The sequence below is a fragment of the Bombina bombina genome, chromosome 1 (assembly GCF_027579735.1).
Source record: "Bombina bombina isolate aBomBom1 chromosome 1, aBomBom1.pri, whole genome shotgun sequence".
NCBI classification, from domain to species: Eukaryota; Metazoa; Chordata; class Amphibia; order Anura; family Bombinatoridae; genus Bombina; species Bombina bombina.
The window spans coordinates 1,117,240,442-1,117,312,530 of NC_069499.1; the positions used below are offsets into that span (position 1 = coordinate 1,117,240,442).

The following is a 72,089-nucleotide window of genomic DNA, read 5'->3' on the forward strand; positions in this document are numbered from 1 at the left end:
AAGCCAGTAGGGTCCCCTATGTCACATGTGGCTGCCTACAATGTTGGTCATCTGGCCATTTTCAATGTTATTTTGTGATTCACACAGAGCATATCATTTTAAAAAGTTTCCAATTTGCTTCATTACCATAATATTCTTTGTTGAATAAATACCTAGGTTGGTGTCTGGAGCATTACATGGCAGGAAATAGTGCTGCCATCTAGTGCTCTTGCAAATGGATAACATTCTTGTAAAACTGCTGCCATCTAGTGCTCTTGTAAATGGATAACATTCTTGTAAAACTGCTGCCATCTAGTGCTCTTGCAAATGGATAACATTCTTGTAAAACTGCTGCTATCTAGTGCTCTTGTAAATGGATAACATTCTTGTAAAACTGCTGCCATCTAGTGCTCTTGCAAATGGATAATATTCTTGTAAAACTGCTGCCATCTAGTGCTCTTGCAAATGGATAACATTCTTGTAAAACTGCTGCCATCTAGTGCTCTTGTAAATGGATAACATTCTTGTAAAACTGCTGCCATCTAGTGCTCTTGCAAATGGATAACATTCTTGTAAAACTGCTGCTATCTAGTGCTCTTGTAAATGGATAACATTCTTGTAAAACTGCTGCCATCTAGTGCTCTTGTAAATGGATAACATTCTTGTAAAACTGCTGCCATCTAGTGCTCTTGCAAATGGATAACATTCTTGTAAAACTGCTGCCATCTAGTGCTCTTGCAAATGGATAACATTCTTGTAAAACTGCTGCCATCTAGTGCTCTTGCAAATGGATAACATTCTTATAAAACTGCTGCCATCTAGTGCTCTTGCAAATGGATAACATTCTTATAAAACTGCTGCCATCTAGTGCTCTTGCAAATGGATAACATTCTTATAAAACTGCTGCCATCTAGTGCTCTTGCAAATGGATAACATTCTTATAAAACTGCTGCCATCTAGTGCTCTTGCAAATGGATAATATTCTTGTAAAACTGCTGCCATCTAGTGCTCTTGCAAATGGATAACATTCTTGTAAAACTGCTGCCATCTAGTGCTCTTGCAAATGGATAACATTCTTGTAAAACTGCTGCCATCTAGTGCTCTTGCAAATGGATAATATTCTTGTAAAACTGCTGCCATCTAGTGCTCTTGCAAATGGATAACATTCTTATAAAACTGCTGCCATCTAGTGCTCTTGCAAATGGATAACATTCTTGTAAAACTGCTGCCATCTAGTGCTCTAGCAAATGAATAACATTCTTGTAAAACTGCTGCCATCTAGTGCTCTTGCAAATGGATAACATTCTTGTAAAACTGCTGCCATCTAGTGCTCTTGCAAATGGATAACATTCTAGCAAAACTGCTGCCATCTAGTGCTCTTGCAAATGAATAACATTCTAGCAAAACTGCTGCCATCTAGTGCTCTTGCAAATGGATAACATTCTTGTAAAACTGCTGCCATCTAGTTCTCTTGTAAATGGATAACATTCTTGTAAAACTGCTGCCATCTAGTGCTCTTGCAAATGGATAACATTCTTGTAAAACTGCTGCCATCTAGTGCTCTTGCAAATGAATAACATTCTTGTAAAACTGCTGCCATCTAGTGCTCTTGCAAATGGATAACATTCTTGTAAAACTGCTGCCATCTAGTGCTCTTGCAAATGGATAACATTCTTGTGAAACTGCTGCCATCTAGTGCTCTTGCAAATGGATAACATTCTTGTAAAACTGCTGCCATCTAGTGCTCTTGCAAATGGATAACATTCTTGTAAAACTGCTGCCATCTAGTGCTCTTGCAAATGAATAACATTCTTGTAAAACTGCTGCCATCTAGTGCTCTTGCAAATGAATAACATTCTTGTAAAACTGCTGCCATCTAGTGCTCTTGCAAATGGATAACATTCTTGTAAAACTGCTGCCATCTAGTGCTCTTGCAAATGGATAACATTCTTGTAAAACTGCTGCCATCTAGTGCTCTTGCAAATGGATAACATTCTTGTAAAACTGCTGCCATCTAGTGCTCTTGCAAATGGATAACATTCTTGTAAAACTGCTGCCATCTAGTGCTCTTGCAAATGGATAACATTCTTGCAAAACTGCTGCCATATAGTGCTCCGTAAATGGGCCAGCACCTAAGCTTTACATCGCTGCTTTTCAGCAACAATAGATACCAAGAGAACAAAGAAAATGTGATAATAGAAGCAAATTAGAAGGGTGTTTAAAATTGCATGACCTATCTGAAAAAGTGAGGGGTTTGATGTCCCTTTAACAGAAAATGTTTTAGTAGTTTTATTATATTGCCATGTATATAATATAATAATGGCATAAATTTGCTGGGCCTGCTGAAAATAAAAACAATATATAATTGTGTGTAACTTAATAGTGTTTAAATTACATATAATTAAATACAATTACAAGCTCTGTCTCAACCAAGAAAGTGTAATTTTGACTTTCATGTCCTTTTAACCCCTGCAGAAGAGTTAAACACATAGGTAAATTCTGCTTGGGACACAAGCATTACAGCTGGGGCGCGATCCGATATAAATCGCAGTTTGCGGCGCAAGCGAGGGAACCCACGTCGCCCGCAGTTTCAGCTCGCAACTCGAGCCATCCAATATGCGGCGCCGTCACTTGCTAAAGTGGCGCAAGTCTCACAAACCAGCGATGTCCAGAAATCTGCGTAAGTACAGATTTTTGGAGTCGCCAGTGACTTGCGCCACGTTAGAAACTGCCGGCGCCTATAAAACCTGACTAAAGTCTAAATCACCCGCACTGTCTAACACGCCTCCTAAACATAGCCCGACACGTCTAACCCTCTATCCGCTATCCCCCCTCACTATCCTAACAATAAAAAAGCTATTAACCCCTAAACCGCCGCTCCCGTACCCCGCCGCAACCTAATAAAGTTATTAACCCCTAAACCGTCGCTCCCATACCCCGCCGCCAGCTATATTATATCTATAACCCCCTAAAGTGAGCCCCTAACACCGCCGCCATCTATATTAAAATGATTAACCCCTAATTTAATCTACCTACCCCTCCGCCAGCTATATTATCTATATTAACCCTAAGTATATTATAGTTAATATAGGTATTACATTATATATATTAACTATATTAACCCTAATTATATTAGGGTTAATATAGTTAATATAGTTACTATAGTATTTATATTAACTATATTAACTCTATCTAACCCTAACACCCCTAACTAAATTTATATTAAATTAATCTAATTCATTTATAAACTAAAATATTCCTATTTAAATCTAAATACTTACCTATAAAATAAACCCTAAGATAGCTACAATATAATTAATAATTACATTGTACCTATGTTAGGGTTAATATTTATTTTACAGGTAAATTGTTAATTATTTTAACTAGGTATAATAGCTATTAAATAGTTATTAACTATTTAATATCTACCTAGTTAAAATAATTACCCAATTACCTGTAAAATAAATCCTAACCTAAGTTACAAATACACTTACACTATCAATAAATTAAATAAACTACAAACATCTATCTAAAAATACAATTATATTAGGGTTAATATAGTTAATATAGTTACTATAGTATTTATATTAACTATATTAACTCTATCTAACCCTAACACCCCTAACTAAATTTATATTAAATTAATCTAATTCATTTATAAACTAAAATATTCCTATTTAAATCTAAATACTTACCTATAAAATAAACCCTAAGATAGCTACAATATAATTAATAATTACATTGTACCTATGTTAGGGTTAATATTTATTTTACAGGTAAATTGTTAATTATTTTAACTAGGTATAATAGCTATTAAATAGTTATTAACTATTTAATATCTACCTAGTTAAAATAATTACCCAATTACCTGTAAAATAAATCCTAACCTAAGTTACAAATACACCTACACTATCAATAAATTAAATAAACTACAAACATCTATCTAAAAATACAATTAAATTAACTAAACTAAATTACAAAAAAAAACAAACACTAAATTACAAAAAATAAAAAAAAGATTACAAGATTTTTAAGCTAATTACACCTATTCTAAGCCCCCTAATAAAATAATAAACCCCCAAAATAAAAAAAATTCCCTGCCCTATTCTAAATTAAAAAAAGTTCAAAGCTCTTTACCTTACCAGCCCTTAAAAGGGCCTTTTGTGGGGCATGCCCCAAAGAATTCAGCTCTTTTGCATACAAATACAATACCCCCCCCATTACAACCCACCACCCACATACCCCTATTCTAAAACCACCCAAACCCCCCTTAAAAAAGCCTAACACTACCCCCCTGAAGATCTCCCTACCTTGTCTTCACCACACCGGGCCGAACTCCTGATCCGATCCGGGCGATGTCTTCCTCCAAGCGGCAAAGAAGAATTCTTCCTCCGGCGATGTCTTCCTCCAAGCGGCAAAGAAGAATTCTTCCTCCGGCGACGTCTTCCTCCAAGCGGCAGCAAAGTCTTCATTCTTCCGGCGACATCTTCAAACTTCTTTCTTCGCTCCGCCGCCGCGGAGCATCCATCCCGGCCGACGACTGAACGACGAATGAGGTACCTTTAAATGACGTCATCCAAGATGGCGTCCGCCGAATTCCGATTGGCTGATAGGATTCTATCAGCCAATCGGAATTAAGTTAGAAAAATCTGATTGGCTGATTGAATCAGCCAATCAGATTCAAGTTCAATCCGATTGGCTGATCCAATCAGACAATCAGATTGAGCTCGCATTCTATTGGCTGTCCCGATCAGCCAATAGAATGCGAGCTCAATCAGCCAATCAGATTTTTCTAACTTAATTCCGATTGGCTGATAGAATCCTATCAGCCAATCGGAATTCGGCGGACGCCATCTTGGATGACGTCATTTAAAGGTACCTCATTCGTCGTTCAGTCGTCGGCCGGGATGGATGCTCCGCGGCGGCGGAGCGAAGAAAGAAGATTGAAGATGCCGCCGGAAGAATGAAGACTTTGCTGCCGCTTGGAGGAAGACGTCGCCGGAGGAAGAATTCTTCTTTGCCGCTTGGAGGAAGACATCGCCGGAGGAAGAATTCTTCTTTGCCGCTTGGAGGAAGACATCGCCGGAGGAAGAATTCTTCTTTGCCGCTTGGAGGAAGACATCGCCCGGATCGGATCAGGAGTTCGGCCCGGTGTGGTGAAGACAAGGTAGGGAGATCTTCAGGGGGGTAGTGTTAGGCTTTTTTAAGGGGGGTTTGGGTGGTTTTAGAATAGGGGTATGTGGGTGGTGGGTTGTAATGGGGGGGGGGGGTATTGTATTTGTATGCAAAAGAGCTGAATTCTTTGGGGCATGCCCCACAAAAGGCCCTTTTAAGGGCTGGTAAGGTAAAGAGCTTTGAACTTTTTTTAATTTAGAATAGGGCAGGGAATTTTTTTTATTTTGGGGGTTTATTATTTTATTAGGGGGCTTAGAATAGGTGTAATTAGCTTAAAAATCTTGTAATCTTTTTTTTATTTTTTGTAATTTAGTGTTTTTTTTTTTTTGTAATTTAGTTTAGTTCATTTAATTGTATTTTTAGATAGATGTTTGTAGTTTATTTAATTTATTGATAGTGTAGGTGTATTTGTAACTTAGGTTAGGATTTATTTTACAGGTAATTGGGTAATTATTTTAACTAGGTAGATATTAAATAGTTAATAACTATTTAATAGCTATTATACCTAGTTAAAATAATTAACAATTTACCTGTAAAATAAATATTAACCCTAACATAGGTACAATGTAATTATTAATTATATTGTAGCTATCTTAGGGTTTATTTTATAGGTAAGTATTTAGATTTAAATAGGAATATTTTAGTTTATAAATGAATTAGATTAATTTAATATAAATTTAGTTAGGGGTGTTAGGATTAGATAGAGTTAATATAGTTAATATAAATACTATAGTAACTATATTAACTATATTAACCCTAATATAATTAGGGTTAATATAGTTAATATATATAATGTAATACCTATATTAACTATAATATACTTAGGGTTAATATAGATAATATAGCTGGCTGCGGGGTAGGTAGATTAAATTAGGGGTTAATCATTTTAATAGAGATGGCGGCGGTGTAAGGGGCTTACATTAGGGGTTAATAATATTAATTTAGCTGGCGGCGGTATAGGGGGATTAGATTAGGGGTTAATAATTTTTATATAGGTGGCGGCGGTGTAAGGGGTCAGATTAGGGGATAGATAAGGTAGATGACAGCGGTGTAAGGGGTTCTAATTAGGGGATAGATAAGGTAGATGGCGGCGGTTTTAGGGGCTCACAGTAGGGGGTTAGTTTATGTAGATGGCGGCGGGGTCCGGGAGCGGCGGTTTAGGGGTTAATAACTTTATTAGGGATTTCGGGGGGGGGGGGGGTCGCGGTTGACAGGTAGATAGACATTGCGCATGCGTTAGGTGTTAGGTTTATTTTAGAAGATCACGGTTGACAGGGAGATAGACTGCGCATTCGTTAGGTGTTAGGTTTATTTTAGAAGATCGCGGTTGACAGGGAGATAGACATTGCGCATGCGTTAGGTGTTAGGTTTATTTTAGCAGCCAGTTTAGGGAGTTACGGGGCTCCAATAGTCAGCGTAAGGCTTCTTACGGCTGCTTTTTGTGGCGAGGTGAAAATGGAGTAAGTTTTCTCCATTTTCGCCACGTAAATCCTTACGCTGCATATTGGATACCAAACTGCGCTGGTTTGGTATACCTGCCTATAGCCCAAAAAACTACAGGCAACGGCAGAAATATACGAGCGTAACTTCTAGGTTACGCCGTATATGTGATACCAAACCAGCGTAAATATTGGCGTCGCCGGCTTTTGTGGGCGACGATTTTTATCGGATCGACCCCCTGGTGAGCAAGAAACCAATAGTGAGCCAATCAAAGAGTGGTAGCTAGGATCAATATTGCAAAAAGACATACAAAATCCATAAGAATGTCTCATTAAAACTAATATAGGAAACAAGGGTAGCAGAATTTTCAGGTTTGGTCCTTGCAAGGATTTTTAAGGAAACAAAAATATGGATCCAAAGCAAATTTAAAACGTTGAATCAGATAGATTATGACCCTCTAATGTGTTTGAATACATGATGTACTACATACATACATTGTCTCAAACCTTTTTTTACAGATCATAAACTGACTAAGTTGCAGTGAAGGATGCTGGGTAATTCAAAGAGAATTAGGTCACTGGGAATGTCACTTTTGCCATTTTAATTTTTTAAACGGATTCCCTGGAGCTTTCTGCTTTCATTTACTAATCGGAAACTGCAGAAATTATTAGACATAAATTGTACATTTAATTGCTTCAAAGGACACATCCCAAATACAAATTTAGAGAAGAAATTAGATGCTAGAACACAGGACAAATTATTACCAGATTAGTAGAAGGTAAACACAGAAACCTAACATTTTCAGCAAGCAGTCAATCGTATTTATATATTCTAAACTGGAGAAAATCTGTAGTTGCTACGGGTTTACAGGGTTGAAAACATTTGGCCACTCTCAAATATTGTATGGCAGCTTGCTTACAGTTTTTTAACCTAGTTTTCTAAACCATGCCAATCAGCATGAAAACAATATAATAACAAAATCTAGATACACATATGAAAATCAAATCTTAAAAAAAGTTGTGATTTTTGCAGCCAATGTGAAAATGAAGCATGTGGGCTAACTAATTTTAAAATTAACATGTTTACATTTCAAAACAGCTATAGGAACCTAATAGTTAAAACTGAAATATGCAAGTGCATTCATGTTTTGAATAGAAGCATAACTGCAATATACTTCTGCTTGCAAAGATGCTTTAGTAAAAGCTAGAGCTGCACACATATATACTGTGCATGTCCAGTGCACCCTCAGTCAAACACTGCTCTTCAGACTTCATCAGAGATCCAGCAGTGGTGTGTATTGTGACAGTAATCACTCCTTGTCATACAAGCCACCCTGAATCTCTTAGTAGATCTGATGTTGCGCATGCTTATTTCAAATTTGACTTTATGTCCCTTTTGCTGCAATTATAAATCAGTATGATCAATTTTGTACAAGTGGCATAGATAAAAATGTGTGATTTGAACTACATGTTTAACTTTTGAAATTAAGAAAAAAAGGTTGTGTTTGTGAACATGTGAACTGAGTATGTGCACTGACATTTGAACACAAAATACCTCTCGATAAAAGCAAGACCGGGGGTGAGATAACATATACGGCATAGGTTTCAGCGCAACTGCTGAAACCCATGCGGCTCGTAAGTTCACCTCAGTGGCGGCAGATCATATACTGCCGTAAGTCGGATAACCTGGCAAGGTACAGAAATGTGTGGAAATACACATTTCTGGAGTCGCCAGTGAGTTACGGCAGCATATGAATTGCCGGCGCCTAAGAAAAAAAACAACAGTGTAATTGCTCGTAAGAGTCTAACCCACCTCCACACAATGAACTCGACACGTCAAAACCCCTATTTCTTTCAAATGACATGGTGAGTCCACGGATCATCATCAATTACTGTTGGGAATATCACTCCTGGCCAGCAGGAGGAGGCAAAGAGCACCACAGCAAAGCTGTTTATTACTTCCCTTCCCACAAACCCCAGTCATTCTCTTTGCCTGCAGTGCAAGGAGGAGATGAAGTTTTAGGTGTCTGATAAGAAGTTTTCTTCAATCAAGATTTTATTATTTTAAAGCAGAGTAGGTTTGCTCTGATCTTTTCTGGGGTCTAGCCTTAGTTCACGTCAATCTCTTCAGTAGGGTAGTGGTGGCTTTTGAGCAATTGGGAACTTTTGAGGTGCAATCTTCACTGCGCTTTCTCTAAGTTTTTGCTGCCCTAGTAAGAAAGGCTGAGTAAGCTTACTCAGTTCTTCCTTTTTCCACAGGTCCATATGAGTTACGGCATCCTCTCAAACCAGGTGAACTGTCCTGCTGCCGGACAGACTGTCTTTCAGGTAAGTGCCATATATATTTTTTTCTTTGGGAAAGGAGAATTTGGCACTTCAGCAGCTGGATGCTGTTAAAATAACAAGGGGACTTTTATCATTGACCCTATTGAGGGTTAATCATTTAGGCAGTTTGCAGGCACTGTAGACTGAGATAGGGAGATATTTTATTAATTATTGGTGGCTCAGTTGTGTTTTTCGCTCTGGTTGAGATCAAGACAGGACTTTTATGTTATACTTTTAATGCAGCCATGTACTTCTTCCTATACTGTGTTTATGACCGCCTGGACCACTCCAGTCAAAAAGGGGAGGGTCCTTGTAAGCGGGCGGTTAGTTCTGTTGGCGCACTTTCAGTTTGCTCTGTTGAAGTTGAGGGGTAGTGACGCAGTTGTTGGCTGCTCTGTTATAGAAGTATATTGCTCAGCCGTCACAGATCCGGAGAGCCGGATCGTTTGTGAGAGAGAATCGATCTTAGGCTGCAGGACAGGTAGGCACCTCTGTAAAGCTGCTGAGGTGTTGAGGGTTGCCTTTATTGCACTAACTTGTTTCTTTTTGGTACAAGAGGCTTTACAATCTGAATTTAAACTTAATTTAAAGGTGCAGTATCTTTATTAAAGTGACATAAAAAACGGTTTATTTTTTACTTTTTTGGCATTATTATTGCAAAGTTGGATTAAGAGGCTTTACAAATTGTTGCATGCAAACTGTGTTTTGATTCCCAGGTGGAACCTCCAGTACCTTTTTGTTCCTCATGCATTGAGAGAACTCTGCGTTAAAGGGATATAACTTTTGGTCATGAGCCACCATTAGCTAAGGCGGATGCTGTTCAGGTGTCTCCTGTATCAGATATGCCGCAGCTTTCTCCTCAAGCGTCCCAATCTTTTCAGTCTCCACATGCAGTGCCCTGCGTTTCCTCTCACAATCCGGTAGGATTTTCTTTGCAGGACATCACTACCCAGGTATGCTCTGCGGTATCTGAGGCATTGTCCGCTTTTCTAATAGTGCAGGGAAAGCGTAAAAGGAGACTTAAAGAATCAGTGAGTAAGGTTTCTGATCAAGTTGTGGCTAGCCAAAGTGCTCCTTCTCAAAAGTCGGAGAAAGAAGACACTTCGGTAGCGTTTGAGGGTGAAATCTCAGACTCACAATATAATTCCTTCTTCTGATGCTGAAGTTGTATCCTTCAGATTTAAGCTAAAACACCTTCGTCTGTTACTTAAGGAGGTTTTGGCTACCTTGGATGACTCTGATACGACTGTCGTAGTCAACCCTAAGAAGTCTAGTAAGCTGAACAAGTACTTTGATGTTCCCTCTGAAGTGGAGGTATTCCCTGTACCAGACCGTGCTACAGAGATTATTGCACAGGAGTGGGAGAGACCTGGTATTCCCTTTTCTCCATCTCCAATTTTCAAGAAAATGTTTCCAATAGCAGACTCCATTAAGGAGCCGTGGCAGAGGGTTCCTAAGGTGGAAGGGGCGGTCTCCACTTTGGCTAAAAATGTCTACTATTCCCATAGAGGATAGTTGTTCTTTTAAGGATCCAATGGATAAGAAGTTGGAGGCATTGCTAAAGAAAATGTATGTTCACCAGGGTCTCCAATGGCAGCCTGCAGTGTGTTTTGCCACCATCACCAGCCCTGCAGCTTACTGGTTTGATGCATTGTCTGATTCTATTCAGACAAATACTCCTCTTGAGGAGATCCAGGACAGGATTAAGGCCGTTAAGTTAGCCAATTCCTTTATTACGGATGCTTCTTTACAAGTCATTAAGCTGGGAGCAAAAATATCTGGTTTTGTGGTTCTAGAGTACCGTCAGAGTACCGTCCTTCAAGATGGAGACTATACATTCCTTTCTTCCCTTGGTCCAAGAGGGTCAGTTCATGACAACCATAGACCTAAAGGATGTGTACCTTCATGTTCCCATTCACAAGGATCATCACAAGTTTCTGAGATTTGCATTCTTGGACAATCACTTTCAGTTTGTGGCTCTTCCATTTGGCCTTGCCAGAGCTCCCAGAATTTTCTCAAAGGTTCTGGGGGCTCTATTGGCAGTGATCCCATCTCGGGGCATTGCAGTGGCACCATATCTGGATGACATTCTGGTTCAGGCGCTGTCTTTTCAACAAGTAAACTCTCATACGGAGATCTTGAGGCCGAATTATCAAAGGTCTTGCAGACCTGATCCGACAGTGTGGATCAGGTCTGCAAGACCTCTCTGAATACGGAGAGCAATACACGGGCTCACAAGCTCCGTTCGGAGCTTGGTAAATGGGCCTCCTTGTCTTTTCTTCGCTCCCACGGATGGAAAGTGAATCTGGGAAAAAATTCTCTGGTTCGAGCTACAAGAGTAGTGTTCTTGGGGACCATAAAAGATTCCCTATCGATAAAGATATTTCTGACAGAGGTCAGAAAATCCAAGATTTTCGACTCTTGCCTTGCCCTTCAGTCCTCTCCTCGGCCGTCAGTGGCTCAATGTATGGAGGCAATTGGTCTGATGGTAGCTTCCATTGACATCATCCCGTTCACTCGGTTCCATCTCTGCAGTTATGCATGCTAAGACAATGGAACGGGGACTATGCAGATCTGTCTCCTTGAATAGATCTGAATCAGGCGACAAGAGACTCTCTTCTGTGGTGGTTGTCTCAGGAACACCTCTGCCAGGGAACTTGCTTCCGCAGACCTTCCTGGGAGCAGTATGAGGCTCATTGAAGGCTTAGGATTTATGGACACGGGAGGAGTCAGATCTCCCCATAAACATCCTAGAGCTTAGAGCGATCTTCAATGCTCTACTGGCCTGGCCTCAGTTAGCTTCAGCCTGGTTTATCAGGTTCCAGTCGAACAACATAACGTTGGTGACGTACATCAACCACCAGGGAGGAACTCAAAGTTTCTTGGCCACGACAGAGGTGGCCCGAATTATTCAGTGGGCAGAGACCCACAACTGCTGTCTATCTGCGATCCACATTCCAGGAGTTGACAATTGGGAAGCGTATTTTCTGAGCCAACAAACCTTTCATCCCGGGGAGAGGGAACTTCATCCGGAGGTGTTTTGCAGCTTGACCCTCAAATGGCGGCGGCCGGATATCATGGCATCTCGGCAGAATGCCAAGCTTCCCGAGGTACGGTTCGAGGTCAAGGGATCCACAGGCCGTCCTGATAGATGCTCTGGTGGTCCCTTGGAATTTTAGTCTAGCATACCTGTTTCCCCCGTTCGCTCTCCTTCCACGAGTCATTGCCCGGATCAAGCAGGAGAGGGCGTCGGTGATTCTCATAGCACTGGCGTTGCCTCGCAGGATCTGGTATGCAGATCTAGTGGAATGTCATCTCTTCCACCTTGGAGACTACTTCTGAGGAAGAACCTTCTACTTTAGGGTCCCTTCCTTCATCCAAATCTCGTTTCTCTGAAGCTGACTGCTTGGAGTTTAAACGCCTAATTTTAGAAGGATTTACCATAAGATATGGCGTAAATATCTGTATTAGTGTGAATTCAGAGGCTACTCTTGGAGTAGACTCAGGATTCCTAGGATTTTGTCTTTTCTCCAGGAGGGTCTGGAGAAGGGTTTGTCAGCAAGTACTCTGAAGGGTCAGATTTCTGCCTTGTCTATTTTGTTGCATAAGCATCTGGCAGATGTCCCAGATGTGCAATCTTTTTGTCAGGCCTTGGTCAGAATCAGGCCTGTGTTTAAACCTGTTACTCCTCCCTGGAGTCTTAACCTTGTTCTTAAAGTTTTACAACTGGCTCAGTTTGAGCCTATGCATTCCTTAGAAATTAAAATGTTATCTTGGAAGGTTTTGTTTCTTGTTGCCATTTCTTCTGCTCGCAGAGTCTCTGAACTCTCAGCATTGCAGTGTGATTCCCCTTATCTTATCTTTCATTCTGATAAGGTGGTTCAGCGTACTAAGTTAGGTTTTCCTCCTAAAGTTGTTTCGGATGGGAATATTAATCAGCAAATCATTGTTCCTTCTTTTTGTCCTAATCTTTCTTCTCATAAGGAGCGTTTGCTACACAACCTAGATGTGGTGCGTGCGCTGAAATTCTACTTGCAGGCGACTAAGGACTTTTGCCAGTCTTCTGCTTTGTTTGTCTGTTTCTCTGGGAAACGCAAGGGTCAGAAAGCTACGGCTACTTCTTTTTCTCGCTGGCTGAAGAGTATAATTTGTTTGGCCTATGAAACTGCTGGACAGCAGCCTCCTGAGAGAATCATGGCTCATTCCACGAGGGCTGTTTCTTCTTCCTGGGCTTTCAAAAATGAAGCTTCTGTGGAACAAATTTGCAAGGCTGGAACTTGGTCCTCTTTGCATACTTTTTCTAATTTTTTTAAATTTGATACTTTTCCTTCGGCTGAGGATACTTTTGGGAGAAAGTTTCTTCAAGCAGTGGTGCCTTCTGTTTAGGTTGCCTGTCTTGTCCCTCCCTTATCATCTGTGTCCTCTAGCTTGGGTATTGATTCCCAACAGTAACTGATGATTATCCATGGACTCACCGTATCATTAGAAAGAAAATTAAATTTATGCTTACCTGATAAATGTATTTCTTTCTTGACACGGTGAGTCCACGGCGCGCCCTGTTTTGCAGTTTTTTGGTATATAAACCTCAGGCACCTCTGTACTTTGTGTTATTTCCTTTCTCTCCTTTCCCTTGGTCGAATGACTGAGGTTTGTGGGAAGGGAAGTGATACTTAACAGCTTTGCTGTGGTGCTCTTTGCCTCCTCCTGCTGGCCAGGAGTGATATTCCCAACAGTAATTGATGATGATCCGTGGACTCACCGTGTCAAGAAAGAAATACATTTATCAGGTAAGCATAAATTTTGTTATCCGCCATCCCTCCACAGCACAACTACTAATAAAATGTATTAACCTCTAAACCGCCATCCCCCCACAGCACAATCTACCTATTTCAACTATTAACCCCTTATCCGCCATCCCCCATATTGCAAAATAGCTAATAAATGTATTAACCTCTAATCCGCCATTCCCCCACAATGCAAAGTACCTAATAGACATATTAAACCCCTAAACTCCCATCCACCACAACGCAATCTAACTAATTACACTATTAACCCCTAATCCACCATCCCCCACAATGCAAAGTACCTAATTAACCCCTAATCCGCAAGCCCCCAACATCGCAAACTACCTATTAAAACCATTAACCCCTAATCCACCAACCCCCCACAAGCCAATCTACCTAATTAACCTATTAACCCCTAAACCGCAATCCCCCCCACAAAGCAAAGTATTAATCTAATCACTAAGCCCCCTAACCTATTACCCCCTAAATTAACCCCAGTTACATCAAATAAAAAAGACTATCTCCCCAAAAAAATTAATTAAAAATTACCAATTACTTTTTTGTTTTTATAGTGGTATTAGATTAGGTTTATATTTTTTTATTTTGGATAATTTCGTTTATGTGTGGCGAGGTGACAATGGAGTAAAATGTCTCCATTTTTGCTGCGTAAGTACTTACACTGAATATGTGATACCGATTTGCAAAGCTGGCTCTATGTTAGTTTATGGGAGTAAAAACAGCGGACGATGGGTGAAATATATGCGCTGCATTTGTATACGGATCTATATGTTTTGCAAAATAGTTTACGATACTGGCTTTTGCAGGCGACGCCTCATATCTCGCCCTTGGTTTTAAACAATTTGAAAATTCAAGAAATCCTGTTAAAAAAGTCACTGGGAAAGTGTATTTTTATTGATTGTTATATTGATATTGTATCAAATTGTCTCAATACAAGGTACAGGAGGTGCTATTTTGCCACAAATCCATCTGAAACACAAAAAGGAAGATATCTTACATAAAAATGTCCTCAGTAGCCACATCCCGTTGAAAAGGGACTTTAAGCATCCAATGAGGAACTTGCAAGGGAGCATGCATTTGGCATGTAGCTATGGATCACAGAGCATTTACTCTGGTGAGCTGAAGAAATTTTGAGGGCAAATCTATTCCTTTTTTACATAGATGATCAGGGGATATTTTCTCCACAGCTTTTAACAGTTATGCTGTATCCCTTTCAAGTGTTTTAGCGTATGAGTATCCCTTAAAATGGACTTTGTGTGGGCATTGTGATTGATAATAATGGGGAATCTTATCAGAAAAACCTATTATTCTTCAGAAAAAAATAAGGTTGGGTTCATGATTATAAGGTGGATAATTACAGAACGTTCAGAAGGAATTTGCACTTCTGTACAAAGAGAGTGGTGGAATCATGGAATAGATTTACCGTAGAGGTGGTACAGACAAATAATAAGGGAATTCAATAATGCCTGGGACATGCATAAAACTGTCCTGTGAATTAATTAATTTTTCACTTCAGAAGGAAATAATAAGGGAAGACACAAATAACTTTTTGCCCCTTATCTGCCATCAAAATCTAAGTTTCAGTACATTCATATTTCTCTCTAAACCATCTAAAATGTCAAGGGAAGCATTACAATCTAACCTAGTAGTGCCTCCCATAGATACCCTGCCATCATATTATATAACCTATACCAAGGGTTTTCAAACCTGTCCTCGGGACTCCCCAACAGGCCAGGTTTTCAGGATTACCATGGGTGAGAGCAGGTAAAATAACCATGGTTACTAATTATTTCACCTGTGCTCCAGTTCAGATATCCTCAAAATGTGGCCTGTTAGGGAGGCCTAAGGACAGGTTTGAAAACCAGTGATGTATACTGATCAGTATTCTTCACAGAAAATGTATTCAGCTGGGTGAGGGCAGTGTAATATTTTATCATTTTCTGCTATCCAAAGCACAAATGAATTGCATAATTTAACATAAATGTATTTAATGATATTTTTTTTTATATTATCTAATTTTAGCATAATATTGGCTAAACTTTTAGCCGGTTGGTCAGTAAAATCAGCCGGGTGGTGCACCCGCTAAAAAGTTCCTGGGGAAAACACTGCTGATCATCTCCCAGTAAAATGAACCTTGTGGTCTATTCATTAAGAGGTGAATGACAGACAGGTGAATTGAAGTATTTGAATTCCCTCCATTAACTATGCATTAAGGGTCAAACCCTTTGAGTATCTTCTGCAAGAATTGCAGGTGAATTGTATCCAGTATTAACTGCATCGTGCAGGGCTAACTCAGCTCTTCTTGCAGGGGATACTCACTGGGTTGACCCTTAATAATGCATAGCTAATGAAAGATTTTAAATCAACTGCAATTCATAAATTTGTGAATAGAGCCCTGTTAGGATACTGAAAGGTTTACCCAAGTATACATAAATGAATAACCTTCTCCACTCAGTCTCACACCAAACCTTGGATACATTCAGATTTATATCCTATTTGTGATCATAGAACTGAGAGTGACCCAGAAATGGTCAAGGAAGGAAATTCAAGAAAAGGAGTAAATGTGACAGAGATATAAGGTAGTAACAGAAATACTATATAATGTGTCTATGTATTCAATAAATCAGTATTCATATACATATATGTATGCAGTTCTGTCCACTTAGTTTGCCTTAATGCGTTCCCCAAGAACCTTCAAAAGAGTTCATATATATATATATATATATCATCAAATGGTATAGACAGAGCTGAGAATTGCAGCAGAAGCGTGTACAAGAATCAAGACATTTATTAGCGTTATATCCAACTGAGGAATTGTTAGCATACCGTTGTAAGCAAAACTAGCACACAGAGCCCTTGGTTCGTGCAAGTTGTAATGACATTTAACACAGTAAAGTTCAGGTAAGTATATACTCTACAACCTTATGCCAGTATTGAATATAGAAGAAACTTAGCGATACCAGTTCATGCAGAGTTAGTGCGGTTTCCGAGATGCGTAGCTTGTTAGTGTACTACTGATGATGTCACACACTCCGGTGTGTCTGTGAGAGGATTCCGATTCAGTTTCCACAGCTGCTTGTAGCAAAGGAGACAATACGTTAAAGGCAGGTAAAGGTAAACGTTATATAACAAAGAGACAATAAGAACTTATCAGGAACTTGTAGGAAGCCGCTGTAAAGGATAAATACAAAGTTATAACAGGGCTTAATAGTTGCACAACATGTATCCATGAATCCAAATTACCAAGGAATGATTGAGAAGGGAAATGACGATAGTGTCTGATTGTCATGTGATCAGGGGTTTAATCAGGAGTTTTAAAGGGGAAGCAGATATAATTAGAGTACAGATAAGTAAATATACCTAGAATCCTGACAGTACACCCCCTTCAAGAGACGGCACCAAATGAAGGCTTAGGCCGATCAGGGTGGCGGCGATGGAAAAGAGATACCAGCCTAGGTGCGGATAAGTTAGAGGAGGGTTCCCGGGAATCTTCTTCTGGACCATATCCTTTCCACCGGACCAAATACTGTAGGCAACGATGATGAAATCTGGAGTCAATAATGGAATCAATTTCATAAACTGGATCATCCTGAAGTGGTGTTGGAATAGTCTCTGGTTGGTGTGTGGATCTGACTGGTACATAGGGTTTAAGGAGGGAAACATGGAAGGTTGGGTGTATTTTGAAGGTGGAAGGCAGGAGTAAGGTGACAGCATTGGAATTAACCACACAGATTATTTTGTGAGGTCCAATGAATAGAGATCCCAACTTTTTACTGGGTATCTGCAATCTGAGATGTTTGGAAGATAGCCAAACCATATCACTAGGTTTATACTCCAGTGGTTTGGATCTTCGTAAGTCATAATAATGTTTCTGTTTAATTTGTGCCTTTGTTAAAGTTTCTTGCAACATAGTAAAACCATCTGCCAGAGTATTTATAGTATCATTAACAAGAAGAGAGTTAGTCTCATCTCTGTGATATAGATGGAAAGAGGGATGGTATCCATAGTTCACATAAAAGGGGGTTAAATAGGTGGATGTATTCAGAGTATTATTGTATGAAAATTCTGCAGTTGGTAAGAGGGTAGTCCAGTTGTCTTGTTGGGACGAACAGTAACAACGCAAATATTGTTTAAAGGTTTGGTTAGTCCTTTATGTTTGTCCGTTGGACTGAGGGTGGTATGCTGATGTGAGATGCCTTTCGATGTGTAAACATTTGCATAATTGGGTCCAAAATTTTGATGTGAATTGGCTACCCCTGTCCGTGGTTATGGAATAGAGAGTTGGAATAAAATGGGCCATTTTTGTAAATGTATCTACCACAACAAGTATGGTGTTGTAATTAGAGGAGGGGGTAATTCTACAATGAAGTCCATTGCAATCTGATGCCAGGGTCTGTCGGAAATTGGCAGTTTACATTTCATACATATAGAACAAGATTGTATATAGTCTTTGACATCAGTTGTTACTGTGGGCCACCAAAAATCTCTCTTTAGTAACTGTAATGTCTTCCTGAACCCAGGTTGGCCGGATAATGGGGAATCATGAGTGTCCTGAAGTATTTGGTCTCTGAGAGTTTTAGGAACATAAAGTTTGTGTCTGAAATAGAGTAGGTCATCTGCACCTGTATTAAGTCTTGAGTCGGTTATATCAGGTTCTGCAGATTGATGTTTTTTAAAAAGAGAAGTTTTGTCGATTGTGAGACCAACAATCTTATGCATTGGTATGATTATCTCGGATATGGAGCTGTTTTCAAGTTGTGGGAGGATACCTGGAGAGAGCATCAGCTTTGGTGTTTTTATTACCTGGGCGGTATGTGATAACGAAATCGAATCTTGTGAATAATAAGCTACAGCGTACTTGACGTGCTGATAAAGACTTGTTTGTTTTTAGGTATTGCAAATTCCTATGGTCAGTGTATATGATAATTGGAAATGTAGCACCTTCTAGAAGGTGTCTCCAAAATTCAAGAGCTGCCTTAATGGCCAGGAGTTCCTTCTCCCCTATAGCATAATTTAATTCTGCAGTATTCATGGTACGAGAAAAGAAAAAGACAGGATGCAAAGTATCATCTGATAAGCACTTTTGTGATAGGACTGCTCCAAGAGCGTGATTGAAAGCATCAACTTCTAATATAAACTGTCTTGTTGGATCAGGAAATTGTAAAACTGGAGTTGTGATGAATTTACTCTTCAATAAATGTAAAGATTCATTAGCTTGGGGTGACCAATGAAACTTAAATAATTTCTTAGTTAAGGAGGTAAGAGGTTTTACAATAGTTGAGAATCCATCTATAAATCTCCTATAAAAATTAGAGAAACCTAGAAATCTCTGTATATCTTTTTTGCAGGTGGGAATTGGCCAGTTGTTAATGGCCTTCACCTTGTTACTCTCCATACGAATCCCAGATGGGGATATATGATATCCTAAGAAAGAGATTGAGTCCGTATGGAATATGCATTTTTCAGCCTTTGCATTTAAGCGGTTTTCTCTAAGTCTTAATAAAACAGTTCTAACATGTGTAATGTGGTTTTCTAGGTTGTCAGAATATATAAGTATATTGTTCAAGTATATTACAATGCATGAGTCAAGGAGGTCTTTGAATATGTTATTTATAAAATATTGGAACGTGGCTGGCGCATTGCATAGGCTGAACGGCATTACTGTTTCTAATTCTAATAAGGTTATAGGCCCCTCTTAAGTCGAGTTTAGTTAACAACTTGGCGCCTTGGAGTCGTTCTATTAATTCTGGTATCAGGGGCAAAGGATACCGGTTCTTTATTGTACATTTATTTAGCTCCTTATAGTCAATAATAGGCCTGAGGCTATTGTCCTTATTTTTTACAAAAGAAATGCACGCTCCAGCTGGCGAAGTAGAGGGGCGGATGAAACCTTTCTCTAGGTTTTAAGCAAGATATTCTTTTAAATGCTTTAGTTCAGGCTGAGAGAGGGGGTAGACATGGCCATATGGTATTTTTGAATCTGGAATGAGGTCTATAGGACAGTCAAAAGGCCTATGGGGTGGTAGTGTTTTGGCCTGTACTTTATCAAAGACGTCCATGAAGTCATAATAAATATGTGGAATATGTTGGACGTCAGTCTGTAGGATACTTTGATTTGTGAAACAAGAATTACTACAATACTGCGAATCAAAAGTGATAGTACCTTTTTTCCAAAAAATGGTAGGTTGATGTATCTTTAACCAAGATAATCTCGGTATAACAGGGAATGAGGATGAATGTATGACTTTGAAATTACATAATTCTGTATGACCTGATGGAAAAGTAATTTGAATGGGTACTGTGTGATGTATAATAGGTCCGGACTTTATTAAAGAACCATCTACAACACGTACTGTAAGTGCACTATCTTTTTAATCAAAGGTATGTTATTAGTGGAAACATAATTTAAATCTATAAAGTTACTGGTGGCTCCAGAATCAATCACGACCTGTGTTTGGGCTTCCTGGCGATCCCACTGTAGGGAGACACAAAGGGTAACATGTGAGGCATCTGTGAAGCAATATTCTGTATGCAATGGTGATATAATTTCTTACCCTTTTTTTTATTTTAATAGGACAGTCTTTAAGCCTGTGGTCTTTTGCAGCACAATAAAGACAGAGGTTGTTTAACCTGCGACAGGTTTTTTTCTCAGGTTTTAGGGGAGCTTTTACGAATGCTAAATCCATAGGTTCTTCCTGGGATTTTGTTAAGTGCATAGGATGACTGTAGTAAGGTCTTTTAATGTTTATATAGAGCTTTTTCAGACTTTCTTTCTCTGAGGCGTCTATCAATAGAAACTGTTAGTGACATAAAAAAATATAAGTTTTCTGGAATAACAGTACGTGCAAGTTCATCTTTTAGAGAATCAGACAACCCAATGTGAAATTGATTTCTCAAGGCAGGGTTGTTCCATTGTGTATCAGGTGCCCATCTCTTAAATTCCATAATATATTCCTCGACTGGGCGTTTACCCTGTTTCAATATCCTGATAGCACTTTCTGCAGTATTTTGTTTGTCATGATCTTCATAGAGTAGGGACATGGCAGTAAAAAATGTGTCAAGTGAATTTAGTATAGGGTCATTATTCTCTTAGAAATGGTTTGCCCAATTCTTAGCATCACCACGGAGATAAGAGATCACCGTTAAGACTTTAATTTTTTCAGTCGGATAACTTTTGGGTTTCAAAGAAAAAAATAATCTAAAAGAATTCTTGAAATCCCTAAATTGGGATATATCCCCAAAAAAATTCTCTGGAGGACAGACTTGTGGTTCGGGGTGAACTACTTAAGTAGCAGGATTTTTTACAGAAACATGCTCACGTATATATTTGCTTATTTCTTCATTTTCTGTTTGCATATCCCTGAGTCCCTGTATAATCAAGTCCATATTTTGAGCTAGAGTGCCTACACGATTTGACAGTTCTGTTACATCTATAATTATAAACTATATGTACAGGGAGTGCAGAATTATTAGGCAAGTTGTATTTTTGAGGATTAATTTTATTATTGAACAACAACCATGTTCTCAATGAACCCAAAAAACTCATTAATATCAAAGCTGAATAGTTTTGGAAGTAGTTTTTAGTTTGTTTTTAGTTATAGCTATTTTAGGGGGATATCTGTGTGTGCAGGTGACTATTACTGTGCATAATTATTAGGCAACTTAACAAAAAACAAATATATACCATTTAAATTATATATTTTTACCAGTGAAACCAATATAACATCTCAACATTCACAAATATACATTTCTGACATTCAAAAACAAAACAAAAACAAATCAGTGACCAATATAGCCACCTTTCTTTGCAAGGACACTCAAAAGCCTGCCATCCATGGATTCTGTCAGTGTTTTGATCTGTTCACCATCAACATTGTGTGCAGCAGCAACCACAGCCTCCCAGACACTGTTCAGAGAGGTGTACTGTTTTCCCCTCCTTGTAAATCTCACATTTGATGATGGACCACAGGTTCTCAATGGGGTTCAGATCAGGTGAACAAGGAGGCCATGTCATTAGATTTTCTTCTTTTATACCCTTTCTTGCCAGCCACGCTGTGGAGTACTTGGACGCGTGTGATGTAGCATTGTCCTGCATGAAAATCATGTTTTTCTTGAAGGATGCAGACTTCTTCCTGTACCACTGCTTGAAGAAGGTGTCTTCCAGAAACTGGCAGTAGGACTGGGAGTTGAGCTTGACTCCATCCTCAACCCGAAAAGGCCCCACAAGCTCATCTTTGATGATACCAGCCCAAACCAGTACTCCACCTCCACCTTGCTGGCATCTGAGTCGGACTGGAGCTCTCTGCCCTTTACCAATCCAGCCACGGGCCCATCCATCTGGCCCATCAAGACTCACTCTCATTTCATCAGTCCATAAAACCTTAGAAAAATCAGTCTTGAGATATTTCTTGGCCCAGTCTTGACGTTTCAGCTTGTGTGTCTTGTTCAGTGGTGGTCGTCTTTCAGCCTTTCTTACCTTGGCCATGTCTCTGAGTATTGCACACCTTGTGCTTTTGGGCACTCCAGTGATGTTGCAGCTCTGAAATATGGCCAAACTGGTGGCAAGTGGCATCTTGGCAGCTGCACGCTTGACTTTTCTCAGTTCATGGGCAGTTATTTTGCGCCTTGGTTTTTCTACACGCTTCTTGTGACCCTGTTGACTATTTTGAATGAAACGCTTGATTGTTCGATGATCACGCTTCAGAAGCTTTGCAATTTTAAGAGTGCTGCATCCCTCTGCAAGATATTTCACTATTTTTGACTTTTCTGAGCCTGTCAAGTCCTTCTTTTGACCCATTTTGCCAAAGGAAAGGAAGTTGCCTAATAATTATGCACACCTGATATAGGGTGTTGATGTCATTAGACCACACCCCTTCTCATTACAGAGATGCACATCACCTAATATGCTTAATTGGTAGTAGGCTTTCGAGCCTATACAGCTTGGAGTAAGACAACATGCATAAAGAGGATGATGTGGTCAAAATACTCATTTGCCTAATAATTCTGCACTCCCTGTATATGGGTTTATTTTTTATTTTTTTTAGGCTTGGTAATATGTTAGGATACTGAAAGGTTTACCCAAGTATACATATATGAATAACCTTCTCCACTCAGTCTCACACCAAACCTTGGATACAATCAGATTTAATATCCTATTTGTGATCATAGAACTGAGTGTGACCCAGAGATGGTCAAGGAAGGAAATTCAAGAAAAGGAGTAAATGTGACAGAGATATAAGGTAGTAACAGAAATGCTATAGAATGTGTCTATGTATTCAATAGATCAGTATTCATATACATATATGTATGCGGTTCTGTCCACTTAATGCGTTCCCTGAGAAACTTCAAAAGAGTTTTTTATTTATATATATATATCAATCATCAAATGGTATAGGCAGAGCTGAGAATTGCAGCAGAAGCGTGTACAAGAATCAAGACATTTATTAGCGTTATATCCAGCTGAGGAATTGTTAGCATACCGTCGTAAGCAAAACTAGCACACAGAGCCCTTGGTTCGTGCAAGTTGTAATGACATTTAACACAGTAAAGTTCAGGTAAGTATATACTCTACAACCTTATGCCAGTATTGAATATAGAAGAAACTTAGCGATACCAGTTCATGCAGAGTTAGTGCGGTTTCCGAGATGCGTAGCTTGTTAGTGTATTACTGATGATGTCACACGCTCCGGCGTGTCTGTGAGAGGATTCCGATTCAGTTACCACAGCTGCTTGTAGCAAAGGAGACAATACGTTAAAGGCAGGTAAAGGTAAACGTTATATAACAAAGAGACAATAAGAACTTATCAGGAACTTGTAGGAAGCCGCTGTAAAGGATAAATACAAAGTTATAACAGGGCTTAATAGTTTGATCAGGAGTTTTAAAGGGGAAGCAGATATAATTAGAGTGCTAGATACGTCCTCCAAAAAATGTCCCTTAATGACCACTGACGTATCTAGCACGTCCGCGGTCAAAATGAGCGCTGGAAGCAATCACTTCCAGCCGCTCTCAGGGTATTGCAGCGATGCAGTGGCCCTCTCTGCATCGGCCAGCGATAGTGCCGATGGTTGGTGGCGTGGGAGGGTTAGAAGGTAGGCGGTCCATTGCTGGAGGAGGGCGGGAGCTGATGGGACAACTACGCTACAGAAAAAAAATTGAGCCGCATTGGCAGTGAGGGGGAATGAGGGAGAGGGGGATCCTATGTGGGATCCGATGTGTGAAAGGGATCTGGGAGGGGGGTAGAATAATGAGGGGGGCAGCTACACTACAGAATTTTTTAATTTAAAAAAAAAAACTACAGCAAACTGGGTACTGTCAGACAGCTGCCAGTACCTAAGATGGCGACTAATAGAGGGGGGAGGGTTAGAGAGCTGTTTGGGGGGGATCAGGGAGGTTGGGGGGTAAGGGGGGGACCCTACAGTGCAGAAAATATATTAAAATGTGGGATTGGTCAGGTGGGAGGGTAATCTATACACTAAAGCTAAACCCTACAAGCTACCGAATTTAACCCCTTCACTGCTGGGCATTATAAAAGTGTGGTGCGTAGCTGCAATTAGCGGCCTTCTAATTACCAGAAAGCAATACCAAAGCCATATATGTCTGCTATTTCTGAACAAAGGGGATCCCAGAGAAGCATTTACAACTATGTGTGCGATGATTGCACAAGCTGTTTGTAAATAATTTCAGTGAGAAACCTAAAGTTTGTGAAAAACGATTTTTTTTTATTTGATCGCATTTGGCAGTGAAATGGTGGCATGAAATATACCAAAATGGGCCTAGATCAATACTTTGGGTTGTCTACTAAATATATATATATATATATATATATATACACGTAGCCCTCAGTTTACGCCGGGGTTAGGTTCCAGAAGGAATGGTTGTAAATCGAAACCGTTGTAAATTGAAACCCAGTTTATAATGTAAGTCAATGGGAAGTGAGGGAGTTAGGTTCCAGGCCCCTCTCAAAATTGTCATAAGTAACACCTAATACATTATTTTTAAAGCTTTGAAATGAAGACTTTAAATGCTAAACAGCATTATAAACCTAATAAAATAATCACACAACACAGAATATATAATTAAACTAAGTTAAATGAACAAAAACATTTCCTAAACAGCATTATAAACCTAATAAAATAATCACACAACACAGACTTTACTTGCATTTTTCTGCAAACAGTTCTTTCTATGCATTCCAATCTGGACTGATTTATAGACGGAAGATCCTGTTCCTTTGAAATCTGCTCGATAGCTCAGGTCTGGTTAAACTGATTAATTTCAGCTTGCTTGGCTTTGCTGCAACACAAGCGGACAGCTCCACCTACTGGGTATTTTAATAAATGCACTGCTTCTCAATGCTTTTCAATAGTAGTCACATGACTGGAAAAAAAGGTTGTTATTCTGAAACGGTGTAAATTGAACCGTTGTAAAACGAGGGCCACCTGTATATATATACATGTGAAAGGTTATTCAGGGATTACTGACAGATATCGGTGTTACAATGTAACTTTCGCTAATTTTGAAAAAGAAAATGGTTTTGAAATAGCAAAGTGCTACTTGTACTTATTGCCCTATAACTTGCAAAAAAAAGAAAAGAACATGTAAACATTTGGTATTTCTAAACTCAGGACAAAATTTGGAAACTATTTAGCATAGATTTTAGGGGTCAAAGTTAGAAAAAAATGTTTTTTAATTTTTGCATCAAATTTTATAATTTTTTATAGTAAATTATATGGTATGATGCAAATAATGGTATCTTTAGAAAGTCCATTTAATGGCGAGAAAAACTGTATATAATATGTGTGGGTATAGTAAATGAGTAAGAGGAAAATTACAGCGTAAAAACAGCCCTGGTCCTTAACGGTAAGAAAATGGAAAAACAGGCTGGTCACTAAGGGGTTAATAATAGTTGCTTAAGTTCCTGAGCCTTCTATTTTCTTGAACAAAACCCAAACTTACTAGCACTAGCTTTTGCACATGTGCGCAGAAGCGCAGCATGAGCAAAGGAAAGTAACCTAAATCTACAAGCAACAGTCTGAGTTACAAAAGCTGACTCCAGTCCAGCAACCTGATGACACTGCATATTTAGTACTACACCTTTATCTCCAGCTGTGCTAGTCCTATAGCAGTAAGAAGAAATAGAAGAGGCGCCACATAGGGTAATATCGTAGAGAACAAGGCAACCAGTGTGTCAGAGCCCCCCTCCAGAAAAAATACTCACAAGTGAGGCGGCACAACCAGAGTGCCTATCCAAGCAGTACGGGGCCAAAAAGTCGCCGAAAGACTCAGGTGAGACGCCCACACGCCAACGTCAAGTTGCGTAAGAGGATACAGCAATCACCGGCACAGCGTGCTTGCAGAGGATCAGAGCATCAGGGACTTTCGACCAACCAAATAGTAGTAAAGGTTGGCAGCGTGAATATCACAGGCTCAGCCAGCAACAGCTGCACAGGAAGTAAATGGGAGGGGAATTTACTTCCTGTGCAGTTGTTGCTGGCTGATCCTGTGATATTCATGCTGCCAACCTTTACTACTATTTGGTTGGTCGAAAGCCCCTGATGCTCTGATCCTCCGCAAGAACGCTGTGCCGGTGATTGCTGTATCCTCTTACGCAACTTGACATTGGCATCTGGGCGTCTCACCTGAGTCTTTCGGGCAACTTTTTGGCCCTGTACTGCTTGGATAGGCACTCCGCTTGTGCCGCCTCACTTGTGAGTAGTTTTTCTGGAGGGGGGCTCTGACACACTTATTGGCTTGTTCTTTACGATATTACCCTATGTGGCGCCTCTTCTATTTCTTCTTACCTTAGGACTCATGGATACAACCAAGAGTGCTGCCGGATCTCGTCCATCTTCATCCCTCCTATTACACCAGCGCACCTCCTTAGGATCGGAAGATTCCTTCTATCCTATAGCAGTAGTAACACTATTCTACAAACTAAGGGCAAGATTTAGGGCATAGATTTTAGGGGTCAAAGTTAGAAAAAAATGTTTTTTAATTTTTGCATCAAATTTTATAATTTTTTATAGTAAATTATATGGTATGATGCAAATAATGGTATCTTTAGAAAGTCCATTTAATGGCGAGAAAAACTGTATATAATATGTGTGGGTATAGTAAATGAGTAAGAGGAAAATTACAGCGTAAAAACAGCCCTGGTCCTTAACGGTAAGAAAATGGAAAAACAGGCTGGTCACTAAGTGGTTAATAATAGTTGCTTAAGTTCCTGAGCCTTCTATTTTCTTGAACAAAACCCAAACTTACTAGCACTAGCTTTTGCACATGTGCGCAGAAGCGCAGCATGAGCAAAGGAAAGTAACCTAAATCTACAAGCAACAGTCTGAGTTACAAAAGCTGACTCCAGTCCAGCAACCTGATGACACTGCATATTTAGTACTACACCTTTATCTCCAGCTGTGCTAGTCCTATAGCAGTAAGAAGAAATAGAAGAGGCGCCACATAGGGTAATATCGTAGAGAACAAGGCAACCAGTGTGTCCAGAGCCCCCCTCCAGAAAAAATACTCACAAGTGAGGCGGCACAACCAGAGTGCCCTATCCAAGCAGTACGGGGCCAAAAAGTCGCCGAAAGACTCAGGTGAGACGCCCACCACGCCAACGTCAAGTTGCGTAAGAGGATACAGCAATCACCGCACAGCGTGCTTGCAGAGGATCAGAGCATCAGGGGACTTTCGACCAACCAAATAGTAGTAAAGGTTGGCAGCGTGAATATCACAGGCTCAGCCAGCAACAGCTGCACAGGAAGTAAATGGGAGGGGAATTTACTTCCTGTGCAGTTGTTGCTGGCTGATCCTGTGATATTCATGCTGCCAACCTTTACTACTATTTGGTTGGTCGAAAGCCCCTGATGCTCTGATCCTCCGCAAGAACGCTGTGCCGGTGATTGCTGTATCCTCTTACGCAACTTGACATTGGCATCTGGGCGTCTCACCTGAGTCTTTCGGGCAACTTTTTGGCCCTGTACTGCTTGGATAGGCACTCCGCTTGTGCCGCCTCACTTGTGAGTAGTTTTTCTGGAGGGGGGCTCTGACACACTTATTGGCTTGTTCTTTACGATATTACCCTATGTGGCGCCTCTTCTATTTCTTCTTACCTTAGGACTCATGGATACAACCAAGAGTGCTGCCGGATCTCGTCCATCTTCATCCCTCCTATTACACCAGCGCACCTCCTTAGGATCGGAAGATTCCTTCTATCCTATAGCAGTAGTAACACTATTCTACAAACTAAGGGCAAGATCCTGTGCTGCATTATTGCACAAATATTGCCATCAACAGGGAGTTGTAAACCAACACACTTCAGCTGCTGAAACATTGAACAGTGTGTCAGCTCCCAAGTAATATTAATGGCCACTCATTTATATGTGAGAATTATATATTTGTCACAGAATCCTATGGCTCTTGCTATTATGGGTTTTATCCCACAGTGTTTGTATTGCTGCACTGTCCCAAAACTCTGGCCTGAATCCCACCACCTCATTTAACCATAACTACAATCCCCCAACATCCTTTACAATAATGGAGATGTTATGGAAAATCTGGGGCCCGATCCGATATAAATCGTCGCCCGCAAAAGCCGGCGACGCCAATATTTGTGTGGGTTTGGTATCCTATATACGGCGTAACTTAGAAGTTACGCGCGTATATTTCTGCCTTCGCCCGTCGTTTTTTGGCCCATAGACTGACATACAAAACACGCGCAGTTTGGTATCCAATATACAGCGTAAGGACTTACACGCACAGATTTCAGAAAATCTACTCCATTCTCATCTCGCCACAAATTTCAGCCGCAGGAACCCTTGCACTGAGTTAGAAACCAACGTAACTCTCTGAAGGCCTAACAAGTGCATGCTTAACAACATACATATCAGCAGCTTGATCACAAATAGTTAACCTCTTCAAAGCATTTATTATTCCTGCCCCTGCAAGTTTGTCAAACCAGTCACAAAGGGGTGCATCATTGGGCACAAGGGGTCATCATGGGGCACAAGGGGACATCATGGGGCACAAGGGGTGCATCATGGGCACAAGGGGTGCATCATGGGGCACAAGGGGTCATCATGGGGCACAAGGGGCCATCATGGGGCACAAAGGGACATCATGGGGCACAAGGGGTGCATCATGGGGCACAAGGGGACATCATGGGGCACAAGGGGTCATCATGGGGAACAAGGGGTGCTGGAAGACCTACAATCCCCTGTTGTTATGTCTACACATGCTGATTCTATAGTTGCTGCTGAGGTCCATGGTGATGGTGCTGCCCCTGCTGCAGCTGGTCATCGAATTACATACTGCGGAGTTCCACTGCATGTAAGTGAAACTACTACATCCCACCCCCATTCCCTTAACCACCCTAATTACTGAAAATATATCATTAGTTCAATTCATGTTTTGGTCACTATGATTTATTGACTATCATTTTGAGGAATGAAAATGGATGTTTATACCTTATGTTCACACCTTCCGTAAAAACATTATTATTTAGATATATATATACCCATGTGCAGGGATAGGCAAGGTGTCCTTCAGTAAAAGTCTTTACTTAGAAAATGTCCGCCACAGCCTTGGCTCGTGCCTATCCCTGCACATGGGTCAATTTCTATTGGATGTGAGAAACCTTGATTTACATCTTAAAAGTGAATACCACTATATGTACCCTTCATACACAACTATGTGATGTGGTTTAGAGAACATGAATATGTCATAAACATGATGATATTACCTTTTCTGGGCCATTTCCACCCAGGCCTTATTATATTTTTCAAAGATATTAGTGTACTAAAACACCCCTCACATGGATGTGGATGACAATTATATGGTAAATAACAGAGGACAAGATTTAGGATGAAATATAACAATATTTTTTTTTTTTTTAGGCTTCTTAGATGAGGGGGCTGAGGGGCCTGGAGTGGGTCTCCTGCCTCTCCTGGGTTGTGTGGATTCAGAGGATCCTGCATGAGTGCTGGCCACAGATGAGATGCTGGAGGCAATGTCCTGCTGGTGTGTGAAATGCTCCACCAACACACCCAACAGTTGGTTTTGTTCCCGCCATCTGTTGTCAGTCTGCATCTGCATGTCCGACATAACTCTCATCATCTGAGATTGGTTCTGGACAATACCACTTAAAGATGCTGCCATGTCCCGTTGCAGCTCAATGGAACGCTGGAGTAAAGTCTGTTGGCTCCTGTAAAACCTGCGTTGGTCTCTCTGCATTCTCTCGCAGGTTGATGTGAGCCTCTCGCAGGTTGATGTTTGCCTCCTCTGTAGGGCAATGTATTTGTCGCCCATGGCGGAAGTGAGAGGATTTATAGGCTCTTCCCCAGCAGGGACTCTAGGCGCAGGTTCACCTCTATCTGCTCTTTCAACTTCAATATCCTCAGCTGCTGGTGCTGCCGGAGGGATCACAGCTGCTGGTGCTGCCGGAGGGATCACAGCTGCTGGTGCTGCCTGAGGGATCACAGCTGCTGGTGCTACCGGAGGGATCACAGCTGCTGGTGCTGCCTGAGGGATCACAGCTGCTGGTGCTGCCTGAGGGATCACAGCTGCTGGTGCTGCCTGAGGGATGATGACAGCCGGTGCTGCCTGAGGGATGATGACAGCTCTATGCTCCTCCTCAGATGCTGGAGCTCTTCCAAGCGAAGCAGATGGTGGAGATCTCCGGATGGACTGGTAGTCCCATTGCTGGCTGGTGTGCACCCACTCAGCCTGTTGGTATAATCCCTGACTGGCCTGATATTGTTGGGGGGGTAAAGGCATCTACCCTTCGGGGCTGACTTGGCTCCCCCTCCAAGCCAAAGAAATAGTCCTCCGGCCAGGGCTCCTGCCAGGTATCCTCTTGCAATGCTGGCGGCATGACCTCTGGATTGTCAATAGAGGCAGTCCATCCCAGCTCATGCCTGGGAGCATACTCTTGGACTCTCTGGACCGTGGTGGAGGTGGATGCATGGGCGTTTGCACCCTGGTGACTGGAGGTTCTGTGGAGGAGTCAAATGATGAGAGGGATTAGTACAGTCATTGCCTCACCCATGTGCATTGATATTTAATAAACAAAGAATAACAAAATAATGAAGGAAATTAGATAATAGAAGTAAATTGGGATGTTGTTTAAAACTGTATTCTCTATCTGAATAATGAAATAAAAAGATTTGGTTTCATGTCCCTTTAATGTGAAATCTAATTGTAGATGTTTTTGTTGGTAGGCCAAATACCATGCTCCTCATTGTGTACATGAATGTGTGACATTATAGGATGTTATATCTCAAATACATATAATACTGGTGTGTGGGATGTTACTCACCAGCATGCTGCGCTGATGTTGCAATCCCTGAGTCACGAGCCCCTGGAAGTCCACAGACTGCTGTGAAGCTCAGGGACCTACGAATCAGCTCCTGCCACTCGTTATATTCTGCCTCCTGGTGAGGCCCACCTCCTGTTGCCCTCTGGGAGATTGCTTCTTGGCCCATCTTCTCCTTGACTCTCCTCTTACAATCATTCCACCTTTTCTTTAGGCCATCCACAGTCCTCCTCTGCTGGGACACACCATTAACTGCCTCCTCCACCTTCAGCCAGGCATCTTTACGCCTACGGGCAACTCCTTTGCCCTTCTCTTGGCCAAAGAGGGCGGTATGGTTCTCCAGGACGGCCTAGACTAGAGCAAGGTTTTCAGCAAAGGTGAAGTTGGGGCACCTCATATGCTCCTCATCCTGGGCCACTTGGCTCCCTCCCTGGGATATCCCTGGTGTGGGTTCCTCCCTATCCTCTCCCTCCTCCCCCCTTCTATCCCCATGTGCACCCTCTATCCCTCTTCTACTGAGTGTGCCTGGCCTTGGGGCAACCCCACTCCCATCCTCCCTTCTAAGTCTCCCTCTCCCCACCCCACTGACTCCCTGACGGGGACCCTGCTGCTCTTCCTGACCATAATCCTCTCCCTGCAACTCCCCTTCCCTCCTCCCCCCGCCCTAGCTCTTCCTGACATCCTCACACTACACACACTCACACTCACTCCCACTTCAATCACACACAATCACAACCAAACACTCAGCCTTTCACACTGTAAAAGATAAATAAAATGTGTAAGTTGTTAGAAAAAAAAAAAGTGTTGTGTATTTTGTATATGTGTGTATGCAAAATGTGTGCAATATGTAAAAAAGTGACAGTAATGTACAAGATTAACAAATCCACCAAATCCAACCTAACTAAATATATGCAATGCGCCTCTCTCTCTACTCTAACCACTTTCTCATTACTCACTGTAGTGTGCTGTAGCTCCAAGAACCAACCAAACACACTAAAGAAAATGGCGGCTGTGCAGGGGTTTAAGTATGATTTTTGAATGTCGTAATTACGTGGCGCATCTTTTAGAACTGGCGGTTAGTTTCGATGATTCGTTGCCTAATTTGCATAAAACTACACTTTATTGAGAGTTTATGTGAACAAAATCCTGGCGTAAGTACTTGCAACGACTAAAATGTGTATTTGCGCACATTTAGCTGATCGCCGGTTTTTCCTACTTACGCCAGTTTAGCATCTGACAGCGCAGTATATTGGATAGGTTGAGTTGCGAGGTGAAATTACGGGCGGCGCAGGTTCCCTCGCTTGCGCCGAAAACTACTCCGTATATATCAGATCGCGCCGCTGATGTTTATTTTTTTTTAGAGCAGCTTCATTACTCTTGAATTTAAATAAGATCCAACTATAAGTGAAAAAGCAACATATAATAAAAATAAATTATTATTATTCAGGGATATATATATTCAGTAAAATTAAACTCTTCTCCTTCAAAGCCAAAATTCTAAGGATCATACATCCTAAAATATACCAGATTTATGTCTGGAACCAGAGAGCACCATCTGCAGAATGAAGAATACAGCTTGGGTGCACAGCAAAAGTGAAATATCTAAGTATCAAACACTCTACACAGCCTGCTTGTTTGAGCAGGAAAAAAAGTGATCTATGGAGTAACCTAAAAAAAGTTGGGACTAACTTAGTCTTGTGGCAAAAAGAACTAAGGTTAGAGGAGGCAATAACCATGAACCACACAAAGGCTCCACAAACTTCTTCATCACAGACAACATTGCCTTATTGTATAGGTAGTTAGAGAACTGAAGCCAACAGGAAGCCGTTGTTTCAAAAGTCCAAGTGGCACATGGAACTATAAAACCTCAACGTTTCTTCTGCAATTTTCAACTACAGCCCTGGGGAAATGATTTAGCTTATTAAAGGGGAATATTTGAAAGGTATGGGGTAAATTATATTCTACTTGTACAATTTAAAGCTGGTAGTAGCAAAAACATGAACTTTTATACCTTTGTCTGCAGGTCCTTAAAAAGCTAAAAGAAAAAAAAAGCTACAGCCCATTGTCAACATAAGCAGGGTGTGAAGATGATTTATTATTTGAACATGAAAAATAAAGTACATAAAAAAGGAAAGAGAAATACTACAAGGACTCATCAGTAAAAGAATATTGTAGGTTCACACAGCAAAGAAAATCAGGTTTATGGAGTACAGAGATAGAGAAGGTCTAGATAGAAAATCTAGAGCCTTAATTTAACTTTGATATTCAACAATATCATATCTAATTGAAATTAAGAATATATTACATTTCTATTAATTAAAATTGTTGATTAATTCTGTTTTCTTTAGAAACAAAATGCAATTTTTCCCCAGAATCCATTGCTGTGTATCTGTACAGTATGTTGCAGATATGTTGCAATGCAAGGGTTAAGTATGCCATGTATCTGTGTGAAGTGTGTCTGCGTACAGTATAAGCAGAACATGTATTGCAGTTTTGTGATTGCTGGTATTTTTTGTAAGTATGTGTTTGCGTACATGTAAACAACTGCCTCTTTGTGATGTCTTTGTGTATATGTACACATAGAACTCAGTACAGATACTACTCAGCCAACCAATCAGAGGAAATCAAAAATGGCCATACAAGTAAATTATAACCAATCACAAGTAATTTCATGTCTCTTTCCTGGTGTATAAGAACCATTCTAGTCTGTGACTGCCCCAGTATTATACCTTTAAGATCTAGTTTGTCAGTGTTAAACTTCTAGGATTTTTTATCGCTCTAGGACAGGACTGCTTCCTATTACATTTTGGATTTGTTTATTCTACCTCTAGGATTACTGCTAGCTTCTAAACTGGTATCATGTTGTTCTGGCACAGCCAACCTGATCATTACTGGCCCACACCAGCTGAGCACTACCAGAGCCCACCTAGCAGCATTTACAGGTGAGAGGGGAGCACCTCAGGGTTGGATAGACTGATAATTCAGGAATGGGAGCCTAGTAAAGGGAGCAGTCCTATGACAATAAAGTAGTACAGCCATGTATATGGATGTGTGTATATAATGTATGCATGCATTGCTTGTGGAAGGTAAACTATTACATCATTAAGCATATATTATTATGTTTTTTTTTTTTTTTTTTTAATTATCTGATGCATTGGAATAATAATTTATTGCAAATCTCTACATTACTTCTGTGACCCCAATATCTTAATCGTCTCTGCCCTCTGTCTCTGTACATCCAGTTCTGCAACATAGCTTTCTACTGCCTCAGCACCCTCTAAACACACACACTCTACTACCACTCTACTACTCTTCTCTACTCTACTCTCTCCAATATGTCACACAGCAGCACAATTATCATACCTGAGGAACCCCCCCCGCTCTGATCCTTAACTCTTATCTCTGTACCACTTTCTCTAATCCCTTACTGGTTGTTCTCTCACTTGAGCCCCCAACTGACTCCCAGTTCCTAGTCACTCTCACCTAAATGGCTCTTCCGTCTCACCATGTTCAGGATCCCCTACCTTAAGTGGTTCAGGATCCCCTACCTTAAGTGTCACCTGCACAGAACTTAATTCTCCAGTCTTAATCCCCAACTAACCAGCTAGGGCACTACTGTTCTTCCCTTGTTTCACTCCTGTATTTTGCTCCCACTTAACTATTTTACCCTCTCCTAAATTTTCCAGTTGTCCCATCCTCATACTTATTTCTGTGCTCTAAATGTATTTCAGTCTCATTACCATTGTATGCTTTACAGGGAACCTCTACAGCTACCATTCCTGAAACAGGAAGACCATCTGCTCCCCAACCCAATATGCCCTGCCTTTCAGTGTATACTTTGTGCACCCAGTTCCCCTGCGGTGAAGCTGCATGAGGAATCCCTTACTTACCTAAACCAGGGTAATTAGCTTATCCAGCTTGAACACAAATAGGTGTGACTTATGTGACAATAAATCAATAGGTCTAGGAGAGGAGTTAGTTTATATCTTTAATCCTCTTATCAAAGGGTGGCATACAGTAGGTTACTGTGGGACTTGTGTTTACCTTACAGACTTACTCAGTCATGTGAGTGTCCTAAGATATTGAATATGTCCCTTTTATCAAACTATTATATAGATATAATGTATCTAGAGAATGTGACAGTACATGCACTATTGAGAAATAAGTATTTATTTGTTTCCAAGATGTTACATGCATTAGTTTGTAATTAGCTGGAATAACTGAGAGACTGGAAAGATTTATGTAGCAATGGATAATGATGTTATAGAATATTGCACTTTTTTGTTTAATTTTTTAAATAACACATTCTTCTCTACATATATGAAAATATCTGAATGCTTTATTCTTAGTTATATGTTTCATATCTAGCGCTGCGAAATCTGCTGGCGCTCTACAAAAAACTTATAAAAATAATAATATTAAAACCTAACATTTTGTTAAACTGCTCTATATTCTGATCATCTGCAGGTCAATCCTATGAGATTCGCATGCATAGCAACTGGAAGGGACCTGAAGAAACGCCTGAGTGTCGGCGGCTGCTAAGGGTTAGTCTCACTCTATATCATTTTATCTATTTCAATATTTTCGTTCTTCTCATGTTCCCCTTTTTCTCCTTTAGAGTGTGGTCAGAGTGGTCTTCCATGACCGGCGCCTGCAGTACAGTGAGAGAGAGCAGCTAGAGAACTGGCAGCTGAGTCACCCAGGAGACCGAATTCTGGATCTAGGTACTGACCCGTTAACATGTGTCTGCAATTAAAGGGACACTGAACCCAATTTTTTTTCTTTTGTGATTCAGATAGAGCATGACATTTTAAGCAACTTTCTAATGTACTCCTATTATCAAATTTTCTTTATTCTCTTGCTATCTTTATTTGAAATGCAAGAAGTTTAGATGCTGGCCCATTTTTTGTGAACAACATGGGTTGTTCTTGCTAATTGGTGGATAAATTCATCCACCAATAAAAAAGTGCTGTTCAGAGTCCTAAACCAAAAAAAAAAGCTTAGATGCATTCTTTTTCAAATAAAGATAGCAAGAGAACAAAGAAAAATGAATAATAGGAGTAAATTAGAAAGTTGCTTAAAATTGCATGCTCTATCTGAATCACAAAAGAAAAAAATTGGGTTCAGTGTCTCTTTAACACACTTTGATAATTTAGTGATCTTAGCTCTACATAGGGTTGAGCATATAAAATATCAGTACCTTTAGTTCACTTTGGTCCTAATAAGAGCTGATGACAAACATATTACTTTTATGAATACAGTTTGTCCCTAGCAGTTAACGGGACAGTCGGTCAAAATTAAAAAAGCACATAGATGAATTAAACCTTTTGAATAGAAACATATTGCAATAAACATGTATTGGCAAAACTGCTTCTAGGAAAAGTGGTCACTGTTTTAGTGTTAACATTTTTCTCTGCATGTTAAGCATAGATAGACATTCTCAGTGCTCCAAGCGTCAGTGAGGCTTGTATTATGTCAGCAATAAATGAAACGAGTCATTAGCAGATGATTTAATTAACTTAGGCTCTCTGAGCAAGTGCTGTGTTTAAAATGCTAGTGCACAATGCATACTTCAATACACAGTATTCCTGCTAATACATGTTTGTTACAAAAATGCTTCTATTCAAAACTGAAATTCATCCATGTGGATTCCAATTTTGGCTGGACTGTCCCCTTTAATGACAACCTATTCTCTGTCTGCAGTTAGCCACTTTGTTCCAGTGTTGAATGAAGCTATAACAAGTAATATGTTTTATACATATCATGTGATGTGCAGTCACTAGAGGCAGGTGAGGCAGTGCTTCACCTCTCATATGGGCAAAAATGTATATTTTTTTATTGGCTTTAAAAATAAATTTTTAATTTTTTTCCCCCCCAGCATTTTTTTTCACAGCTACATGTTGTGCAATGGAGAGGCACAAGCAGGTCTGCCCACCATTACACAACATACTGCGCCACCTACTGGATGAAAGTGGTTAAGATCATTGCATGGCCCATTAACTGCTTATTTGAGGCAGTCCTATTTGGGCTGAACCAATCCAGTGAGAGGCATTAATAATCACACATAGAGGGTTAGAGAGAGAGAGAGAGAGAGAGAGAGAGAGAGAAAGAGACACAATCACACACGGAGGTTTATGGGCAGATTGTGTCTCTTTCTCTCTCTCTCTAACCCTCTGTGTGTGATTGTGTCTCTCTCTCTTTCTCTCTCTCTCTAACCCTCTGTGTGTGATTGTGTCTCTCTCTCTTTCTCTCTCTAACCCTCTGTGTGTGATTGTGTGTCTCTCTCTTTCTCTCTCTAACCCTCTGTGTGTGATTGTGTCTCTCTCTCTCTCTTTCTCTCTCTAACCCTCTGTGTGTGATTGTGTCTCTCTCTCTCTCTTTCTCTCTCTAACCCTCTGTGTGTGATTGTGTGTCTCTCTCTAACCCTCTGTGTGTGATTGTGTCTCTCTCTCTTTCTCTCTCTATAACCCTCTGTGTGTGATTGTGTCTCTCTCTTTCTCTCTCTAACTCTCTGTGTGTGATTGTGTGTCTCTCTCTTTCTCTCTCTCTCTCTAACCCTCTGTGTGTGATTGTGTGTGTCTCTCTCTCTATAACCCTCTGTGTGTGATTGTGTGTCTCTCTTTCTCTCTCTCTAACCCTCTGTGTGTGATTGTGTCTCTCCTCTTTCTCTCTAACCCTCTGTGTGTGATTGTGTCTCTCTCTTTCTCTCTAACCCTCTATGTGTGATTGTGTCTCTCTCTCTCTTTCTAACCCTCTGTGTATGATTGTGTCTCTCTTTCTCTCTAACCCTCTGTGTGTGATTGTGTCTCTCTCTTTCTCTCTCTAACCCTCTGTGTGTGATTATGTGTCTCTCTCTTTCTCTCTCTCTCTCTAACCCTCTGTGTGTGATTGTGTGTGTCTCTCTCTCTATAACCCTCTGTGTGTGATTGTGTGTCTCTCTTTCTCTCTCTCTAACCCTCTGTGTGTGATTGTGTCTCTCCTCTTTCTCTCTAACCCTCTGTGTGTGATTGTGTGTCTCTCTCTCTCTAACCCTCTGTGTGTGATTGTCTCTCTCTCTCTCTTTCTAACCCTCTGTGTATGATTGTGTCTCTCTTTCTCTCTAACCCTCTGTGTGTGATTGTGTCTCTCTCTTTCTCTCTAACCCTCTGTGTATCATTGTGTCTCTCTCTCTCTCTCTCTAACCCTCTGTGTGTGATTGTGTCTCTCTCTATTGTTCTCTCTCTAACCCTTTGTGTACGATTGTGTCTCTCTCTCTAACCCTCTGTGTGTGATTGTGTGTCTCTCTCTATTTCTCTCTAACCCTCTGTGTGTGATTGTGTCTCTCTCTCTCTAACCCTCTGTGCGTGATTGTGTCTCTCTCTCTTTCTCTCTCTAACCCTCTGTGTGTGATTGTGTGTCTCTCTCTCTCTTTCTCTCTCTAACCCTCTGTGTGTGATTGTGTGTCTCTCTCTTTCTCTCGCTCTCTCTCTAACCCTCTGTGTGTGATTGTGTCTCTCTCTCTCTTTCTCTCTCTCTAACCCTCTGTGTGTGATTGTCTCTCTCTCTCTAACCCTCTGTGTGTGATTGTGTCTCTCTTTCTCTCTCTCTCTCTAACCCTCTGTGTGTGATTGTGTCTTTCTCTTTCTCTCTCTAACCCTCTGTGTGTGATTGTGTCTCTCTGTCTTTCTCTCTCTCTAACCCTCTGTGTGTGATTCTGTCTCTCTTTCTCTCTAACCTTCTGTGTGTGATTGTGTCTCTCTCTCTTTCTCTCTCTCTCTAACCCTCTGTGTGTGATTGTGTCTCTCTCTTTCTCTCTCTAACCCTCTGTGTGTGATTGTGTCTCTCTCTCTCTCTCTTTCTCTTTCTCTCTCTCTCTCTCTCTCTAACCCTCTGTGTGTGATTGTGTCTCTCTCTCTTTCTCTCTCTCTCTAACCCTCTGTGTGTGATTGTGTCTCTCTCTTTCTCTCTCTCTCTAACCCTCTGTGTGTGATTGTGTCTCTCTCTCTCTCTCTTTCTCTCTCTAACCCTCTGTGTGTGATTGTGTGTCTCTCTCTAACACTCTGTGTGTGATTGTGTCTCTCTCTCTTTCTCTCTCTATAACCCTCTGTGTGTGATTGTGTCTCTCTCTTTCTCTCTCTAACCCTCTGTGTGTGATTGTGTGTCTCTCTCTTTCTCTCTCTCTCTAACCCTCTGTGTGTGATTGTGTCTCTCTTTTTCTCTCTCTATAACCCTCTGTGGGTGTGATTGTGTGTCTCTCTTTCTCTCTCTCTCTCTAACCCTCTGTGTGTGATTGTGTCTCTCTCTTTCTCTCTCTAACCCTCTGTGTGTGATTGTCTCTCTCTCTCTCTCTCTCTCTCTCTAACCCTCTGTGTGTGATTGTCTCTCTCTCTCTCTCTCTCTCTCTCTCTCTCTCTCTCTCTCTCTCTCTCTAACCCTCTGTGTATGATTGTGTCTCTCTCTCTCTCTCTCTTTCTCTCTAACCCTCTGTGTGTGATTGTGTCTCTCTCTTTCTCTCTCTAACCCTCTGTGTGTGATTGTGTCTCTTTCTCTCTCTCTAACCCTCTGTGTGTGATTGTCTCTCTCTCTCTCTCTCTCTAACCCTCTGTGTGTGATTGTGTCTCTCTTTCTCTCTAACCCTCTGTGTATGATTGTGTCTCTCTCTTTCTCTAACCCTCTGTGTGTGATTGTGTCTCTCTCTTTCTCTAACCCTCTGTGTGTGATTGTGTCTCTCTCTCTTTCTCTCTCTCTAACCCTCTGTGTGTGATTGTGTCTCTCTCTCTTTATCTCTCTCTAACCCTCTGTGTGTGATTGTGTCTCTCTCTTTCTCTCTCTAACCCTCTGTGTGTGATTGTGTCTCTTGCTCTCTCTCTCTCTCTCTCTCTATTTCTCTCTCTCTCTCTAACCCTCTGTGTGTGATTGTGTCTCTCTTTCTCTCTCTCTCTAACCCTCTGTGTGTGATTGTGTCTCTCTTTCTCTAACCCTCTGTATGTTATTGTGTCTCTCTCTCTCTCTCTAACCCTCTGTGTGTGATTGTGTGTCTCTCTCTTTATTTCTCTCTCTCTAACCCTCTGTGTGTGATTGTCTCTCTCTCTTTCTCTCTATCTAACCCTCTGTGTGTGATTGTGTGTCTCTCTCTCTAACACTGTGTGTGTGATTGTGTCTCTCTCTCTTTCTCTCTAACCCTCTGTATCTCTCTCCCTCTCCCCCCGAGTGCTTTTCTGTGTTTCTGTCTACCTTTTATTTATTTAATTAATGAATTGGTAGTGCCATCTGATGGTGTGGCTTTATTTAAAGGGGTGGGGTCAAGCGCCCCACCATCTCTCTCTCTTTCACTCTAACCCTCTGTGTCTCTCTCCCTCTCCCCCCGAGTGCTTTTCTGTGTTTCTGTCTACCTTTTATTTATTTAATTAATTAATTGGGTAGTAGCCATCTGATGGTGTGGCTTTATTTAAAGGGGGTGGGGTCAAAGCACCCCACCATCTTTAAATTTCACCAGCCGCCACTGGTTCAAGACATTTTTATATTTACTGAATAATGAAAGCATCTATAAGCATAATTTGCAGCATTAAAGTAAAAAGTATGTTTTAAATATATTTTAATGGGCATGTGATTTCTAGATCTCATAATTAGAGCAAGCATTGTGTTATCTGGCAAGAGTTTTATGTTACAATCCTTTTAGACAAAATCAGATGTTTACTAACGTTGACCAGTTTTCCAAGACACCATTTAAAGGGACATGAAACCCATATGCAATTTTAAATAACTTTCCCAATTTACATCTAATATCTAATTTTCTTCATTTTTTTGATATCCTTTGTTGAAAACCATATCTAAATATGCTCAGTAGCTGCTGATTGGTGGCTGCACATAGATACCTCATGTGATTGGCGCACCCATGTGCATTGCTATTTCTTCAACAAAGGATATCTAAAGAATGAAAGGCCGTATCTAGCACTGCCTCACCAGCCTCTGACGTCACCCGCACGTCACCCGTACCTCTGGTCCAAGGAGGGAATGGCTCTGCACCACTGGTAGAAAACAGTGTTTACTCTATTGTCTCCTGCATGAGATTGTTGAACATTTTCTTTCAGATATCCCTTGTCTGTTGGAGTGATTGAGCCAATAGTCAGTTCCAACAACCTAAACATTGTTGAGTTTCTGTGGGACTCCATGAAAAGAACGTCAGTGTTATCCAGGTAAGTGGGGTGGGACACATGGAAAAATTATGCTAGAGTAACCTAGGGAATTATGGTATTATTGAGGTATTTGGAGATATTCGGGTGGCAATGAGTCTGTTATGGTCAGTAGTGTTGAGGGGTATAATATATACATAGAGATATATCAGTTGTTACTTTATTAGGGTGTGGGGGGTGTGTAGAATGAGATTACAGATTTTTTAAGTTGTGTTGGGCAAAATGAGGACACCCTTTATGAAAAACTACAGGGTAAGATCTACCATTAAAGGGACATGAAGCACAACGTTTTTCTTTCATGACTCAGATAGAGCATACAATTTCAAGCAACTTTCCATTTGACTTCTATTATCAAATTGGCTTCATTCTCTTGGTACTACTGGTAGCTTGATGAACAGATCAGGTGAGCCAATTATAAGAAGCATATATGTGCAGCCACCAATCAGCAGCCAGCTCCCAGTAGTGCAGTGCTGCTCCTTAACCTACCTAGGTATGCTTTTAGCAAAGAATACCAAGAGACTGAAGCAAATTAGATAATAGATGTATATTGGAAGGTTGTTTAAAATCACATGCTCTCTCTGAATCATGACGTTACTATCCCTTTAACTTATTACAGGAAAAATATCTCCTCAGCAAGTTAAGAGACTAGTTTTCTCTCTGTATTAGGTTCACTGCATTAGCACTGAGTTTACCCAAAAGAAAAATGGAGGCGAGAAGGGGGCACCATTCCGGATCCAAGTAGACACCTACAGGGGAGATTCTCATGGGGGGTTACACAGAGCATCTGTACTCATGCAGCTGCCAGGTCAAAGTGTTTAAAGTGAGTATCTTGAACCCACTGACCAAAAACCCCAGTGTCTTGTGCTTTCCACCTTATTTTCACCACCGGCTTCTGTCCCCCTTCTTCACCTTTTCCCCTCATATTTCTCCTTCCAACAGCCAAAAGGTGCAGACCGTAAACAGAAAACTGACCGTGAAAAAGTGGATAAACGCTCACCTCTATTGAACGGGAGAAGTATCAGACCACCATCTGAAAACACCCTCCTAACAGAGGTATTGGGCTACCCATATTGTAACTTTACTCCAAGATCAATACACTTTAGAGGAAGATAAATTACAATGTAAATACGTGCTCACCCTGTACACTTTAGTGATTCCCTATACTACATCAGGGTGGAAAGAACTTGCAATTATGTACACAATCTCATATAACCCCCTACATGCAACACATCCATAACCAACAGGGGTGGTAATGGTGATCCTAGTAGGAGCTCATGAAAAATGTAATTTTAATATCACTGGCTCCTGCAATATAGTTATGGAAGCTCAGAATGTTTACAGTGTATAAAATAGGCATTTTACTTGTGCACTGTTGGATTACTTATGTGTAAGACATATTCTTTACGTTTTCTAGAAAGTTAAATGAAATAAAAAAATAGAGGTTAAGAATTTACAGTTAGTGTGTAGATAAACTACTAAAGGTAGTGTATTATAGTCACTGAAGCATGACTGAACAGTGTATTTCTACAACCAGACCTAATCTGAATAAGATAGTTATATGTATAACTGCGAGCATCAATTTATATTTATTTAAAAAGAAAGCAATTTTTTCACAATGCTTTGTTCTATTGACACTAATTATTTCAGCATTGTACCTAGCATTCTAAGTAACCATTACAAGTGTTTGTCAATTCACATTTAACTACTTATGTATTTTACTAGCGCTTTTGCATCTTTATAGGGATATAGATTGAGACTTTTGTTTGCACCTTCTTAGACTCAAGTGACACAAATATTTTAACTGAAGCTGGTAGATTGCTCTCTCAGTCAGAGTCATTTGTTTAATTACATATTACACATCTTTTCAATCTATATGAAGTTAAATACGTTAAGACTGCTGTTTTCATGTTGGGTTACAGACCTTATAACTAACAAATATGTTGTATATGTCATGTCAAGTAACATACATACATACATATATATATATATATATATATATATACACACACACACAGACACATATATAAAATAAATCATCTCAGAAAGGACAGTAATGGGCCTGTTGTATATTCTAACCTACATGCATGTATGCATTATGAAGGTGGGCCCCCAACTACAACAATAATGTGATGCACATAGGCATCATAAGGTGGTATGCGGTATATGTAGAATGCAATCTTATGGCTCCCATGCTAAAGGTTGTTAATGCTGGTACTAGACAAAAACAAGCTGCTGGTAGCTTGCATTAACTATGTGCTAAATACATTTCTCTACCCCAAAAAATTGGTATCTCCAAATTACCTTTCAACAACCACCCTTCTAATGTCAATTATAGCTAATTGAATAGACACAATTGCAAATTTTTTTATTTGTTTCATTCATCACTCTCTCCTTTTCCAGTGTGCCACCATGGCCAGACATTGACACTCCAGAAGTTCTCTTAGCCCTGGGTTGGGCTCCTCCTCGAAACTGCAAGGTGCCAACTCCAGACAGGTCAGTGGACAACAGAATGACATGCTCCAGTGACATTGTCTCTTTTAAATGAGAGCCTCTTAATATCCTTTCATAATTCATACTATGATTTTTTCTCTAAGTGCCCAATGTTTAAATCTCTTTGCTTGGGGGAGATTATCTAAGAAGTCTTGTCAGTACTTCAAAGTACTTAAACAGCTTTCATTCTAGCTTTTGCCCTTTTCTATCTAGATATGTGGAGTTCTGGATACAAACTAGAGACACCATACATTATGACATAATGCTAAAATAAAACCCAAAAGATTATTTTGTGTGATTTCTCTCCATGACAGCAGGTTCTGGTCATCAGACCCTCATTCTTTTCAGCATTACTGTTACACTACCCTTTTAGTTGTTTCTCTCTAGCTCTTTCTCTCTGCATTTCACAATCCAGGTTCTAAAAGTGTAGTGATCTCCACCTTTGTTCTTCTCTCAGGGTCTGTACATCTCCTGTCTGTGCTTCAGACAGTTCTACGGAATGTGTGGGGGAGGTAAGCTCAACGGACAGATGTGAATGGTTTAAGGATGTAACATATTCTGTAGGAATCATATAAGTTTGTGTAGTACAAATAAATAATATAGTAGGTAAATACAATGGTTGAGATTTCTGTTGTTGACAAATAGAAAACGTATGAACTGACAGGCCAGGGTAGGGTTGACACTTTATTAAAGTAGCTGAAGTATACAAATGTATTACAGATACTGTGACAACAGCACATACATAAAAACATGTCTAGGAACAGACCAGCAGTACACACTGTCCAGGTAGTTTGGTAAACACAATATGCAGTGACCAGAAGAGCACACTGTATGAAGGAAGAAATGTCCAGCAGGACAGACAGGCCTAGATTTTATGCAAGTTGCTTAAGGAAGCCACTATGAAAACATTTAGCAACAGTCATTATAACGCTGGCACCTTTATTACCTAGGTTCTAGTGTTGTAGCCTTTTAACCCTAACTGCAGCCTTACCCAATGACATTAACCCTACCCTCCTCATTCCAGGTACCCAAAACCATTATTGACTCTTATCAGACTCTTGCAGTTCCAGGCCACCAAACAGCAACTAACATTAACTACGGCCCTGACCCAAGGCAATATCCTCACTGCTGTTAAAACAAACCTCTCCCTAATGCAAATAAATACAAGGGTTGGAAAGTCGCCCCATTACTACTTTTCATGTTCCCCTCATAGCTAAATCCCTCTATAAATATAAACAACTTACTACACAACCTGATCATTGGTATATCCCCCTACACTATTCCTTCCCTTCATAATTGCCCCCACTAAATTGAACACTCATATATATATATATATCCTCATCAGTACCCCTCCCTCATACCAATCCTTTCCACAATTCTTTCTGGGGGAAAAACAAACGTGAAAAGTAGGAAGAGAATCACAGCACAGCCATGTTGTGTGTATGGCAGTGACAGTAAGGGATTTTTAAAAAAAAGCCCATGTTATCAAAATAAAGCAGGTCAAAGACAGGTTGTGGAACTCATCCTTCCATTTATAGGTTCTGTAGGACAATATTGGAAGTCAGGAATATGATGTTAACTAGAACAAATGCTGCACTACTTCAGAATAGACAGCAAAGACTCAGTAATTAATAAATAAAAAGACATCTGTAAAAACAAAATATGAGGTAGAATGAAAAAAAGTGAGAATATTTTTTGTGTGAAAATACCCACCCCCCATAGTTCTGTAGTCTTTTTTTATATTAACTAGAAATACAACCACTAGTGACACTGCATTTCTATTCATCCTGCAGGGTCTCAATCCTGCCTCCCTCCATTTTGGACACCCAACAGTGGCTGGTGAGGAATCGTTTCTCCAACTACTGCCGAACTTTCTCCAATTTCACAGGTAACCTGATGATTATAGGCAGTTGTGAGGAATCTGTTATATCTGCTAATAAATTGTTATCATTTCAACCAAATGTGCTTTGGACTGAGTTCAGAAGTGTAAGGGAACTGTGCTAAATAATCGTTCCCTAAAGTAAGTTACTCCAAATGGCAGCTGCTAGATCCAGTAGATAACTGAAATTACATCTCTACAAGCTGGCCAGCTCCTAAAAATGGTTATAATACGCAAATGATTTAACAATGAATCTCTTTTAAAAATATTATATAAATATGTGATACCATGACCATATATAATATGGTTTTGAATTGTGATTAAACGGCCATAGGAAAACAGATCTTTCTGTCCCTCCTAACCCCATAAATGTCTCTCATTTTTTACGGGCATCCAACGTTTACCAGGAAACCTCATGTAACTCCCTGGTCACTTTCTATTTATATTGCGTGCTTTAGTTAGAGAGATAGAGATCAAAAGTGAATTTTCTATTAAAGGGACATTCCAGCAAAAATTGTAATCCACATAGGTGCACTTCAGTTTTGAATGGAAGCATCTTTGTAATATAAATTTATTAGCAAAAAGGCTCCTAACAAAAGCTATAGCTGTTTCAGAAGTGTATTTAAGTATGCACTGTGCACCAGCATTTTAAACACAGCTCTTGCTCAGAGAGCCTAAGTTACTTGTACCATCTGGTAATGACTCAATTTGTTCATTTCTGACATGATACAAGCCCCACTGGTGCTCTGAGCAGCTGCACTATTTAAAATGCTGGTGCACTGAGAGCATCTAGCTATGCCTCACATGCACGTGCAGAGAAAAATGCTAACACTAAACCAGTGATAACTTTTATTAGAAGCATTTTTGCCAATACACCAATATTGTAAATATGTTTCTATTCAAAGATGTAATTCATGTATGTGCATTTAACTTTTGACCGGAGTGTCCCTTTAAGTGGAAGTGTTCTTGTAGAACTGAGTACAAGTATCTGCAAAAATTCTGATAAATTTCCTTCTTTGTGTGGTGTTTTTATGTATCAATAACAGTAGCAAACAATATTGCTGTCTTTAAGAGTATAAGTATCCCTCACTGGCTACTAGCAGCACTTGGAGGTTCATAAAGGTGAGGTTTTAAAAATGTTTTAGGAATTTTTGTTTACAATTGTTTTTACGAATGTTTGTAAGAATAAATCTTTGACAAAAGCATCTCATTGTGTAATTTATGATTTTATTGTCATACTTAGAGGGGTATTAGTAAATTCCCTGCTCATTCCTATCTTTTGTGTATGCAAAATTACATTTAGTGGCACCAATGAGAGGTTAATGTATGTACTGTTTTCCGAACCCCAGGAGCTGATCTTCTGAAGCTGTCTCGTGGGGACCTGACTCAGATCTGTGGAGTGGCTGATGGAATAAGACTGCTACATGCACTAACAGCACGGTTAGTATAGCTTGCTTTTTAACGGAAAAAGAATTGGGAACTATCTGGATAAAAATCTAAAAAACATAATTTATGTAAGAACTTACCTGATAAATTCATTTCTTTCATATTAGCAAGAGTCCATGAGCTAGTGACGTATGGGATATACATTCCTACCAGGAGGGGCAAAGTTTCCCAAACCTCAAAATGCCTATAAATACACCCCTCACCACACCCACAATTCAGTTTAACGAATAGCCAAGAAGTGGGGTGATAAAAAAGTGCAAAAGCATATAAAATAAGGAATTGGAATAATTGTGCTTTATACAAAAATCATAACCACCACAAAAAAAGGGCGGGCCTCATGGACTCTTGCTAATATGAAAGAAATGAATTTATCAGGTAAGTTCTTACATAAATTATGTTTTCTTTCATGTAATTAGCAAGAGTCCATGAGCTAGTGACGTATGGGATAATGATTACCCAAGATGTGGATCTTTCCACACAAGAGTCACTAGAGAGGGAGGGATAAAATAAAGACAGCCAATTCCTGCTGAAAATAATCCACACCCAAAATAAAGTTTAATGAAAAACCTAAGCAGAAGATTCAAACTGAAACCGCTGCCTGAAGTACTTTTCTACCAAAAACAGCTTCAGAAGAAGAAAATACATCAAAATGGTAGAATTTAGTAAAAGTATGCAAAGAGGACCAAGTTGCTGCTTTGCAAATCTGATCAATCGAAGCTTCATTCCTAAACGCCAGGAAGTAGAAACTGACCTAGTAGAATGAGCTGTAATCCTTTGAGGCAGAGTTTTACCCGACTCAACATAGGCAAGATGAATTAAAGATTTCAACCAAGATGCCAAAGAAATGGCAGAAGCTTTCTGGCCATTTCTAGAACCGGAAAAGATAACAAATAGACTAGAAGTCTTACGGAAAGACTTAGTAGCTTCAACATAATATTTCAAAGCTCTAACAACATCCAAAGAATGCAACGATTTCTCCTTAGAATTCTTAGGATTAGGACATAATGAAGGAACCACAATTTCTCTACTAATGTTGTTGGAATTCACAACTTTAGGTAAAAAATCAAAAGAAGTTCGCAACACCGCCTTATCCTGATGAAAAATCAGAAAAGGAGACTCACAAGAAAGAGCAGATAATTCAGAAACTCTTCTGGCAGAAGAGATTGCCAAAAGGAACAAAACTTTCCAAGAAAGTAATTTAATGTCCAATGAATGCATAGGTTCAAACGGAGGAGCTTGAAGAGCCCCCAGAACCAAATTCAAACTCCAAGGAGGAGAAATTGACTTAATGACAGGTTTTATACGAACCAAAGCTTGTACAAAACAATGAATATCAGGAAGATTAGCAATCTTTCTGTGAAAAAGAACAGAAAGAGCAGAGATTTGACCCTTCAAGGAACTTGCGGACAAACCCTTATCTAAACCATCCTGAAGAAACGGTAAAATTCTCGGTATTCTAAAAGAATGCCAAGAAAAATGATGAGTAAGACACCAAGAAATATAAGTCTTCCAGACTCTATAATATATCTCTCTAGACACAGATTTACGCGCCTGTAACATAGTATTAATCACAGAGTCAGAAAACCTCTTTGACCAAGAATCAAGCGTTTCAATCTCCATACCTTTAAATTTAAGGATTTCAGATCCTGATGGAAAAAAGGACCTTGCGACAGAAGGTCTGGTCTTAACGGAAGAGTCCACGGTTGGCAAGAGGCCATCCGGACCAGATCCGCATACCAAAACCTGTGAGGCCCATGCCGGAGCTACCAGCAGAACAAACGAGCATTCCTTCAGAATCTTGGAGATTACTCTTGGAAGAAGAACTAGAGGCGGAAAGATAAAGGCAGGATGATACTTCCAAGGAAGTGATAATGCATCCACTGCCTCCGCCTGAGGATCCCGGGATCTGGACAGATACCTGGGAAGTTTCTTGTTTAGATGAGACGCCATCAGATCTATTTCTGGAAGTTCCCACATTTGAACAATCTGAAGAAATACCTCTGGGTGAAGAGACCATTCGCCCGGATGCAACGTTTGGCGACTGAGATAATCCGCTTCCCAATTGTCTATACCTGGGATATGAACCGCAGAGATTAGACAGGAGCTGGATTCCGCCCAAACCAGAATTCGAGATACTTCTTTCATAGCCAGAGGACTGTGAGTCCCTCCTTGATGATTGATGTATGCCACAGTTGTGACATTGTCTGTCTGAAAACAAATGAACGATTCCTCTTCAGAAGAGGCCAAGACTGAAGAGCTCTGAAAATTGCACGGAGTTCCAAAATATTGATCGGTAATCTCACCTCCTGAGATTCCCAAACTCCTTGTGCCGTCAGAGATCCCACACAGCTCCCCAACCCGTGAGACTTGCATCTGTTGAAATTACAGTCCAGGTCGGAAGCACAAAAGAAGCCCCCTGAATTAAACGATGGTGATCTGTCCACCACGTTAGAGAGTGTCGTACAATCGGTTTTTAAAGATATTATTTGAGATATCTTTGTGTAATCCTTGCACCATTGATTCAGCATACAGAGCTGTAGAGGTCGCATGTGAAAACGAGCAAAGGGGATCGCGTCCGATGCAGCAGTCATAAGACCTAGAATTTCCATGCATAAGGCTACCGAAGGGAATGATTGTGACTGAAGGTTTCGACAAGCTGAAATCAATTTTAGACGTCTCTTGTCTGTTAAAGACAGAATCATGGACACTGAATCTATCTGGAAACCCAGAAAGGTCACCCTTGTCTGAGGAATCAATGAACTTTTTGGTAAATTGATCCTCCAACCATGATCTTGAAGAAACAACACAAGTCGATTCGTATGAGATTCTGCTAAATGTAAGAGACTGAGCAAGTACCAAGATATCGTCCAAATAAGGAAATACCACAATACCCTGTTCTCTGATTACAGACAGAAGGGCACCGAGAACCTTTGTAAAAATTCTTGGAGCTGTAGCTAGGCCAAACGGCAGAGCTACAAACTGGTAATGCTTGTCCAGAAAAGAGAATCTCAGGAACTGATAATGATCTGGATGAATCGGAATATGCAGATATGCATCCTGTAAATCTATCGTGGACATATAATGCCCTTGCTGAACAAAAGGCAAGATAGTCCTTACAGTTACCATTTTGAACGTAGGTATCCTTACATAACGATTCAATATTTTTAGATCCAGAACTGGTCTGAAGGAATTCTCCTTCTTTGGTACAATGAAGAGATTTGAATAAAACCCCATCCCCTGTTCCGGAACTGGAACTGGCATAATTACTCCAGCCAACTCTAGATCTGAAACACAGTTCAGAAATGCTTGAGCTTTCACTGGATTTACTGGGACACGGGAAAGAAAAAATCTCTTTGCAGGAGGTCTCATCTTGAAACCAATTCTGTACCCTTCTGAAACAATATTCTGAATCCAAAGATTGTGAACAGAATTGAACCAAATTTCTTTGAAAAAACGTAACCTGCCCCCTACCAGCTGAGCTGGAATGAGGGCCGCACCTTCATGTGGACTTAGAAGCAGGCTTTGCCTTTCTAGCAGGCTTGGATTTATTCCAGACTGGAGATGGTTTTCCAAACTGAAACTGCTCCTGAGGATGAAGGATCAGGCTTTTGTTCTTTGTTGAAACGAAAGGAACGAAAACGATTATTAGCCCTGTTTTTACCCTTAGATTTTTTATCCTGTGGTAAAAAAGTTCCTTTCCCACCAGTAACAGTTGAGATAATAGAATCCAACCGAGAACCAAATAATTTGTTACCCTGGAAAGAAATGGAAAGTAGAGTTGATTTAGAAGCCATATCAGCATTCCAAGTCTTAAGCCATAAAGCTCTTCTAGCTAAAATAGCTAGAGACATAAACCTGACATCAACTCTAATAATATCAAAAATGGCATCACAGATAAAATTATTAGCATGCTGAAGAAGAATAATAATATTATGAGAATCATGATCTGATACTTGTTGCGCTAAAGTTTCCAACCAAAAAGTTGAAGCTGCAGCAACATCAGCCAATGATATAGCAGGTCTAAGAAGATTACCTGAACACAGATAAGCTTTTCTTAGAAAGGATTCAATTTCCTATCTAAGGATCCTTAAATGAAGTACCATCTGACGTAGGAATAGTAGTACGTTTAGCAAGGGTAGAAATAGCCCCATCAACTCTAGGGATTTTGTCCCAAAATTCTAATCTGTCAGACGGCACAGGATATAATCGCTTAAAACGTTTAGAAGGAAGTAAATGAATTACCCAATTTATCCCATTCCTTGGAAATTACTTCAGAAATAGCATTAGGAACAGGAAAAACTTCTGGAATAACCACAGGAGATTTAAATACCTTATCAAACGTTTAGAATTAGTATCAAGAGGACCAGAATCCTCTATTTCTAAAGCAATTAGTACTTCTTTAAGTAAAGAATGAATAAATTCCATTTTAAATAAATATGAAGATTTATCAGCATCAATCTCTGAGACAGAATCCTCTGAACCAGAAGAATCATCAGAATCAGAATGATGATGTTCATTTAAAAATTCATCTGTAGGGAGAGAAGTTTTAAAAGATTTTTTATGTTTACTAGAAGGAGAAATAACAGACATAGCCTTCTTGATGGATTCAGAAACAAAATCTCTTATGTTATCAGGAACATTCTGCACCTTAGATGTTGAAGGAACTGCAACAGGCAATGGTACTTTACTAAAGGAAATATTATCTGCATTAACAAGTTTGTCATGACAATTAATACAAACAACAGCCGGAGGAATAGCTACCAAAAGTTTACAGCAGATACACTTAGCTTTGGTAGGTCCAGCACTAGACAGCGATTTTCCTGAAGTATCTTCTGACTCAGATGCAACGTGAGACATCTTGCAATATGTAAGAGAAAAAACAACATATAAAGCAAAATTTATCAAATTCCTTAAATGACAGTTTCAGGAATGGGAAAAAATGCCAAAGAACAAGCTTCTAGCAACCAGAAGCAATGAAAAATGAGACTTAAATAATGTGGAGACAAAAGCGACGCCCACATTTTTTTAGCGCCAAATAAGACGCCCACATTATTTGGCGCCTAAATGCTTTTGGCGCCAAAAATGACGCCACTTCCGGAACGCCGACATTTTTGGCGCAAAATAACGTCAAAAAATGACGCAACTTCCGGCGACACGTATGACGCCGGAAACGGAAAAGATTTTTTGCGCCAAAAAAGTCAGCGCCAAGAATGACGCAATAAAATGAAGCATTTTCAGCCCCCGCGAGCCTAACAGCCCACAGGGAAAAAAGAGTCAAATTTTTGAAGGTAAGAAAAAATGATTAATTCAAATGCATTATCCCAAATATGAAACTGACTGTCTGAAAATAAGGAATGTTGAACATTCTGAGTCAAGGCAAATAAATGTTTGAATACATATATTTAGAACTTTATAAACAAAGTGCCTAACCATAGCTTAGAGTGTCACAGAAAATAAGATTTACTTACCCCAGGACACTCATCTACATGTTTGTAGAAAGCCAAACCAGTACTGAAACGAGAATCAGTAGAGGTAATGTTATATAAATAAGAGTATATCGTCGATCTGAAAAGGGAGGTAAGAGATGAATCTCTACGACCGATAACAGAGAACCTATGAAATAGACCCCGTAGAAGGAGATCACTGCATTCAAATAGGCAATACTCTCCTCACATCCCTCTGACATTCACTGCACGCTGAGAGGAAAACCGGGCTCCAACTTGCTGCGGAGCGCATATCAACGTAGAATCTAGCACAAACTTACTTCCCCACCTCCATAGGAGGCAAAGTTTGTAAAACTGAATTGTGGGTGTGGTGAGGGGTGTATTTATAGGCATTTTGAGGTTTGGGAAACTTTGCCCCTCCTGGTAGGAATGTATATCCCATACGTCACTAGCTCATGGACTCTTGCTAATTACATGAAAGAAATAATATTTATATATATATATATATATATATATATATATATATATATATATACACACACACTAGTCCTAAAGCCTGTGTACACGGGCCATTTTTTGCAGTACAGCGGTCCCAGCCCTTGCTCTCTCTCTATCTGCCCTCTCTTTTGCTCTCTCTTTCTCCCCGCTCTTTTGCTCGCCCTCTCTCCCCTCTCTTTTACACTCTCTCTCCCCCCTCTCTTTTGCTGTCTCTCTCCCCCCTCTCTTTTGCTGTCTCTCTCCCCCCCCTCTCTTTTGCTGTCTCTCTCCCCCCTCTCTTTTGTTGTCTCTCTCCCCCTTCTCTTTTGCTGTCTCCCCCCCTCTCTTTTGCTGTCTCTCCCCCCCCTCTCTTTTGCTGTCTCTCCCCCCCCTCTCTCTTTTGCTGTCTCTCTCCCCCTCTCTCTTTTGCTGTCTCTCTCCCCCTCTCTCTTTTGCTGTCTCTCCCTCTCTCTATCCCCCCTCTTCTGCTCTCTCTATCCACCCTCTTCAGAGCTCTCGGCAGCCGGTGTTCTGTTAAGGGGCCAAACTTTTGAAAAGAGCGAACCATGTCACTTCCTGTGACGTTACATCAGCTGTTGTACACATTTTGGCCCTAATGCGCATGCTTGCCAGCATCATCACATACCTGGCCGCATACGCTGTTGCTTTGTCTCCTCGGCAATATTCGGAAGTCCGCCCCCCCACTGCAACTACTCCCATTAAGCTGAGTCTCCGTGCGTGTATGACAAACAGTCACTCCACTATCGCCACTGCTTCTTCTGCTGATCCAATGCAGCTTTTCACAGGCTCCCTTCAATGTCATTGTTTAAACATTTGTTGCAGCAGTAAGCATTGGATCAGCAGAAGAAGCAGTGGCGATAGCCGAGTGGCTGTTTGTCATACACGCACGGAGACTCCGCTTAATGGGAGTAGTTGCAGTGGACTTCCGAAAATTGCAGAGGAGACGAATAAACAGCTTTCCATAAACCCCCCCATTTGTGATAGAAAATCCCACGCATGCGCTATAGAAAAGCTTCTGAATTTCACAGGTCAAAATAGTTTCCCAGTGACGTATGTGGCCAGGTATGTGATGACGCTGGCACGCATGCGCATTAGGGCCAAAATGTGTAAAACAGGTGATGTAACATCACAGGAAGTGACGTGGTTTGCTCTTTTCAAAAGTTCCGCCCCTTACGAGAACACCGGCCCCGGCATCCCGCCCGCCCCGCCCATGTCACGCACAGCCCGCCCACGTTGCACCCGCCCGGCCACGCCCACTCCACCACATGACGCCAGGTCAGTTGGAAGGCCAGTCTCTACTGCGCATGACAGCTTCGGACAAACACACTTGGCCTTTTATGTTATAGGATATATATATATATATATATATATATATATATATATATATATATATATATACTGTATATATATATTAGAATTCTAATGAAGAGGAATATGTAATCCTTGAATTGTCAAATAAATTTGACACCACGTTTTGTCTAAAATCCTGAGAGTGTTATTAGAATTATATATATATTCCACCTGCACAAACCATTCTTATTTATATGTAGTTTTGCAATTTTAACTGGAAATGGATCTGATCTATAGTCTTATAGCCAAACGAATCAGATGATTAGTCTATTGTTTTTTCCCATATAAGGGAAACAATTGCCTTTTCCTAAATAGGAAGATCTGTAGGTAATGATGTCACCTAAATCCTTTTGTAACCTCTGTGTATGCTCAGGTTTGCATGTACCCAGACATGGCAGATGACTATGCTCTTCCCTCTAACAGGTCTGTGCGTCCACGTCTAACACTGTACATTACCATAGAGTCTCCACCAAAGAACAAGGACACAGTGGAGATCAAGCAGATAGGTAAGTGTTAAAAGAAGGCATAACAAGGAGGAACTTAGCTATTTTGAAGAAAGGCACATAGAAATGGTTACTGGTACCTGACTGTTCTCCTTTATACCTAGCAATACTATATCAGGAAGTATACCTGGAGGATCTAACTGCTGCAGAGCTGACGAATAAGCTTGCAGATCTATTCAGTGTGCCAGCCAATCACATTCAACGCATCTCAAGAACTGGACCACATGGGATCCATGTTCTTCTGAGTGATATGGTAAGTTCATACAGTGTACAAAGTTATAAATGGCAAATATAGTTTTAAGAACTGTGGTAGACTTAAAAAAAATCAAACAATTCTTTAGTTACTGTAATGTATTCGTTTGGAAGGTTACTGCACTTACTGCAGCCACCATTTCTATGAAATTATTTTTACACACACTGACTAAATACGCACGTATTCTCTTGTGCATATAAGCAAACATACAACAAGCCCAATAGTATCAGCACACACAAGTCTTTTCAGTCATACTCTTTAAATAAGCGCATAATATTTCCAGATACACCCTTGCATATATTCACATCTCATTTGCTTGCAGACTCTAGCACTAAAATAAAAACACGATCTGTCACAAAAATACACTTATGTCTACATTTAGACACACATACTGATTCCAACCTCCCCACCCCTTACCTAAGCCTTCCTCAGACTACCCTTCTCTCAGTAATTTTCAGAGAGCCAATAAGTAAGAGAATTCTGAGGCGCCCAATTAGCACACAGCTAGCTGGGAAGTTGCCCTTTTCATTTGCTTCCTTCTGATAAACTGCTAGGAGCAGAGCAAAGTAATACTGTAAAGCAGCTTACAAGGTGTGCAGAGTACAGTGAGCCTTTCTTGCACTCAGATGTAGATCAGTAACTATTTGTTTCTGTTTCCCAGATGGTGAGAAATATTGTTGATGAATCCTGCTTCACTGCCACACTCCAAAAAAGTGAGTTCCATGTTACAGTATGTGTCACCCACAGCAAAAGTAGCTATAATCCAAGAGATGACATCCCCACTGCATATACCCACATTAACTGTAAACAAACTTTACCCTCTCACTTTGTAACACCCTCTACTGAAATCTGAATTTACCTTTTACGACCCCCTATGCTTCACATACCCACCAAGTAAAAAAAAAAAAAAAACACCTTTAAAATCTCTTGAATTCTCCCTCCATTGATGATGCCCAGTGAAGAATCGTCTTTCTTCATGACCATCCGCAACAGGTCCTCTATCTTTGGTCCTTTGCCACTATTTGGACCGCCTCCAAGGATTCCACCTATTTATAGAACATACCTAATTAATAACTAATACTAATTAAACCTAATTAATACTGATTAGTAAAACTTACTGTATTAACCAGAATCAATGATAAATGGCTCATTGGCAAATCTGAGCATTCCCACTCTTTTGACAAATTAATTTAAGGTGGTTAAAGGGACACTTTACAGTAATTCGTTCCTCCTTATTGACTTTTCATACTTACTGCACAGTATTAAAGGGACAGTCTAGTCAAAATTAAACTTTCATGATTCAGATAGGGCATGTAATTTTAAACAACTTTCCAATTTACTTCTATTATCTAATTTGCTAAATTCTTTAGATATCCTTTGTTGAAGAAATAGCAATGCACATGTGTGAGCCAATCACACGAGGCCTCTATGTGCAGCAACCAATAAGCAGCTACTGAGCATATCTAGATATGCTTTTCAGCAAGTGATATCAAGAGAATGAAGCAAATTAGATAATATAAGTAAATTAGAAAGTTGTTTAAAATGACATGCTCTTTCTAAATCACGAAAGAAAAAATGTGGGTTTCATGTCCCTTTAAATGTATGGAAAACATGAAATTAACTGCAAGTCTATACACCCACCAATGTGGATCATATGATGTCAGCAGAATATAAGAGAAACAAAAATGTTTCCATATAAACAAATCCTATTATCAATTTTAAATAAAATAATATCAAAGAGAAAAAAATATATAATTATTATGGATCCACAATAGGAATAAGCTGACTACAGTAAGAGGACCACTCTACATTTTGCAAATGGGGAGAGGTAAAGGAGTATTATAAAAATAAAATGTGAGGAACCAAATGACAAGAAATGGAGAACCACAGTGTGGCCCAAGACTTTAGGTTGGACAATAGTAGTTTTCAAGTATGAACCAAACATAAGTGCTTCCATTCTCTATTGCTGATCCTCCCTCTTTCTTTTTCCATTGCAGTGCAAAATCCAGATGGGTATCATTGTATTCTGCGGTAACCCAGCCTCATGCTCACTTGCCTAGGAGTGACAGGCAGTGTTATTCCAGAAAAAGGCCATCACAGACTACCACTGTAGACACAATTGTCTTCTTGCATAAAGAGCTTAAATGGACATGGAATAGTTATGAAATTAAACTATTGTTTTGCATGAAACAAGTGAACATACATGCTACACAGCCGGCATACAAGGATTACTGACATGGCATCTATTTCCCTCTTGAAAGTGATTCATAAAACGCAAGGGTGGAAAATCTGAGAAGACCATTACATTTTTTCTTACTTTTGGTACTTAAAATATTTAAAAATGACAACAGTTTTTTATGTAGGCCAATGATCCCTAACTTCTAAAGGTTAAACTAAAATCCATCTTACTCCCACATTTTAGAATATTTTGTCCATCTTTAACTACAGATACTAATTTTGCTGATCAGTCTATTTAGAAAGGGAAAGGACACAATGTAAATTATACGTGCTTCAGAATAACACGGGCAGTTGCCATAGTTGCACATTGATAATATTCATTCAGACAGAATGCAGTTTTTAAACATGTGTGTGTCCCTTTAAATCTTCCTTTTGCTTGAATATTGACTCTAAAAGTTGAGGGACTCTTTGGTCTTCTTGTCAGCTGAATTATAATTTTAGTAATGTTTTTAAATATATTTATGTATGCATATGTATTTATATGTGTAATAAATTAATGTTTTTGTATATAAAGGGTTGCCTCCATATTTGTCTCAAAGAAACATTGTAGAGCACACTGACCATTGATTAGATAAACACATGAATGCACAGAGAGCCCCCAAATCCTGACCTATATAAGTGGCTGTTAGCTTGCAGATTTCTGTGTATATGTGTCAGTCTATAAACAAATACCTTTGTTAGTCTACTCTGTGTGTAAGTGGGTACTTTTATCAGTCTGCACTATAAGTGAACACCTGTATCAGTTTTCTATATGAGCACCAGTGTGTAGCTAGGTTCATCCTCTGTGTATCAGTAAGTACTTGCCTGTATCAGTTTTCTATATGAGCACCAGTGTGTTGCTAGGTTCATCCTCTGTGTATCAGTAAGTACTTGCCTGTATCAGTTTTCTATATGAGCACCAGTATGTAGCTAGGTTCATCCTCTGTGTATCAGTAAGTACTTGCCTGTATCAGTTTTCTATATGAGCACCAGTGTGTAGCTAGGTTCATCCTCTGTGTATCAGTAAGTACTTGCCTGTATCAGTTTTCTATATGAGCACCAGTGTGTAGCTAGGTTCATCCTCTGTGTATCAGTAAGTACTTGCCTGTATCAGTTTTCTATATGAGCACCAGTATGTAGCTAGGTTCATCCTCTGTGTATCAGTAAGTACTTGCCTGTATCAGTTTTCTATATGAGCACCAGTATGTAGCTAGGTTCATCCTCTGTGTATCAGTAAGTACTTGCCTGTATCAGTTTTCTATATGAGCACCAGTATGTAGCTAGGTTCATCCTCTGTGTATCAGTAAGTACTTGCCTGTATCAGTTTTCTATATGAGCACCAGTGTGTAGCTAGGTTCATCCTCTGTGTATCAGTAAGTACTTGCCTGTATCAGTTTTCTATATGAGCACCAGTGTGTAGCTAGGTTCATCCTCTGTGTATCAGTAAGTACTTGCCTGTATCAGTTTTCTATATGAGCACCAGTGTGTAGCTAGGTTCATCCTCTGTGTATCAGTAAGTACTTGTGCCTCTTTGTTTTGTGTGGATTATTGCGGAAAACAATCTTAAAGACTTCCTCAGCATTACCATTGAATCAGCTGCACAGCATAGGATAGCAAATAATGAAGCCTTTGAGGGCTTTCAGTGAAAACTGTCCAGAGAGTATCTTGGTTCATGTACGTCAGCTCTGTGACTGGTGTGTACTTGAGTCTCTCTGTTCTGTGTGTACCAGAGAGTACCTGTGCCATGCTGCTCTATTTGTATAAGTGTGCATCTGTCAGATTGCTGTGTCATGTGTCAGAGTGATCTCAGTGTTTCAGTATCTGTGTCAGTTGAGTTTTCTGTACCAAGGTCCATATGCTATTTAAGTACTAGGTAGGGGTATATGTCTCCATATATTCTCTATGTGTATTAATAAGTACAGTCATATGTTCTGTGTACTTGTAAGTCAGCTCTCTCTGTGCAACAGTATCGCTAACAGTCACCTTTCTATTTACCAGTAAGTACATGTGTCACTTTGCTATCTCTGTGTGCCACTAAATACTTGTATCAGTATGCTGTCTATGTGTACCACTAAATACTTGTGTCAGTATGCTGTCTCTGTGTACCACTAAATACTTGTGTCAGTATGCTGTCTATGTGTACCACTAAATACTTGTATCAGTATGCTGTCTATGTGTACCACTAAATACTTGTGTCAGTATGCTGTCTCTGTGTACCACTAAATGCTTGTCAGTTTGCTGTCTCTGTGTACCACTAAATGCTTGTCAGTATGCTGTCTCTGTGTACCACTAAATGCTTGTGTCAGTATGCTGTCTCTGTGTACCACTAAATGCTTGTGTCAGTATGCTGTCTCTGTGTACCACTAAATGCTTGTGTCAGTATGCTGTCTCTGTGTACCACTAAATACTTGTGTTAGTTTGCTGTCTCTGTGTACCTGTAAATGCTTGTAAACCAAACAGTTTGTGAATTCCCTCAGTGGGGGGCAATAACACGTGTTTACAGTGTAAAAATATGAAAAATGTAAAAACTGAAAAATGTAAAATATGACAAAAATAGTGTGGAAAAAAAGTGCAACAAATAGTGCAATAAAAGCTGTTTGCAAAAAAAACAAAAATCAAAAATAAAACAAATGATTGTATCCAGATAATTCTGTAAGTGAATGTCACAATCCTATTGGAATAATACTCCAAATTAAAAAGTCACAATGAATGTTAAACACAAACTTGTTTCCTGGTGGTGAAAAGTGTCGTGGTGTAGCAGACTTGTTTCCTGGTGGTGAGAAGTGTCGTGGTGTAGCAGACTTGTTTCCTGGTGGTGAGAAGTGTCGTGGTGTAGCAGACTTGTTTCCTGGTGGTGAGAAGTGTTGTGGTGTAGCAAGATTTTGCTTCCTGATGGTGAGAAACCTGTGATGGTGATCCTATTGATCCTAGTGCTTCCTTTGATTTCTTCAATGATACTGTCCTGTGGAAATAAAATGACGTGCAAATTGTCCAAACTAGTGTTAGAAGATTGGAAAAGAGCTTACCAGCTGCTTGTCAACGTGTTTCGGCCCAGCTTGTGGTCCTTTATCAAGACTCAAGTCTTGATAAAGGCCCACAAGCTGGGCCGAAACGCGTTGAAACAAGTTTGTGTTTAACATTCATTGTGACTTTTTAATTTGGAGTATTATTCCAATAGGATTGTGACATTCACTTACAGAATTATCTGGATACAATAATTTGTTTTATTTTTTTACAAACAGCTTTTATTGCACTATTTGTTGTACTTTTTTCACACTATTTTTGTCATATTTTAAATTTTTCAGTTTTTACATTTTTCATATTTTTACACGGTAAACACGTGTTATTGCTCCCCACTGAGGGAATTCACAAACTGTTTGGTTTACACCTTTGTTTCACATACCTGGTATATCAGTCCATTCTAACTACTAATCCGGCCACCAAGAATTATTGATTATAGGATATTTATTTTTAGAGGTATATATCTATTGTTATTGCTAGTTGGATCCACTAGTTTTATTTCACACATTGTTTTATTCATATATTGTTTTATTCTTTTAATCTTGTAATAAAATTACATAATTATTTAATTGATCACATTGCACCTGCCTTTGGCGCTTCGAACATTCCATTACTAAACTCTATATCACTGGCCGGCTAGGCGACCTCTGTTTGAAGCTATTGGTGCTCGGTTCAGATGCATTATCCAACCATTTTAGTATTTACCTGTAAATGCTTGTGCCAGTTTGCTGTCTCTGTGTACCACTAAATACTTGTGTCAGTTTACTGTCTCTGTGTACCACTAAATGCTTGTGTTAGTTTGCTGTCTCTGTGTGCCACTAAATGTTTGTGTCAGTTTGCGGTCTTTGTGTACCACTAAATACTTGTGTCAGTTTGCTGTCTCTGTGTACCACTAAATACTTGTGTCAGTTTACTGTCTCTGTGTACCACTAAATGCTTGTGTTAGTTTGCCGTCTCTGTGTACCACTAAATACTTATGTTAGTTTGCTGTCTCTGTGTGCCACTAAATGTTTGTGTCAGTTTGCGGTCTTTGTGTACACAGAGACAACAAACTAACATAAGTATTTAGTGGTACAGAGACAGCATACTGACACAAGCATTTAGTGGTACACAGCGTCAGAAAACTGGCACAAGCATTTAGTGGTACATACAGACAGCAGTTTGCTGTCTCTGTGTACCACTAAATGCTCAGTTTGCTATATGAGTACCAGTGTGTAGCTAGGTTCATCCTCTGTGTATCAGTAAGTACTTGTGCCTCTGTTTAGTGTGGATTATTGGGGGAAACAATCTTAAAGACTTCCTCAGCATTACCAGTTTTCTGTGTACTGTTAATTTGTATGCAACTTAATCACTAAAGAGTGGAGCAATACGTGAGCTCTAATGAATCAGATGCACAGCATAGGATAGCAAATAATGAAGCCTTTGAGGGCTTTCAGTAAAAACTGTCCAGAGAGTATCTTGGTTCATGTACGTCAGCTCTGTGACTGGTGTGTACTTGAGTCTCTCTGTTCTGTGTGTACCAGAGAGTACCTGTGCCATGCTGCTCTATTTGTATAAGTGTGCATCTGTCAGATTGCTGTGTCATGTGTCAGAGTGATCTCAGTGTTTCAGTATCTGTGTCAGTTGAGTTTTCTGTACCAAGGTCCATATGCTATTTAAGTACTAGGTAGGGGTATATGTCTCCATATATTCTCTATGTGTATTAATAAGTACAGTCATATGTTCTGTGTACTTGTAAGTCAGCTCTCTCTCTGTGCAACAGTATCGCTAACAGTCACCTTTCTATTTACCAGTAAGTACATGTGTCACTTTGCTATCTCTGTGTGCCACTAAATACTTGTATCAGTATGCTGTCTATGTGTACCACTAAATACTTGTGTCAGTATGCTGTCTCTGTGTACCACTAAATGCTTGTCAGTTTGCTAACTCTCACCTAGATTCCGAGTTTTGCGTTACGGTTTTTACGCTGAAATGGCCATTTTTTCAGTGTTAAAACCGTAATGCAGCCATAACGAGTCTTGTCGGTATAGCTATACCGCAAGCACTTTAGCCTGTAACGTAAAGTCAATCCTGCACTCAAAAAAATGACTTTTTTGGGTGAGATGTCTATAGCGCTGGTATTCCAGGTTGTGCGGTTATTCTAAAATTCTTGCATTACAGCCTATACCGACACGATCCATACAGCCATCTGAAACCAGTAGTTATGAGTTTTGCTCCACAAAAATGTTTCACAAAAACCATAACTAAACTGTTACAAAGTACATTAACACCCATAAACTACCTATTAACCCCTAAACCGAGACCCCCTCTGTTCTCTGTGTATCAGTGAGTATCTAGTGCTGTTCTCTGAGTATCAGTGAGTACCCCGCTCTGTTCTCTGTGTATCAGTGAGTACCTCGCTCTGCTCTCTGTGTATCAGTGAGTACCCCGCTCTGTTTTCTGTGTATCAGTGAGTACCTCGCTCTTCTATCTGTGTATCAGTGAGTACCTCGCTCTGCTCTCTGTGTATCAGGGAGTACCTCACTCTGCTCTCTGTATCAGTGAGTACCTCGCTCTGCTCTCTGTATCAGTGAGTACCTCACTCTGCTCTCTGTATCAGTGAGTACCTCACTCTGCTCTCTGTGTATCAGTGAGTACCTCGTTCTGTTCTCTGTGTATCAGTGAGTACCTCGTTCTGTTCTCTGTGTATCAGTGAGCACCTCGCTCTGCTCTCTGTATCAGTGAGTACCTCGCTCTTCTCTCTGTGTATCAGTGAGTACCTCGCTCTGCTCTCTGTATCAGTGAGTACCTCACTCTGCTCTCTGTGTATCAGTGAGTATCTAGCTCTTCTATCTGAGTATCAGTGAGTATCTAGCTCTTCTATCTGTGTATCAGTGAGTACCTAGCTCTTCTATCTGTGTATCAGTGAGTATCTAGCTCTTCTATCTTTGTATCAGTGAGTACCTCTCTCTGCTCTCTGTGTATCAGTGAGTACGTAGCTCTTCTATCTGTGTATCAGTGAGTACCTTGCTCTGTTCTCTGTGTATCAGTGAGCACCTCACTCTGTTCTCTGTGTATCAGTGAGTACCTCACTCTGCTCTCTGTGTATCAGTGAGTACCTCGCTCTGCTCTCTGTGTATCAGTGAGTACCTCGCTCTGCTCTCTGTGTATCAGTGAGTACTTCGCTCAGCTCTCTATGTATCAGTGAGTACCTCACTCTGCTCTCTATGTATCAGTGAGTACCTAGCTCTGCTTTCTGTTAATCAGTGAGTACCTGGCTCTGCTCTCTGTGTATCAGTGAGTATCTAGCACTTCTATCTGTGTATCAGTGAGTATCTAGCTCTTCTATCTGTATCAGTGAGTACTTAGTTCTTCTATCTGTGTATAAGTGAGTACCTAACCCTTCTGTGTATCAGTGAGTATCTAGCTCTTCTATTGGTATCAGTGAATACCTCGTTCTTCTCTCTGTGTATCAGTGAGTACCTAACTCTTCTCTCTGTATCAGTGAGTACCTAGCTCTTCTCTCTGTGTATCAGTGAGTACCTAGCTCTTCTCTCTGTGTATCAGTGAGTACCTAGCTCTTCTCTCTGTGTATCAGTGAGTACCTAGCTCTTCTCTCTGTGTATCAGTGAGTACCTAGCTCTTCTATCTGTGTATCAGTGATTACCTCGCTCCTCTATCTGTGTATCAGTGAGTACCTAGCTCCTCTATCTGTGTATCAGTGAGTACCTCGCTCTTCTCTCTGTGTATCAGTGAATACCTCGCTCTTCTATCTGTATATCAGTAAGCACCTAGCTCTGCTCTCTGTGTATCAGTGAGTACCTCACTGTGCTCTCTGTGTATCAGTGAGTATCTAGCTCTTCTATCTGTATCAGTGAGTACTTAGCTCTTCTGTGTATCAGTGAGTAGCTAACCCTTCTATCTGTGTATCAGTGAGTATCTAGCTCTTCTATCTGTGTATCGGTGAGTATCTAGCTCTTTTGTGTATCAGTAAGTATCTAGCTCTTTTATCTGTGTATCAGTGAGTGCCTCGCTCTGCTCTCTGTGTATCAGTGAGTATCTAGCTCTTCTATCTGTTCATCAGTGAGTACCTAGCTCTTCTCTCTGTGCATCAGTGAGTACCTAGCTCTTCTCTCTGTGTATCAGTGAGTACTTCGCTCTTCTCTCTGTATCAGTGAGTACTTCGCTCTTCTCTCTGTATCAGTGAGTACCCCGCTCTGTTCTCTGTGTATCAGTGAGTACCTCGCTCTGCTCTCTGTGTATCAGTGAGTACCTCGCTCTGCTCTCTGTGTATCAGTGAGTACCTCGCTCTGCTCTCTGTGTATCAGTGAGTACCTCGCTCTGCTCTCTGTGTATCAGTGAGTATCTCGCTCTGCTCTCTGTGTATCAGTGAGTACCTAGCTCTGCTTTCTGTTAATCAGTGAGTACCTGGCTCTGCTCTCTGTGTATCAGTGAGTACCTAGCGCTTCTCTCTGTGTATCAGTGAGTACCTAGCTCTTCTATCTGTGTATTAGTGAGTATCTAGCACTTCTGTGTATCAGTGAGTATCTAGCTCTTCTATCTGTGTATCAGTGAGTATCTAGCTCTTCTATCTGTATCAGTGAGTACTTAGTTCTTCTATCTGTGTATAACTGAGTACCTAACCCTTCTGTGTATCAGTGAGTATCTAGCTCTTCTATTGGTATCAGTGAGTACCTCGTTCTTCTCTCTGTGTATCCGTGAGTACCTAGCTCTTCTCTCTGTGTATCAGTGAGTACCTAGCTCTTCTCTCTGTGTATCAGTGAGTACCTAGCTCTTCTCTCTGTGTATCAGTGAGTATCTAGCTCTTCTATCTGTATCAGTGAGTACTTAGCTCTTCTGTGTATCAGTGAGTATCTAGCTCTTTTGTGTATCAGTAAGTATCTAGCTCTTTTATCTGTGTATCAGTGAGTGCCTCGCTCTGCTCTCTGTGTATCAGTGAGTACCTAGCTCTTCTCTCTGTGTATCAGTGAGTACCTCGCTCCTCTCTCTGTGTATCAGTGAGTACCTTGCTCTTCTCTCTGTGTATCAGTGAGTACCTTGCTCTTCTCTCTGTGTATCAGTGAGTACCTAGCTCTTATCTCTGTGTATCAGTGAGTACCTAGCTCTTATCTCTGTGTATCAGTGAGTACCTAGCTCTTATCTCTGTGTATCAGTGAGTACCTAGCTCTTATCTCTGTGTATCAGTGAGTACCTAGCTCTTATCTCTGTGTATCAGTGAGTACCTAGCTCTGCTCTCTGTGTATCAGTGAGTACCTCGCTCTGCTCTCTGTGTATCAGTGAGTACCTCGCTCTGCTCTCTGTGTATCAGTGAGCACCTCGCTCTGCTCTCTGTGTATCAGTGAGTACATAGCTCTTCTCTCTGTGCATCAGTGAGTACCTAGCTCTTCTCTCTGTGTATCAGTGAGTACCTCGCTCTTCTCTCGGTGTATCAGTGAGTACCTCGCTCTGCTCTCTGTGTATCAGTGAGTACCTCGCTCTTCTCTCTGTGTATCAGTGAGTACTTTGCTATGCTCTGTGTATCAGTGAGTACCTCACTCTGCTCTCTGTGTATCAGTGAGTATCTAGCTCTTCTATCTGTGTATCAGTGAGTATCTAGCTCTTCTATCTGGCTATCAGTGATTATCTAGCTCTTCTATCTGTGTATCAGTGAGTACCTAGCTCTTCTGTGTATCAGTGAGTATCTAGCTCTTCTGTGTATCAGTGAGTATCTATCTCTTCTGTATATTAGTGAGTACCTTGCTCTGTTCTCTGTGTATCAGAGAGTACCTCACTCTGCTCTCTGTGTATCAGTGAGTACCTCGCTCTTCTCTCTGTGTATCAGTGAGTACCTTGCTCTTCTCTCTGTGTATCAGTGAGTACCTAGCTCTTCTCTCTGTGTATCAGTGAGTACCTAGCTCTTATCTCTGTGTATCAGTGAGTACCTAGCTCTTATCTCTGTGTATCAGTGAGTATCTAGCTCTTCTATCTGTTCATCAGTGAGTACCTAGCTCTTCTCTCTGTGCATCAGTGAGTACCTAGCTCTTCTCTCTGTGTATCAGTGAGTACCTCGCTCTGCTCTCTGTGTATCAGTGAGTATCTCGCTCTGCTCTCTGTGTATCAGTGAGTACCTAGCTCTGCTTTCTGTTAATCAGTGAGTACCTAGCTCTGCTTTCTGTTAATCAGTGAGTACCTGGCTCTGCTTTCTGTGTATCAGTGAGTACCTCGCTCTGCTCTCTGTGTATCAGTGAGTACCTCGCTCTGCTCTCTGTGTATCAGTGAGTACCTCGCTCTGCTCTGTGTGTATCAGTGAGTACCTCGCTCTGCTCTCTGTGTATCAGTGAGTACCTCGCTCTGCTCTCTGTGTATCAGTGAGTACCTCGCTCTGCTCTCTGTGTATCAGTGAGTATCTCGCTCTGCTCTCTGTGTATCAGTGAGTACCTAGCTCTGCTTTCTGTTAATCAGTGAGTACCTGGCTCTGCTTTCTGTTAATCAGTGAGTACCTGGCTCTGCTCTCTGTGTATCAGTGAGTACCTAGTGCTTCTCTCTGTGTATCAGTGAGTACCTAGCTCTTCTATCTGTGTATTAGTGAGTATCTAGCACTTCTGTGTATCAGTGAGTATCTAGCTCTTCTATCTGTGTATCAGTGAGTATCTAGCTCTTCTATCTGTATCAGTGAGTACTTAGTTCTTCTATCTGTGTATAACTGAGTACCTAACCCTTCTGTGTATCAGTGAGTATCTAGCTCTTCTATTGGTATCAGTGAGTACCTCGTTCTTCTCTCTGTGTATCCGTGAGTACCTAGCTCTTCTCTCTGTGTATCAGTGAGTACCTAGCTCTTCTCTCTGTGTATCAGTGAGTACCTAGCTCTTCTCTCTGTGTATCAGTGAGTACCTAGCTCTTCTCTCTGTGTATCAGTGAGTACCTAGCTCTTCTATCTGTGTATCAGTGAGTACCTTGCTCCTCTATCTGTGTATCAGTGAGTACCTAGCTCCTCTATCTGTGTATCAGTGAGTACCTCGCTCTTCTATCTGTATATCAGTAAGCACCTAGCTCTGCTCTCTGTGTATCAGTGAGTACCTCACTTTGCTCTCTGTGTATCAGTGAGTACCTAGCTCTTCTCTCTGTGTATCAGTGAGTACCTAGCTCTTCTCTCTGTGTATCAGTGAGTATCTAGCTCTTCTATCTGTGTATCAGTGAGTACTTAGCTCTTCTGTGTATCAGTGAGTAGCTAACCCTTCTATCTGTGTATCAGTGAGTATCTAGCTCTTTTGTGTATCAGTAAGTATCTAGCTCTTTTATCTGTGTATCAGTGAGTGCCTCGCTCTGCTCTCTGTGTATCAGTGAGTACCTAGCTCTTCTCTCTGTGTATCAGTGAGTACCTCGCTCCTCTCTCTGTGTATCAGTGAGTACCTTGCTCTTCTCTCTGTGTATCAGTGAGTACCTTGCTCTTCTATCTGTGTATCAGTGAGTACCTAGCTCTTATCTCTGTGTATCAGTGAGTACCTAGCTCTTATCTCTGTGTATCAGTGAGCACCTCGCTCTGCTCTCTGTGTATCAGTGAGCAACTCGCTCTGCTCTCTGTGTATCAGTGAGTATCTAGCTCTTCTATCTGTGTATCAGTGAGTACCTCGGTCTTCTATCTGTATATCAGTGAGCACCTAGCTCTGCTCTCTGTGTATCAGTGAGTACCTCGCTTTGCTCTCTGTGTATCAGTGAGTACCTAGCTCTTCTCTCTGTGTATCAGTGAGTACCTAGCTCTTCTCTCTGTGTATCAGTGAGTACCTAGCTCTTCTCTCTGTGTATCAGTGAGTATCTAGCTCTTCTATCTGTATCAGTGAGTACTTAGCTCTTCTGTGTATCAGTGAGTAGCTAACCCTTCTATCTGTGTATCAATGAGTATCTAGCTCTTCTAACTGTGTATCAGTGAGTATCTAGCTCTTTTGTGTATCAGTAAGTATCTAGCTCTTTTATCTGTGTATCAGTGAGTGCCTTGCTCTGCTCTCTGTGTATCAGTGAGTACCTAGCTCTTCTCTCTGTGTATCAGTGAGTACCTTGCTCTTCTCTCTGTGTATCAGTGAGTACCTTGCTCTTCTCTCTGTGTATCAGTGAGTACCTAGCTCTTCTCTCTGTGTATCAGTGAGTACCTAGCTCTTATCTCTGTGTATCAGTGAGTACATAGCTCTTCTCTCTGTGTATCAGTGAGTACCTCGCTCTGCTCTCTGTGTATCAGTGAGCACCTCGCTCTGCTCTCTGTGTATCAGTGAGTACCTAGCTCTTCTCTCTGTGCATCAGTGAGTACCTAACTCTTCTCTCTGTGTATCAGTGAGTACTTCGCTCTTCTCTCTGTATCAGTGAGTACCTGCCTTTGCTCTCTGCATCAGTCAGTACTTCTCTCTGTGTATCAGTGAGTACTTCTCTCTTCTCTCTGTGTATCAGTGACTACCTCACTCTGCTTTCTGTGTATCAGTGAGTACCTAGCTCTGCTCTCTTTATATCAGTGAGTACCTTGCTCTTCTCTCTGTGTATCAGTGAGTACCTCGCTCTTCTATCTGTGTATCAGTGAGTATCTAGCTTTTCTATCTGTGTATCAGTGAGTACCTCGGTCTGCTCTCTGTGTATCAGTGAGTACCTCGGTCTGTTCTTTCTGTATCAGTGAGTGCCTAGCTCTGCTCTCTGTTAATCAGTGAGTACCTGGCTCTGATCTCTGTGTATCAGTGGGTACCTAGCCCTTCTCTCTGTGTATCAGTGAGTACCTAGCTCTTCTATCTGTGTATGTGAGTACTTAGTTCTTCTATCTGTGTATCAGTAAGTACCTAACCCTTCTGTGTATCAGTGAGTATCTAGCTCTTCTATTGGTATCAGTGGGTACCTAGCCCTTCTCTCTGTGTATCAGTGAGTACCTAGCTCTTCTATATGTGTATCAGTGAGTATCTAGCTCTTCTATCTGTGTATCATTGAGTATCTAGCTCTTCTATCTGTGTATGAGTGAGTATCTAGCTCTTCTATCTGTATCAGTGAGTACTTAGTTCTTCTATCTGTGTATCAGTGAGTACCTAACCCTTCTGTGTATCAGTGAGTATCTAGCTCTTCTATTGGTATCAGTGAGTACCTAGCTCTTCTATCTGTGTATCAGTGAATACCTCGCTCTGCTCTCTGTGTATCAGTGAGTACCTCGCTCTGCTCTCTGTGTATCAGTGAGTACTTCGCTCTGCTCTCTATGTATCAGTGAGTACCTCACTCTGCTCTCTATGTATCAGTGAGTACCTAGCTCTGCTTTCTGTTAATCAGTGAGTACCTGGCTCTGCTTTCTGTTAATCAGTGAGTACCTGGCTCTGCTCTCTGTTAATCAGTGAGTACCTGGCTCTTCTCTCTGTGTATCAGTGAGTACCTAGCTCTTCTATCTGTGTATCAGTGAGTACCTCGCTCTGCTCTCTGTGTATCAGTGAATACCTCACTCTGCTCTCTGTGTATCAGTGAGTACCTAGCTCTGCTCTCTTTTAATCAGTGAGTACCTTGGCTCTGCTCTCTGTGTATCAGTGAGTGTCTAGCTCTTCTATCTGTGTATCAGTGAGTAACTAGCTTTTCTATCTGTGTATCAGTGAGAATCTAGCTCTTCTATCTGTGTATCAGTGAGTGCCTCACTCTTCTATCTGTGTATCAGTGAGTACCTAGCCCTTCTATCTGTGTATCAGTGAGTATCTAGCTCTTCTTTCTGTATCAGTGAATACCTAGCTTTTCTATCTGCGTATCAGTGAGTACCCCGCTTTGCTCTCTGTGTATCAGTGAGTACCTCGCTCTGCTCTCTGTGTATCAGTGAGTACCTCGCTCTGCTCTCTGTGTATCAGTGAGTACTTCGCTCTGCTCTCTATGTATCAGTGAGTACCTCACTCTGCTCTCTATGTATCAGTGAGTACCTAGCTCTGCTTTCTGTTAATCAGTGAGTACCTGGCTCTGCTTTCTGTTAATCAGTGAGTACCTGGCTCTGCTCTCTGTGTATCAGTGAGTACCTAGCGCATCTCTCTGTGTATCAGTGAGTACCTAGCTCTTCTATCTGTGTATCAGTGAGTATCTAGCACTTCTATCTGTGTATCAGTGAGTACCTAGCTCTTCTCTCTGTGCATCAGTGAGTACCTAGCTCTTCTCTCTGTGTATCAGTGAGTACTTCGCTCTTCTCTCTGTATCAGTGAGTACCTCGCTTTGCTCTCTGCATCAGTCAGTACTTCTCTCTGTGTATCAGTGAGTACTTCTCTCTTCTCTCTGTGTATCAGTGAGTACTTCTCTCTTCTCTCTGTGTATCAGTGACTACCTCACTCTGCTTTCTGTGTATCAGTGAGTACCTAGCTCTGCTCTCTTTATATCAGTGAGTACCTTGCTCTTCTCTCTGTGTATCAGTGAGTATCTTGCTCTTCTCTCTGTGTATCAGTGAGTACCTCACCCTTCTCTCTGTGTATCAGTAAGTACCTCGCTCTTCTATCTGTTTATCAGTGAGTACCTCGCTCTTCTATCTGTGTATCAGTGAGTATCTAGCTTTTCTATCTGTGTATCAGTGAGTACGTCGGTCTGCTCTCTGTGTATCAGTGAGTACCTCGGTCTGTTCTTTCTGTATCAGTGAGTGCCTAGCTCTGCTCTCTGTTAATCAGTGAGTACCTGGCTCTGATCTCTGTGTATCAGTGGGTACCTAGCCCTTCTCTCTGTGTATCAGTGAGTACCTAGCTCTTCTATCTGTGTATGTGAGTACTTAGTTCTTCTATCTGTGTATCAGTAAGTACCTAACCCTTCTGTGTATCAGTGAGTATCTAGCTCTTCTATTGGTATCAGTGGGTACCTAGCCCTTCTCTCTGTGTATCAGTGAGTACCTAGCTCTTCTATATGTGTATCAGTGAGTATCTAGCTCTTCTATCTGTGTATCATTGAGTATCTAGCTCTTCTATCTGTGTATGAGTGAGTATCTAGCTCTTCTATCTGTATCAGTGAGTACTTAGTTCTTCTATCTGTGTATCAGTGAGTACCTAACCCTTCTGTGTATCAGTGAGTATCTAGCTCTTCTATTGGTATCAGTGAGTACCTAGCTCTTCTATCTGTGTATCAGTGAATACCTCGCTCTGCTCTCTGTGTATCAGTGAGTACCTCGCTCTGCTCTCTGTGTATCAGTGAGTACTTCGCTCTGCTCTCTATGTATCAGTGAGTACCTCACTCTGCTCTCTATGTATCAGTGAGTACCTAGCTCTGCTTTCTGTTAATCAGTGAGTACCTGGCTCTGCTTTCTGTTAATCAGTGAGTACCTGGCTCTGCTCTCTGTTAATCAGTGAGTACCTGGCTCTTCTCTCTGTGTATCAGTGAGTACCTAGCTCTTCTATCTGTGTATCAGTGAGTACCTCACTCTGCTCTCTGTGTATCAGTGAATACCTCACTCTGCTCTCTGTGTATCAGTGAGTATCTAGCACTTCTATCTGTGTATCAGTGAGTATCTAGCTCTTCTTTCTGTATCAGTGAATACCTAGCTTTTCTATCTGTGTATCAGTGAGTACCCCGCTTTGCTCTCTGTGTATCAGTGAGTACCTCGCTCTGCTCTCTGTGTATCAGTGAGTACCTCGCTCTGCTCTCTGTGTATCAGTGAGTACTTCGCTCTGCTCTCTATGTATCAGTGAGTACCTCACTCTGCTCTCTATGTATCAGTGAGTACCTAGCTCTGCTTTCTGTTAATCAGTGAGTACCTGGCTCTGCTCTCTGTGTATCAGTGAGTACCTAGCACTTCTCTCTGTGTATCAGTGAGTACCTAGCTCTTCTATCTGTGTATCAGTGAGTATC

At 40.6% G+C, this 72,089-nt stretch overlaps 1 pseudogene; it reads left to right on the plus strand.

Annotated features, from left to right (window-relative positions):
- The first annotated feature begins 33,761 nt into the window (after positions 1 to 33,761).
- Positions 33,762 to 57,815, plus strand: LOC128641321 (transcription factor CP2-like protein 1; annotated as a pseudogene).
- Positions 57,816 to 72,089: the final 14,274 nt, after the last annotated feature.